Raw genomic sequence first — 72,089 nt, 5'->3', positions numbered from 1 at the left:
CGGGTGTACATTTCTATTCATGCCTTGTGCCTTATTATTAGCGGCCAGCCCGTGAGGTTGTAGGCCCATTCTTGTATTTTTTTATGCTTGCTCAAATAAAGGTTTTTTAAAAATAAAAAATAAAAAAATAAATAAATAAAATCAAATAAAAGAATAAAATTAGGATTAGGTTGGGACAAAAAATCGTTGTTATAGAAATTGATCAAGCATAATCTTGTCCTCTGAGTATATGATAATGCCATAAAGCTAGGACAATGGGTTAGTAGTGTGTCTACTTTAACTTCCGCATTAATTTTTATCCAGATTGATAGTCCACCACTTGGGCGTCCAAACGTGGGGGCTTGGACAGTTCTATTGTGGCAGCTAAACCCCTCAAATAACAAATCGTCAGTGCACCAGGTTTCTTGGAACATTAATATATCGTGGCAGTTAACCCAGTCTTTCCAAGAGGTGACTTCCATCTTGGCCTTCAGACCGGCAATGTTCCAGCTAAGAATTTTTAGGATATTATCTGGACTTGAACAGGGGCCCTGGACAAATCCTAGAACAGGTTTTGCTGTGGTGTGCCCTTGTTGTTCACATGATGTACCAACTGAGAAGATCTTAGGTGTCAACAGAGGTGCCTCAGGAGATATTTCCGCTGACCGGTTAGTAGCAGAGCACGCTAAAACGGGTTTCACTATAGTGTGCCCCTGTTCTTCACAGTGTGTACTAGGTAAAAAAGTCTTGGATGTTAACAAAGATACCTCAGGAAGTATTTCCACTGGCCGGTCAGTAGCAGAGCACACAGAAATCAGTTCTGTGGTAGTGGGAGGCAGTCAATCCAATGTTTCCAGATCCTGAAATATTGCAAACCTATTGTGTAACGGAAAAACCGGTGGGGGCTGCATCATTTTGTGTGGGGGACGGTAAAAGTAATTCAGTGGTAAGGGGGTCACCACAGTAGATGGGCCATGTCGGGCGAAGTTTTTATTCAACAAAAATTTTGCAGTGCCTGGATTTCTAAAGTTAATTACAATACAGTCCCCATTAATGTTTTTGAAAAGAGGACCAACCCAGGTTACTCGCCTTGTGGATAAAATCTCTTTAGAGATGTCATAGCCCACCCCCTTATGCTTTGTTAACCAATCTATGCACTTATTATGCAGTTGAACCCACGATTCTCCTTGACCTTCCCTAAGGGATGGGATACCAGCCAGAACTAAGACATAAGGACAAGCCTCAGGTGGAAGATGTAAGGCGGGGCCTTGATGTTTAGTAGGCCTAGTGTCTTCACATGTGATTTTATTGTGGCGCTGGCTGGGGTTTGAAGCGGCCTTCTGCACTGTAGTAGTACGTGCCGCTGAATTACTCTTGTTAGTTGTCATGACCAAACCAGTTACAGCAGTAGGGGAAACGGAAGGTTTATCATAAACACTGGTAGCTTTACTTGGGGGCAATGGGGATTTAGTTAAGGGAACAGACTGGTTGCCACCTCTTGTGCTATAGCTTTTAGTAACCGCAGATGTAATAGTCGGTAGTGGATTGGTAGCAACCTGTAAATCCTTAGCCTTGTTGGTATCTTGATCCCCCCTGGTGAGAACACGAGTGGTGGATTCCAGATCCTTTAGCAGACGTTCTACTCTTATTTTGTCCAAGCTCACTATACCTTTTCTTTTGGCATCATCATTTTTGATTAGGTTTTCCAGTCTGTCAAGTCTTTTAAAAATATTATTAAATTGTTTATTCATTTGACCTTCGAGCTGTTTAAAAATAGTATCTGCGATGGTCTCAATGAGATTCCCCTCTGATTTAGAGTGGTGACTGTTTATGTTGTTTACATTGGGGAACTCAGTCTGGGTCGAACTAGACATGGAGTTTGAGTCATCGTTATTTATGACTACAACATCACCCAGATGAGGTTGTTCCTGCACAGATACAATTTGTTGCTTTAATTTCTGTTTCTTCCCCCTAGTCCACATACTTTGTGGCGTAGGTTGGTTTACACTCCTTAATGGCTGCTTCCTTTTATTGTGGGTTAATTTTACAGGAACCCTCTTTCTCTTAGCAGCAGCATTATCACATACCTTAGTGGTAGCCTCTGCAGGTGTTGGTTCTGATGACAGATCAGGAGTTACTTCTGGGGCTATGTATATGACAGTGTTTTTATCATCCAGGACAATGGGCACGGTAACCGCAGGGTGTGATGATTTAACCACTATGACCTCTGGATTTATATGGGTGTTGCCGTTTGAGCAACTCGTGGCATGTGGTTGATTAGTATTCATAGGGCCCATAGAAAACCTTCTTTCAGTTTCCACAATCTCATTGAACGCGGTATCAATTAGTGTCTCAAAGGATGTTAATAATGAAATTGGGACAACTGTTTCCTGGATAGGGACATCAACAGTGGTGCTTATGTCAGTACAATCGCCCATTCTATTTGCCAGATAGGAAACAAACCTTACGAGGGAAATGTTAGTGGGGTGGCCCGCCCGACCACTGATGACCTCTGAGGGCCTCAGAGGGCCCGCCCTTTGCCCGGCCTTCGCCCGGCGACGTCCGCGCGCGTCCGCGACGCGGAGGAAGAGCCCCGCTTTAGTAGCGCCTCCGGGCGCGCTGCAGGAGGAAGTGGGCGGAAGTTGCCGCTCAGCCCTCTGGGAGCTGTAGTCTCCAGCCGCCGCGATGGAGTTTAGGCGGCGAGACCACAGCGTCAGGGCCCCAGGAGCGAAGTCGCGTGCTGCTGGTGGAGACAGGCTTGTCCGGGCTGCCTGTGTGCAGGTAAGATAATCCTTGATGACTTTATTTTGACAACTAGTGTCTTGAAAGCTGTAAAAAAACATTTATAGAGAGAGAAAAAAATTCAAAATATTATATAGTACGGCAGCATAATCAAAATAGTATACACAAACAGTCCATAAAAGTACACTATTACGCCCTCAATAGATGGTGCAGTTGTCAAAAGCTACATAATGAGAACTATTAATCAATTCATTGTTAAAAGCATAAATATTTTGCACTAAAATTAATAACAAGGAACAGGGTAACAATCCTTCATGGTATGGGCCTTATAATAAACATAATGTGGAACGATGTGGAACCCTCAGTGCACGCCTGATAGAAGCGGGTTGAGCTCTCTTTGGGGTGACAGCAGATAATTGCAGTCCATTTCTAAAGGTTTAACCACATCGACCCTTGCAGAGTGAATATTTTATTAAAATAATTATTAATAAAATGTTCAGGTTACCTTCTGTTGTGATTAACATAAATTGATAGTACAGCAACAATAAAAGTGTTTTATATACTCCTAGGCCCTAATTGTGAGTCTGGAGGTCAAAGGATGGCCAAACTTGTGGGGCCGCGGCGGTGGCGGCCCAGTCATCGTTGCACTGCAGTCCAACCGCCCCATTACGAACTGGGTAGTGGGACAGCTCTGGGACCACTGCCGTCAGGGAACCGCTGTTTCCTGGAGGTGGTGCGGTGGTCAGAGGCCACAATATGCTTGGCGGACCGCCGTGGATCTGCCAAGCATATTATGAGTTTCCTCTCCACCGACTGTGACATGGAGGTTTCTACTCCAAACCAAACGTTATGGAGAGGCTCCCTGTGCCTCTTCCGCTTGTGGATGCACACAGGTGGGCATAACATATGCCACTCTGTGTGCATGCACAACAGCTCTTTCAAGGCATGGACTTTTGACTTTTGACCTTGTGAGGCATTCCTAATGTGGCGCCTTTTTTTAAAGGCACTGCCGCCATTGAAAGAGGCACTGCCCTGGGACCATCATGCCACCCGCCTTCCAGACCACTTTAAAGTCGTAATTGGGTGGGTGGGCTGCAGCGAGTCTCAACTGTGTTGCAGTGGCATACCACACGCTCTTGCACACCAAAACTCGTATTCAGGCCTTTAGTGTTGTTCTGGTAGAGACAGGTACAAGAAGGCCACCTTTGGCCTTATCCATATTCGAATGCGTAGCTGCTGTGAAATAAGATGTAAACCCATCAAAGGCAATTTACTTTAAAAGGCAATTTTCTTGAATACATACAATCTGGGTCTGTTTCGAAAACTTTTCCCAATTCTCTACGTTTGTTCTGTCAGAATGTGATGCAGCACACTCTACAAAATTCATTTTATTTATTTAATTGTTTACTTACCTGGCCCCTCCCGCTCCCTGCCTTACCCCCCTCTGAACCCCCTCCAGGGGCTGCTACTGTTAAGGACAGGCCAGTTCCCTGGAAAGAGATTATGGTTGACCAGGAGACTCCATGATGATCCAGGGAGGGGGTCACCAGTTGTAGGGACCCGAAAATTCCTGCCCAAAGCAAAAGCAGCATGGGCGCCATGTTGGAGTCAGGTGCAGACGGGAATCAGTATTTGTCTCATGAAAGGAAAAAGCCCTATGGTTACAGGGGCAAGCTCAGTCCACCTCCAGCGATAGTTGTGGGCCGTTAGGCTATTACACACTAGGGTATTAGCACTGAGGTGTTCTTGATTTGTCCCTTCAGCTTGGCTGAGCAGCGGCTGTCAAGCGCACATGCGCCGGGGAGAGTAGAATTCTACCCCCGAGTCAGTCCGTTCTTCAAAGTGCTCCCTCTATTTCACACAGAGCATTGCCTTGGGTTTCTAGATATCGGCGGTGTTGTGGTGTGCCGGGCTTATGCCAGTCAGATGACTGCTCTGCTGCTTTAGGTCTGCCTTGTTTGCCAGAGGACATACCTGCTGCTTACAAGAGAACTGCCCTGCTAGTCGAGGTGTGGCTTGCTTTCTAGAGGACTTGCCTGATGCCTGAGCCCTGCATTAGTGCTTGAATCTAAGACGACTGAATTGACACCAAGTGCTAGTTGGCTGGCCTCCTGTGTGAGGTAGAGGGATATAACATGCTCCTGAGTCTTTGAAACTGTACCTGGCCTCTCCTGGAGTGAATCCTATCCCCAACCGGTACTCCTAGGTCCAGAACCCTTGGAAGTTATGTTAGAGGTGCTGTTCCTGTCACACTCTGAAATTAGCTGACCTACACAAGGTGTATTGCTGGTCGGCAGCTCCCTCTATGTTTTTCCTTGCAGCAGCAAATCCGACTCAGCAGGACATCCAAGTATGGTATCCTGCCTTGTGGAGCCATCTTCGGCTACAGCTTTCAGGTTTGTCCTGCTGGAGGTTTTCGACTTCTAAAAAGTTATTTGAGTCCGAAAGTAAACATCATCACAGGGCTCAACTGCAACAGTCTCTGCATTGAAGCCAACCTCCTTGACCTGGAAATCTTGCTTCTCCTGCTCCCGCCACCTAGACTTCATCAAGAGCTCACAATGATGACGATTCCTTCTCGAACATAGTATGCTGTTTTGCCCCTCAGAACTCTACCTTCTCCTGGACTTTCCTTCATAATTTGTCTGATGGTAAGCTGAATTTTATCGTTTTGCAGGAAAGTTGTATCGAAGACCCACTGAGGCATTTTATCACAGCCGCCCTGCAGGTCCTGACTTGTGTTTGTCTTAGGATTGGCCTCAGGAGGATTTTCCTTAGATTGTGTAAGGCCGGGCAAATACATAATAGATGTAATAACAACTCTACTCTCTTGTCACAGAGGAAACAATCCAGAGATGGCCAGGCTGTAACAATTTTGGGGTAAGGTCTTTCCTCGGAAACCCCCCCAATCTCAGTAAGCTTAGTTGTCTCTTATAGTGATGCCTGAAGCATTCTTGTAAATAGGATTGTTGTTTCAGTTGTTAATAAGTTGGCATCACAATCCAGGCATGACTTTTGCCAGCCACTAATGCTTTGTCTATTTGCAACAATGCTTGTTTGACCGTTGTTTTAGAGGTTTGTTTAAACGCAAGATATGACATTGGTGAATGCCAAGCTTCTTCCAAGTTTAGCGATAGAAGCACTTGCCTGAGAGACTTGCATGTGGAATTGGTCTGCCTAGCCTGTTTTTCGACCTCTTCCCAACAGTGATGGGCAAGCGTGTTGTCTTCAGCGTCCCTCATGCGCCATTATTATTTGGCCAGGACCCCTTATCTGGCCGGTATCTGGTTTGTTACTCCATATTCCAGGCATATTTGCGCTTGGGAAATATGGCGCAGAATTGAGAACAGATTTTTTAACAATATGATGTATTCCTATAGGTTCTGTATCGATCCCCCTATTCCTGACCCTGTTCTGGTTAACAAGTTAACTAGCAGCCATCCCATGATGCAGAAACCGTTATCTGATTAAGCCACACCACGGCACAGGAACGTGTTATCTGATTAGGTCATAACGCTTGCCATCTAATTAGACAAGCAATATTCCTCCAGCCCCTGATAAGGCATACGGAGTTCTCAAAACAAATCAAACCTATGACAACCTGGGAAAAACCCTGCGGCCATTGTTTTGATTTCACCGAGAACTTCAGCAAAAGAATGTGCTAACGACCAGCTCGTATGACATCCTTATTGACGTATCTATGTCCATCCTTACGTCAATCTCGGCACCTTACAGGTATAAATATTACCGGTATTGCCTTAAGCAAACACACGCGGTGGTGACGAGATCGGAGCAGCCAGACTTGCCGAAGCCCAGAGCAGAGCAGACCCCGCTGGCGCAGCCCCGCCTTCCTGACGCGCTGAGAACGAGACGCTGCTTTCTCCTGCCGAGAAATCCAGTTCCGGCGCTTCCGAGCAGCCCTCGCAGGCAGCTTGGAATATCGAGACCAGAGACGAGAGATACCATCCCTCATTCATCCTAAATTCCAGGTACAGAACTGAATAACCCCTTGCAGAGAATTCTTGAGTCAGTCACTTGGCAAAACAAACTTAACTTAAACTGCTACTTTCTATTCCCGCCCACGTATTAGGCTTAGGTCAGGTACACTGGGGTAGGCGTAGTTAGAAACACCAGTTGAGTACGATTAGTCAAATGTATATGTGTATGTATCTATTTTATCCATTTTAAACCACCTTATGGCTTAGAAACCATATAAATGTTTTTACAGTATTATTTTATACTTCTGCTTTTATTGTATGCACTTTACTTAACCATAAGTATTGCGATAATATCGATTCATTTCTCTTGTATGAGAAAAGAGACTGATCAATAAATACCATCTTTTTATTGAACACGCCCGTCTCTTCCTTTTCTCTACAATCTGGTGAAACTAAGAATGCACGTACTGACTGAGTAAAATAAGTTGTCTTTTGTTTTCACACGACTCTAGAGATACACTCTTGATTAGGGGAGAGCAAAGTTGTCATGTTCTATGGTTGTCAGAAACTAAATCCCTTCTTGTCTATCCAGGGAGGTTCAACTCCTCCTTGCCTATTCGAGAAAGTTTCTAGTGAACTCTGAGCTAGCTGGCAAACCCAAAACTTTAAGTCTAATATCGACAATAGAAGACCTAGTTAACGTCTGGTCTAGGCCTATACTATTGAAGGTATTATTCCAATGCGCAGAGCCTATTGGGATAATAGGAACTACACTACATGGCGCCCAACGTTTGGAAAGGCGATAAAACTAACGCAAGACATTAGAGTAACTCAGTCGTGCTTTTTCACTCAGACCCCTTTTTTCCCATAATACTCCAAAGACGTCTGGAGTGGGTGAAAGGTCATATCCGCCAAACCTCGCAGGAGGAAACTCCTATGTATGGTTCTTGGTTTAGTCAACGTTGAAGGATACACTGTTCCAAAATATTGTGCATCTAATCTTTGTTTCCATAAGAAACCTGATCTGTAACAAACGGAATAACCTTCCTGACGGTAAAATGGTAGACAGTGATGAAGAAAGAGAAACAGTTAGAATAGCAGCTGAACTCGCAGCAGCTGAAACTACTATGCAAGAAGCAGACCCGGATATAATACTCATCCCGGTCAACATAAGAAAATCTATAACTTTAAAACTTATAGAAAATGGACTGACACCTAGAGGTGGCACAGTCATATTCGTAATAGAGGCACACGAATATCGGCAGACAGAGGTACTCTATTCATGGATACACTTTCCAGCAGCAAACGCTGTAACAAAGCACTTCCACTATTACAAAACAGAGGAACCTCCTGAAGAGTACACTCCTTTCGAGGAGGTGGAAGTACCACTTAAATTTCAAGAGCACCTGCTCTTGTTTAATGGCGCCCTAAAACATAATAATCACATCACCAGGCTCGGTCCACTAGGTAGACCAGGAGCAACGTGGCCGGTCCTAGCCGGATACACACAACATCCAGACATCGAAAGAATGTCTGCAGCAGATCTTTTAATACAAATAAAACAATTAATAAAAGTACATAGACAATTAGTCCAACATGTAATGCGGACTTGAACAATTCAACCAGCAATTAAAATTCCACAGCTGACCCCTCATCAGGGGAACACAAATAAAATTACACCACAGAACATACAGTCCTGCCTAGGTAAAGTACCAGCTAAACGGGAACAAATACCATTCTGGTTAGCACAAAAAATCACCCAAATAGAGGCGGTGTTTCCAGACACCACCCCGTTGGAAAAACACAGGATTCTGACTATCTGTCTTCCAATGGGAATCGCACCACACGTGGAGGACTGTGACACTTGGGGTACAGTCTTTGCTCCCATTTACACAAAAACGCATGGTGTTCCATCCATCTCGGTAATACCAGATGTGCTAAAACAAATTCAAGATGAATACGGTCCAGAATCCGCTTTAACTCTTGGTATGAAATTACTAAAAGACTTCAAGCAGGTCTCGGCAATACTATTAGCCAACATAAAGGGAGAAGCAGCAAACGTGGCGATCCGCCAAAGGTTAAAAGAAACAGATATAGCAGACCAACCAGCTGAAATTGCCAGAATTATAGAAAAATCCTATGAGGAACTAGGTAGAGATAGTTTAGGTGGAATACCGGTAAAACCCAGACTGATTGAAAGTCCTGAAAAAGTATTTTTTAATAATTTAACATCACAAAAAAAGAGGTGGGATGGAAACAAACAATCCAATCCTAAAGAAAAGAAATTCCAGTCCAGAGGAAGGTCTCCTCGACGGAGAGAAAGATCTCCAAACCAAGGACACAGGTCTCCCCAAAGTGAGCCCTCTGGGAAAAGATACAATCTTAGAAATAGGGATAATATTAAGAAGCCTGATAGATATCAAGAAATTGATACACGGAGGAGGAGCTTCGCCGTGAACCAAGATGGCCGCATAAGCTCCCGGCTCCGTCGACCTCCGCCGGCGGCTCGTATATCCTGTCGAATATCCTCTACCCATGCCCGATACCTGTGTGTATGAAGGTTGCCTGATGCCGCTGGTGCCATCCCGGACTTCCTACCTCACTCGGTGACGGAGTTATGTCTGTCTCCTTCTCGGCCTGCTCCAGGGCTGCCGCCGGGTCCTCGATTCCTAGCCCACCCGGGTTGGGATCATCAACATCGGCTGCGGTACCAAGACCTCGACTGGTCTTCCGGACTCGGACCAATTTTTGCATCTCTGCTTTGTGCTCCAGTTTCTGGAGGGTGCCGACGATGTGGCATCGTGACGAACGCTATTCTTCCTATGCCGCTGCCGGGGGTTGCGTGCCCGGAACCCTGTTGCGGGGTGCGGGGCTGAAGGGCTGCTCCCGCGGCCGGCGGCGGTGTTGAGCCTGCCAGCTTGGAGCGCTCCTGTTGTTGTCATCGACTGTGTGTGTGTGTGCCTAGAGCCTAGCGGCGCAGTCCGGGGCTCGCGTCCTCCTCCGTCTTCCGAGGCCCGGGATGGAGGGGACAGATGGCGCACTCTCGATGGGATCCGTAATGGCGGCCATCGGGGCGCTCCGCTCCCACCTCACCGTCACGTATGTCAATCTGGTCGCAAAATTGGACAATATCTGCTTGCGTCCGGCCGAGGATGCCGCGCTGTCTGAACAGTATGCTTTGGTCCCGTTCAGCGATTTGGCCCACCATTTTGAGGTTCCCGAGCGGCAGCCTGACTTTGCCCACTTGGAAGATTTTGGCCCCGTTTATCCTTCGCCAGTAACCTTGACTGGCCTTCCCTTTGAGTCTCCTGTTCGGTGGAGTATCGTCGCTGGAAGTTCTGCTCGCCTGCATCATGTCTCATGTTTTCGTTTGAAGGGACTGCCTTTCTTCTTTGTCTTTCCCTGTCTGAAATGCAGATGCCGCCATTTTGTGCTCGATCTTTCTTCCATCTTTTGTGACTCGGACTGTCGTGGATGCTTCTACCGACTCCGGATGGCTGTGGCCTGGTTGGCGTGTGTGACTCGGCGGATTCGCACTGGACAGGGCTGAAATTTTTCTTGTAAGCGTTGCTCGATCCTCACCACTGTTTGGACTACCTGAGACGCTCCTTCGGATTGTGACTGTTGTGACTTTGGCGATATGTGTTTCGGAGGGACACCGGACCTTTCAGGGTTGATTTTTGCTTTTTGGGATTGCTTGGCTAATTTGTCTGCCGGGATGGTGCCGAGTACTTCGCCGGGTGCCGGGCTGGGGGGGTTTTCTTTTAGTGGTTGTCCTCCCCATGTTTCTGCTGGATATTTGCTTTTATGGATGGCGTACACGCCTTGGGGAGGTCGCTGCGGGCGGGGGGTAGCGGAAGTCCGGGAGTGTGTTTGTCTCCCTCTCCTCCCCCATTTTCTCTTTTTCCCTTCTGTGGGGCAGTTCCGGGGCGACAGGCACGCTGTTAGTGGGTTAGGCCGTAGCCATTACAGGGGTGCAGGGTGGCGGGTGTGGGGGGGGGTTTGTTATGTTAGTTTGTTTTGTTCTATGGTCCCTTTCGCTCTTTTCCGTCTTTGGGAGGGTCTTTTCCTCTGTAGTAGGGTTGGCTGTCTATCTTTGTTACACTCCTTCCTCTCGTTGGTGTCTGAACGTGACTCTGACTTTCGGTCTTTGGGGGGTGGGGTTCTCTGGGACGACACTCAGCTATATCGCATTCTGTTGCATTGTTTTTTGCCCTGTTCTGCCTCAGCGGCTGGCTGGACTAACTTGTTGCCGGTGTCACCACCTGCTTCTGGCTGTACCAGGGTGCATCCCCCCCGTCTTTTTTGTATTTCTCCTGTACGGTGTGACACCATTTCTGATGCGGCCATTACCCTTCTCTCTTAGTTTAAAAAATGAAAACCTCATATCCTCTGCTTCGCAACTCCCACGGCCACGTGTGGTCTATATCGTAATTCCTGATTGTATGTTCGATATGTGTTTCTCCTATGTATGTTGGCTGTTTTTGCGGCCGGCCCTAGTGGTTGTGGGCCTGCGCATGTTACTCTTTGCTTTGGACAATAAAGGTTTTTAAAAAAATAAATAAAAAAAGAAATTGATACACGCCCCTCTCAATCTTTTCAGACTTCCTCGCAGAAATCGGAAAGAAGAGGACGATCAGAACAAAGAGAAGAGCACGCCAAGTCCAAAGACAAGGAACCTGCTCATCTAAAAAAGAAATTACAATTTCCAAAAAAGAAGGTAGCCAGTATTAATGTAGTTAACAATGCCGAGAATACTGAGGACACAACTGAAAAACGGAGAATGGGCTCAGACAATGCTAGACAGCGCAGCAGAAGTGAGCATAGCTCGCAAAGTCTTTATGAATCATCTGGAGACAGTGGACACGAATGAATATCTTCAAGTGGAAACTGCAGACACCAGAGTTAGCAAACCTCACAAAATATATGAAATAACTTTACGTATAGAAGGGGATAAGACTAGAAAAATAAGGGGACTATTTTGGGATAATCTCTCCAAGGGCTATGACATCCTTCTAGCTGGAAAAGACTGGCCACCAGAGTTTGTCAGGGACTGCCCTCATGGCGAAGAAATAATTATGCCTGCCTTCTCAAATCATATCCCAATTCATAAAAAATACACACTTGCCAGAAAGTGGGCAGTAGCTCAAGCTCCTGCTTTATATAAAAATCACGTAGGATGGGATGAGGACTCTCCTCCTCACAAAATCCAGTTAAAAACACAACCTACTGCACAAAGACAGTACCCAATTAAGCAAGAAGCTAAAAAACAGGTAAAAGAAATCCTAGATCAACTAGAATACCAGGGGGTGATTGAAACTTGCACCTCACAAATGAACAACCCTTTGTTTCCGGTTTCCAAACCAGACAATACATATCGTCTAGTTTTGGATTACAGACACCTTAACTCATGTTGCAAAACGTTTGCAGTGCAAAACTCGCATAGTGCTGCACTAATGAATAACATAGTGCGCAAAAAATACAAAACAACATTAGACATCTCTAATGGATTCTTTTGTCAAAACATAGCACCAGAGAGCAGATATTTGTCCGCGTTCTCAATAAATGGCGCTCAAAAACAATTCTGTCGGTTACCCCAGGGGTTTAAGAACAGCCCAGGATTATTCTCAGCGAGAGTAACAGAGTTACTACAAACATATGATGACGAAGCATTATCTTATGTCGACGACATATACCTGACAGATGATGACTTGGATACTCACTTGAAGAGAGTGAACACCATAATACTTGGGTTCGCAGCAGAGGGTTACAAATTCAACTTTAAAAAATCTAGAATTGCCCATCTAACAGTCCTGTTCTTAGGATATGAATTATCAAGTGAAGGCAAAAGCCTGGCTGACAATTTCCTCGAGAAATGTGCCGTACTCCAAGCACCTAGAACACTAAAAAACCTACAGTCAATTCTAGGCTTCCTAAATTTCGGAAGAACATACATTGCAAATTACGCAGAAAGGGTCAAGCCCCTTTATGATCTAATAAAACCAGATTTTAAAAGAACCAATTGGACTCAAATACACACAGAAATTCTGAGATCCTTACAAACAGACATGTTAATAAAAACAAAATTAGAAACACGTGATAACACACGCAATCTTGTGATTCGAGTCATCCCAGGAAGATGCGGATTCACATACCTGACCTCTAATGAGGGAGAAAAGGTACCAATTGCATTCAAATCACACTTGTACACTAAAGCTGAAATGAAATTTAGCCCAACGGAAAAAATTCTAACTGCAACACAGACAGCTATAGCGAAAGAACGAGCCCTGGCACAAGGTAAACGAATAATAATCGTAACACCGATACCAGCCCTAGAGGCTGTAACAAAAGCAAGCATTCCAAATGCTAAAGCGCTCCATCCGAGATGGATACAATGGGCTAATTCTCTTGCTGCAACAGACGTGGTATACAAATTTGATCCCAACTTAAAAACACAAGAATTTCTCCAATACGAGTTCGAATGTCCTCCGCCGACCGAAATTCTGCCTCTAGAACATTACGGCTGTATAATATATACAGACGGATCAGCACAACCCGCAGTGGGGGGTAAACAAGCTTACAGTGCTGCGTGCGCGATTGTTAAAGGTCGCTGGCACGAAGGGAAGTTTAAACCAGCTATCACTAAAACACAATCTCTAGGAGATTGTACAGCTCAGCGAGCTGAACTACTGGCATTCAAGATGGCGCTTGAAAATACCGATCGAAAATTCCCCACACTCATAGTGTGCGATTCGTATTATTGCGTTCAGTCTTACAATGAATACTTGCAGATCTGGCTTCAGAATGGTTTTAAGGATGCAAAAGGAGGCACAATCAAGCATAAAATGCTCTGGGAACAAGTAGTTCTTTTACAAAAAGAACTACCAAAGACTCACGTGATACATACACTGAGTCATCAACGTGATGGCGTTCACGTTGCAGGGAATTCATTGGCTGATGAGGCCGCGAAGGCAGCTGTGCAAACGGCTTCCGTAGCTGCCATCACACGGTCAAAAACAAAAATAGACAGCGAAATATTACAGGCTGTCAGCGCTACAGAAAAGGATTCGATAGAAACACTCCCGAAAGGCTTTCCAGTAAAATACTCATACATAACTGATGCAAACAATGTTCCTTTTGCTCAAATCCCTGGAGTGGGGGATAGGGCAATTCCAAACACGGAACATAGGTTAGGACTAATCATAGCGGCACACGAAGGGCTTGCTTCTGTACATGCTGGCGTCTCAGCCACAGTATCATTATTAAAACAGAGATACTGGTGGCCACAAATGAGAAGACAAACACGGAACTATGTTCTAGAATGTGAAATATGTCAGAGAATGAAAGTATCAACGGTGAGACGACCAGCACAGACGCCCCTTCTAATCTCAGATAAACCATTAGCCTGTGTTTATCTGGACCACTGTGGTCCCTTACAAAGGGATGGTAACTATAAATACATCCTGGTCGCAGTGGATTCATGCACGAGATTCATATGGATGTGGCCCCAGCGATCGGCTGACGCCAGAACTGTTATAAAAGATTTGCGAATCTTCATCGGCACATACGCAATTGGCATGCTGCATTCTGACCAGGGTCCTGCTTTTAGCTCTCGAGCTTATAAGGAGGCCATGACCAGCATGGGCATTGCATTGCGGTACTCTTGTCCATTTCATCCCGAGGGAAACGGAATCGTAGAAAGAAAAAACCGTGACATAAAGCAATCTATAACAGCAAAGGTATTAGGTTCGGGAGCTGGGTGGGTCAAACATCTAATAAGTGTCCAACGTAGTCTAAACAACCTGCCAAGAAATTCTCTGAAGGGATTCAGTCCGTACGAATTATTGTTTGGAACTAGGATGTTAGTCTTAGATCTTGACAGTCAGACTTCAGTGGTGAAGGAAAAATGCTTTGATATCAAAGATCGTTTGGCTATTTTGCAGGACTTAAACAAAACAAGAAAAGACCTGAGCAACATAAAGTTGAAACAGCAGCCAACAACCACTGAAGAACCACCACCTGTCCCAGCAAGACCTGTCTGGATTCCAAAAGTCGGGGATCTAGTCAGAGAAAAGATCGCGGTAAAGAAGGAATTTGGGCCTTCTTACAGAAAAGCAGTTCCTGTCTTGTCTATCAACGGGACAAGATCAGTTGGACTACCGCCGCTTGCTGGTAAAAGGGAGAACCGAGTTGTATCCATCGACCTGGTAAAACCACAATCATGTGGCCGATAACAAACAGTAGGCCAAGTGGACTCCCGATAAGTAGTAGAACACCAAGGTTTGCTACCAATACAGAGGTCCTAACTAAGAGGCTAATCACATTCGAAACGCCTACAGAAGAACAACAAGGACTGTGCAACAATGCAATGGAACTTAAACCTCTGAAAACCCAAATAAAAACATTTAGTAAAGAAACACCAACCTACAATGAAGTAACAAACGAATATGCAAGAAACAGTAATCCTGAAGCAATTGGAACAATTGACAGAACTGCATCCGGCTACTTCATAAACTTCGATGATTCCTCTGAAGACCTAAGTGAATCAAAAACACAGCCATCAACAAAAACCTTTAAAGATAAAGCTAAAGAACTTTTGAAACAACTGAAAGAAACCTATCTGATTTCTCCATGGATTAAATTTTGGGTGGGCTTTGGTGCATTTATCCTCATACTTTGGCTCATCATGGTACTAACTTTGGGACGCTTCATTGAGGGAAAATATGCTAAAATGGACACAGCAAGTCAGAAAATCAACTTGATCCTCAAACCACACACATCTTCACACGTCGAGAAAAGAGAACTTTCTTCAGTCAACTTCACAGCCAATCCTATACCGGGTGGGGTAGCATGGGACAATACTGACTACGAAATTTATGGTCCGGTCGAAATCCTGAAATATCCACACCAAATCAAGATCTCATTGAGTGACTTTGTAAAACCAAGCTCATTTGCTGATGATTGGGACTTTGAAAGTATAAATAATATGATGTCTGACCTAGTGATGTCTGCTAAATTTACCAAACATGATTATTTGCAGGGTTCGACTAATTATGATAGTATGTACTGTTACAACCACTATGGTAACCATTTTTTACATAAATCGGCACAACCTAGAAATGTTTTAAATTATAATCAATGGGAACATTGTGCAACCCCTCCAAAAGGAAGCTCAAGAACCTTTTATGACAAATATTCATACTTTTCAGGGTTCAACACAAGTAATGCTGAAACGTTTTATTTCAAATTGTCAAATAAGACAGGGACAAAGACCATGCTTACAAACACGAAATTGATATATTCAGACTAATTTTTTGAACAAATGAATACTTTTGGTTTTGATTATTGGGACAAAAATGTTGAAGTAAAAAGTGTTTGGGGTACAAAAGAATGGCAAGTACAAGGTATAGAATCATTGTTTAGAGCCTGCATGATCCCAGAACAAATTATATTTTTAAATGACACTGTTCAACAAACCACCTGTCTTGGCTTAGCCAAAATCAAAGACTTAAATAAACCGTCTATTCCAAAGCCAACAATGAACAGCAATAGCTCTACAGATGAAGAGATAGACGTAAACTATGTATTAAACCAAAACAGAACACATCCTGATTGGAAACAATGGTTGATCTGGCCCACAGATACTAATAACTGTCAAGATAGATTCCTGAACAAAACACAGGGGTTCACATTGACGAGGCCAGACCCTAGATATTCACAAAGACAACACCCAGGGATAATAACCACCTACAGTGTGGGAAAAGTATGCCTTCAATGGCTACAAACTTCCACACTGACAGAAATTAAGCAACACCTAACTTTACTTACTGATGGTGCTGACTTGCGTGATTTCATTATGGGACCGCGCAAACAGCGTCAAAAACGCTTCATAGCAGCCTCTGTATATGCAGCTTACAACGAGGCCTGGAAGGTAACTCAAATTGAGACAACGGAAAGTATGCGGGAAATTGACCGTATTAATTTGGAAAAATCACTTTCTGTAGTGGACAATGGGTTAATGACTCTGTCCTCCAGAATTTTTTCTTTGGACAGCATTGTGTCTTCAGCAATCGACATAATATCGCAAGACTTACTGTTGTTACAACACGGTCAGTCTCAATTGCGTTCTATTGTACAGCTTGGCTGGACGTTACAAAATCTGCGTTCAGGCTATGTGCCTTGGCGTTTAATCAACACAACGTCACTATTCAATATCTTTAACCTTACTGATAAACAAATCAGTATGGCACAGAAGGGTGCTGATTATACAATCCTGAGCATTGAGAAACTCGATAGATTACCAGTGACAATGTCAGAACGACCTGTCAGTGAATGGATAATACATGGGATAATTAATATTCCAATATCAACCTTCAGGTTTCACTACTGCCAAAAATATATACAGGCTGGCATGTACGAAAAATTGGGAAAAGGGTACATTAAGACAACATGGAATTTGCCCTATTCACATGCATGTGTCAGTAATAAAGGACAGAAAGTGTTTCTTAGTGGCAATAATTGTGCGATGTCACTAAGCGGTACACTTCTGTGTAATGGAATTAGTTTGCATGGAGCCTGTGAAGGGAACTCAAATAACCTTTCATGTCACCAGCTAGGCACACCTGCAACAGAGATAGAACCATTTTTTCAAAGACTCTATAATGGGAGTTACATTCTAATTGTGGACCGCAGATGTTGTAGTCTTATGCCCGGGACTCCTTATCTCGTAACTACGACTGCGAAGGTCAAGTGCTGTGGACGCTTATTGTTCCCCAGCTCCTTTCCAGACAGGGAGGCAAGGGCATGGCCTAACTTGAAAATTACTTCTATTCGAATAGATACTTTAAGCAGAATGAAAACAGTGCTTCTTCAGACGCCGACCTGGCTCACGTCATCAAAAGAAACGTATGATCTCCTAGTCGCAAGGACGACTGCAGAGATTCACTCATTGTTATCAACTAATGCCCCCAAACATTTCGCGGAAATCCTGAATGAAATCTTAAATATTTCTGATACCAGTGGAGTCTCAAAAGTATTTAAGACAGTATTTTCAATGGCATTAACACCATTCAAAGCCATACTGGGTATTTTTCCTGATTTCGTCCATTCGATTTTTGGCGGACTTCCCCTCATTTTGGGACTAATTGCAGGAATCCTATTTTTAGTCCTTATATTTCGTTATGGCAAACCATGTCACAGACAAAACACCTGCGACAAGGGAAGAAACAATCCGAGCCATTGGATACCAGGACCAGATATCAAAAATCCTGGGACTTTCCCGGCTTAGAGACCTGAACATGACTTGGTTTCTTTCATTTCGACCAATATGGCATCGATGTGTTTTACCTGTATTAAGGTGCTTGCTGTGCGGAGAAGAATGCGTGTTGGACACCTGTCTGACGCTACAATCAGATGCGCCAATGGATGCAGAAACATTGTTGAGTCCAATAACGGCTCATGCTTTGTGCTGCCCTCAACGGCTACCAATCCTGATGACGGCATTCGTGGAAACTTCACCACTACGATTTAGGGGTAGTGAAGTTCAAGATGAAAGCAGCATCGATCAGGTACGACCTTCTGTCAGCAATCCTAATCAAAACGTCAATGGAGACAATCATGCGCACGAATGCATGGTTACACCTTTTTCCGAGTTAGTGGAACTCTCCCAGGAAGCTGTTGACAGCTTTTTCGACAGTCTAAATGATATGATGTTCTCACCAGAGCAGAAATAGAGACTTTTGAGCAAGCTAGCACACGGCGTTCCAAACACCCTGAATTTGGCCTTCAACTTTAATGATAAAATTACATGAACAATTTTCCCTCCAGTTCACGGACAGCAAATTTTTCGGCAGCCCCAAAATATTTTTACGATTTTTTCGAGACACTAATCATCTGCTTAAAGTAAGAACTATTCTTAGAGAACTAAAATTTCTATTTTTAGAAACTTTATAGACATTAGCTGCCCGCTGGTATGTTCATAATTAGGTTTTTTCTGTGATGAAATGGTCTCGAACTTTTTTTCTGTATTAAGAGCCATTTCATGTGTAAATTCTCATATACAACTTAGCAATAGTGTATACATGTGTGATTACTTTAGCATTATTCTACAGCGTGAGTGCATATAATACATATGACTGCTTTTTCCGTATATTAGATAATTTCGAAATGCATTATGTGTATTTTGGGGTGGTAAGGTATACACGATATTCTACAGTATGTTTTACTATGCCTAGATTCGTAAATATGGCCATAGTTAGCGTGGAGTGGGTGTGATGTATTCCTATAGGTTCTGTATCGATCCCCCTATTCCTGACCCTGTTCTGGTTAACAAGTTAACTAGCAGCCATCCCATGATGCAGAAACCGTTATCTGATTAAGCCACACCACGGCACAGGAACGTGTTATCTGATTAGGTCATAACGCTTGCCATCTAATTAGACAAGCAATATTCCTCCAGCCCCTGATAAGGCATACAGAGTTCTCAAAACAAATCAAACCTATGACAACCTGGGAAAAACCCTGCGGCCATTGTTTTGATTTCACCGAGAACTTCAGCAAAAGAATGTGCTAACGACCAGCTCGTATGACATCCTTATTGACGTATCTATGTCCATCCTTACGTCAATCTCGGCACCTTACAGGTATAAATATTACCGGTATTGCCTTAAGCAAACACACGCGGTGGTGACGAGATCGGAGCAGCCAGACTTGCCGAAGCCCAGAGCAGAGCAGACCCCGCTGGCGCAGCCCCGCCTTCCTGACGCGCTGAGAACGAGACGCTGCTTTCTCCTGCCGAGAAATCCAGCTCCGGCGCTTCCGAGCAGCCCTCGCAGGCAGCTTGGAATATCGAGACCAGAGACGAGAGATACCATCCCTCATTCATCCTAAATTCCAGGTACAGAACTGAATAACCCCTTGCAGAGAATTCTTGAGTCAGTCACTTGGCAAAACAAACTTAACTTAAACTGCTACTTTCTATTCCCGCCCACGTATTAGGCTTAGGTCAGGTACACTGGGGTAGGCGTAGTTAGAAACACCAGTTGAGTACGATTAGTCAAATGTATATGTGTATGTATCTATTTTATCCATTTTAAACCACCTTATGGCTTAGAAACCATATAAATGTTTTTACAGTATTATTTTATACTTCTGCTTTTATTGTATGCACTTTACTTAACCATAAGTATTGCGATAATATCGATTCATTTCTCTTGTATGAGAAAAGAGACTGATCAATAAATACCATCTTTTTATTGAACACGCCCGTCTCTTCCTTTTCTCTACAATCTGGTGAAACTAAGAATGCACGTACTGACTGAGTAAAATAAGTTGTCTTTTGTTTTCACACGACTCTAGAGATACACTCTTGATTAGGGGAGAGCAAAGTTGTCATGTTCTATGGTTGTCAGAAACTAAATCCCTTCTTGTCTATCCAGGGAGGTTCAACTCCTCCTTGCCTATTCGAGAAAGTTTCTAGTGAACTCTGAGCTAGCTGGCAAACCCAAAACTTTAAGTCTAATATCGACAATAGAAGACCTAGTTAACGTCTGGTCTAGGCCTATACTATTGAAGGTATTATTCCAATGCGCAGAGCCTATTGGGATAATAGGAACTACACTACAGATTGAGCAAGATTTCGCGTTTTAAAGTCCTTGGTGGCCATCATTTCCAAGCCATATGTGATTGAGGGCCGACATTTTGCTGCTACAACCTTTAGCAAGTGCCTGGTTGAGCTTCCACTTTTTTTTGTATAGTTTTGAAAGCGAATTGAAGTTGTTTTGATTTTGTATTCCCAAGGTCTAAATGATATTTATAGTTTAATTGGCAATCTAGTAGGATGCCCAAATATTTGTATTTATCCACCTGCTTTAGAGTGCAAGAATTTATCCTCAAGACAAATTTTGGCCTTTTTTTGCGAGTGCTGGAGAAGCATAGGACATTAGATTTTATTAGGTTTATTGTTAATTGGGCATTTGAGATGTACAACACGAGTTGTGAAATCAGCCGTTGTAAGCCAAGTGGAGTTTGAGAGAAGCACAATATCATCCGCATAATGCAGACTCGCTATGGTGGTTTGTCCCAATTTTGGTGGGTCACCCTGGATTGTGCGTAGGTCGCTCTCTAGGTCGGCAGTATAGATGTTGAATAGGCTAGGGTCAGCACACATCCTTGCTTTAGCCCGTTTATTGTTGGAAATTTCTTTGTTAGGCACCAACCGTCCCCTTTTTTTATTTGGACCCAGGTATGCGAATATAAGTTAATGATTGCTTCCAATAGATTGGGAGTAATGCCTCTAGCTTTCATTTTAACCCATAGTCTGGATCTTGGCACTTTATCAAAAGCTGCATTGAGGTCTAGAAAGCATGTATATAGGATGTTAGAGTTATCAATTGCTTTCTTAGCTAGGAGAGTTAGTGCTGATAAGTTTGTTAGGGTGCCCATGCCGGCCCGGAATCCTGTTTGTGTCTTTGGGATCAGGTTTTTGCTTCTGACCCAAGTCTCGAGATCTGCCAGTAGGTTGGATTCGTAGATCTTGGCCTCAACGTCTATTAGGGCTATAAACCTATAGTTGTTTGGGTTTGAGCATGTCCCTGATTTATGAATCGGTAGAAGGATGCTGTCCCTCCAGGATTCAGGAATATTCCAGGTCCTTAAGCTGTTGCAGAACAAGGGGGATAAGAAGCTAGACCAAAGCGTAGAATCTTGCCTGAATAGAGCGTTGGGTAGGCCATTTGGTCCGGGAGCCCCGTCGGCTCTCAAGTGGTTAATAGTCCTCAGAACCTGCTTTGGAGTTATCTGGTCTGTTTCTTCTTTCGGCTCCAGAGTGGCTAGCTTGCTGCTTTCTGTGTAGGTTTCTCTATTTGTGATTTGTAATTTGATTTGGAATTACTTTATTTGGTTCGGGGCTGAAGCTTCCACTGGTATCAGACTAAGGGTGTGAGGTGATTCTTTTTGCTTGCTGGGATTCCCAGCTTCAGGTGTTGTTCTTGAACTTAGAGTCGGATTGAGCTCTGTTGAAATATCATTTATGCTGTCTATGCGCTTGTCCAGGGTGGTATTGTATGTTGCATCGATGTGAGCGCTCCAAATTTGATCTCTCATGTCTGAATTGAACTGCCGCTGTTGGCCGTTAATCATAAGGTTTATTTTTTACCAAAACTGTTGAGAGTTTCGCAACTTGCTGGCATGGAGTATGGTGGTCTCGAGGTTTTCCTTATATTTTTGCTTGGCTGCCTTGGTTTCAAATTGTAGCTCCTTTTTTAAATGTTCTATTATTGTGAGAGTTTGTTGTGATACTTGAGGGCCCTTTTTTCGAATTTACCTTAGGTGTGTATTCAGACGTGTTTTCATTGAACACATTTTTGGCGTATACTACTTACCTCTTCCGTTTCTTGTTGTTTTGTGTCCTCTGCACTTATTTTGGTATTTTTTGTTGATGTTGACTACAAAGGACTCCCAGGTCTTTACAGTATCTTGAGCTTCTACTGGCGGTGAGAGCTATGAACAGCATGTCTCCATTATATTGGAGATGTTTTTTTCATTCCAGTTTAATCGTTGTAAGTTAAAGAGTTGAGTGTTCAATGTTAGAGGCTGCGCCTGCTATGACCCTTTTGGAGTGATAGATAATGTGAAGATCTGGGGGTAGTGATCACTTTCAACCCGTTCCAGGATATGGAAATATTTGATGTGAGGAAATAGATCAGGGTCTGCTAACCTAAAGTCTATTGTTGAACCTGTATTCCTGGTGACCCTTGTTAAGGCTGCTGGTCTTTCCAAGGGGCCCCTTCCATTTAGCGTGTGCAGAAAGAGGTCTTCCAATTTTGCCGTATATTTCTTCCCCATTGCATCTTGTCTACTTCGATTGTCCTGTCATGACAGTATAAAGCTCGCTAAATTTCCCTCCTGTTCTTGGATTAGGTTCATGTTGAAGTCGCCTGTTATTATCAAGTTATCACATGGTAGGTGCTTTTCAGCGTTGTAATTGCAGCTCTTAGCTGCTTAATTGTTTGCCCTTTATGTTTTCCCGCTGGGTGCATGTATAGATTCAGAATTAATAGACCCATGGAAGGAGAAATTTTGACTTTAATGCATTGCATCCATGTTGAATCTAAATCAATGCAGACATCTCTCCAAAGGAAGTCAGTGGATATAAAGGTCGATAGCCCTCCTTTTGCCCTACCATGCTGTGCCTCCTTTTGTGCTGGGATGAAATGTTCTTTGTATCCCACGAGTGGCGAGTTTTTTGTCTGCCAAGTTTCCTGAAAGAGAAGTATGTTGTGCTGTGTGATGAACTATTTTGCTGTTAAACCTTTATGGTTTGAAATCAGTACTCTCTGTGGCTTTTGGAGCCAAATGGGGTTCACAACCTTTAGAACTTCTTTGATGTTATCTCCTAGTTTACACACCTCTGCTGAAAACCAAAAACCCATTTGACCAGTAGGGCAACTTATGTTGGTGATTGCACCCAAGACTTTTAGGTGCAGAAAATTGCGATGTCTGCCCTAAACCTGCTTTGTGGCTACCTGACTTCCAAATTGGACTTGCATAGAGCAGATTCGTCAAGTGACGGCATGGATAAGACACGGTAAAACCTGCTGTTCCCCATGTAAAGTCTAAACTCACATGGGTTAGATTTCACATTGGGTGTCTTTTGATAATACTACTGGATTTACTGCATTGAAAGAAGGCTAAAAGTTAGTGCCTTTTCTATGTCTGGTATATAATGGAATATGAGTGATGGTGTATGTTGAATATTTTGAATAGCTGAGTTTCTTCAAGAGAATTTATTGCAAAAAAGCAACATCTATGACAGAAATTTTAGTGCACACCAAGTCCTCCACATTCCCTGAAAATGCTCAGAAATAATTATTGTACCCATTGGTTGAAATCCCCTCGGCGCTGAGAAGTCTAATAAGAATAACAGGGCCTGTGATATCTCATTTTCAAAAGTGTGCCAGATCCCCTCAAAATCACCCCAAAAACCATAGCTGCACTTTCCCTACAGCATCAGCTGTTTGCCCCATAATATATACTCTGAGGGGTATTGTTTTTCTTGAGAAGCATATCCAATACACATAATAGCAGTTTTGGTGAACTGACTGTGCAACAGAAATGTTGCATTGCCTATTCTCTATTTGACTTTCTTTTTAATTTCATCCGTCAATCCTCAAGCCTTCTCCAGTGCTAATCTGCCCTGTTTCTAGAATTGTCATAACCGCTCTATCTCCTTAGCCAGGTGTTGTGAAAAATTGAGATACAACATTTTTTAAATTTTTTAAATGCCTGTGAGATTGGCAACATGCCATCAAAATATGTACCTACCCTAATGAAAATACAATAGGAATTAATGCAGCTGAGGAGTGAATAATTCTGACAAGTAATGATTGATGTAAAAAGCAAAAATGTCTTATGTGGATTGAGTGTTTGAAACAACACTATAACCTCAAAATGTTGTCAATTTGGAGAGATTGGTTATATTGAACGTATATGAATCTTCATAAAATGTATTTAGCCTAGAGTACAATTATGTACTTTACGCTGGAGTAAATTATAACTGATTAGCAAACTGAGTCGACCGCTGCCTTGTTAGTAAACAATGACGAGACGTTGTTTTTGCATTGAAGGAAATTATCATTTCAGACTGGTACTCTCGTTACCATGTTCTTATTGGCTGAGAGGTAAAATCAAAAAGGCTTTGAACCATGGGGCATATTATCAACAATTTGCGTTGAACATCGGCAATCGCGCTAAGCGAGATTTTGAATATCGCCAGTTCACATCACCGTGTTAGCGGTGTATTTGCAACAATTTCCAAACAGGTAATGTGAAATCCGGCGATATATGGCAAATATCATCAATATCGCCTGAAAACCAGCAATATTATTATTATTGATGGACATGTTGTTAATAGGGAGAGGTGGATGTAACCTTACAATCCACCTCCCATTATGCACATGGTCGAAATATTCGTAGATGTTAGCGCGGCTGTTTTCTTCCCTACGCGAGTACTGTCCCGGCTTGTTAATACCAAGATGTGCGGTTAGTGAATATTTTCATGTTGTTCACTAAGAAGGTACAGCTACTTTGCATCTCATTAGTGATGCGAAGCGAGCGATACCAAAACGGCTGCTAACATGCGCTAATGCATGTTCGCGCCACCTTGTTAATAGGGCGATGGAATTATCGCTGCTTTAGCGGCAAAAAGTGCAGCTAAAGCAGCGATAATGCCCTTGTAAATATGCCCCTCTGTCTCTTGGAAATGCCTTTGGAAAGTTTGGCTTGGAATGTGTTTCTCAGCTCACTGTATGTATGAAGATACGTCAGGTGCTATATTCTGTTATGGTTGGCAGAGTTGTGTTAAAGGGTCACCTGTCACCATACAAAAGTGGAGTAGACAGAATTCTCCCTCTTTCCCTAATTTATTTTACTTGTCTGTGAGACTAAAGATTGTCCACAGTTATGTGAATTTGAGCATAAGAGATGCCCCGAGAATCTCCTCCCATACACAGTTATTTTCATGTAGCAGGCACCAGAGATAACAAGCTTCGGGCAGAAGTATTGGGTTCCACCCATTTCATAAGCCCTTGATTTTTTGCCTTTTTTTATCATCCTGTTTTGGACTTTTTATTTTACTGTGGGTTAGTCTCACCCACAGTAATTACACGGTAAATGGACCGCAAATATTTACCACCAATGTCTGCCTTTTATGATAAGCCCACTGAAATGCAGCTAGGGCAAGGGGCACTTGGCTGGTTACACATGAACATATGAGCACACACGTGTAAACATTGTGCACATGAGACTACTGTTGGGCACAGCCCGGTAACTGTGCACAGGTAGCCTGGTGCTGTGTGGGGACTCTGCAGGGTTTTCCTAGTTGCGTAGTAACACAAAACTGTATTTCTTTCAGACACATTTTATCTTCCTGCAGCATCCAGCTTACAAGATTTTAATTGTGGGGCAAGTTGTACATTCATGCAATGGACCCTATCAATTTTGTCACCCATGCTCTTTTCAAAAAGACATCTTTTTCAGAAACGTCGATTAATATTCCATCGGTTTTTGTCTAAGAAACCCAACATTCATTTAATTATTTAATATGGGGGTAATTGACACCATGCATTTCTTGGACACACTCATAAAGAAACACACTTCTGTAGAGTTAGCATTAACTCATTCATAAGTTTATTTTATGCTTATTTAAGAAAGCTGTGTTTTTCACGTAATTCTTTCTCATCACTTTTTCCGGTGCTGCTCAGTGCGGTGCTGCTTTCGAGTGAACTAGTGCGTATATGGAAATCACTTTGCACTTTATGAAAATACATTTCCTAATGTTTTATCTTTGTAAAATAGGTATGTATTCCTTTCTAAATGGTATATTCAGGAGATATGTATGGCTGTAGTTGTGAGATAATAGGACATGTCATATCAATTAATTAAAAGGTTCTCACATGTATAATGAGCAGAACGTTACATCTGATGAACAAAGAGTCAGCTTGGAAAATTCCATTCATTTCAATTGATGTCTGAACACTACATTGACAGCGGGCTGTAATCACTGGTGAACCCCACTACTTAAGACATTTCCAGCTATAAATTATAGAAAAGCAAAATATTTGGTTATGGGACATAGCTTAATTTGTAAAACAAATAAGTGCCAGGCCGCTCGTCAGGAGGGCACTGCAGCTTGCACCACCCGTTGCACTGCCATGATTCCAATGATAGTGCTAACGCGGGATTTCTGGTTACTAGTTATCTTACCAGATCCCAAACCAAGTCGACTGAATCGTTGGTACCTGTCATTGAGTAAAAGATAATCTACTACTAGGTTAGTCAATTAAGAACTTACACCACTCTAAATGACCACTGACCAAATTTTAAGTTTCAAAGATTTAATATAAAGTCAAAGATAACTGAAGATACAAACTTCTCAAAATGAGATTAAGAAGATAAATCGGTATAACTATGAACATGAACTTTTTGAATAGTCTGAGTCTGAAAAACAGAATAATAAGTACAAGCTCAAAAACCATAAGGGTTGTCAAAATAGATATAAGTTGCAATCTCAAAGTCATTACAGAAAAGAAAATTAAGGTTAGTCTGTCCCTACACTACACTAAATGACATCCCTACTTAACAAGATCTTAACCCTCTAGGTGTCAGCCGTGGTGACTTCCTAAGAAGATCACGCACTTCTCTTTGTCTCTTCTCTGATAATGGGTCTCTCCTGATCAGCCTATCTGCCTACCCATTCGCTTCCTTAGGCTCCCAAAATCATCTGCTCTGCTCTCCTCCCGGGTCTCTTTCCCTAATACCAAATCACATTTCTGATAGGAACGCCCCTTGGGACGCCCCTCACGTGGTATCTCTGTGCGCGGCAAACTCCATGATGGTACTCTTGAAGACCCTCGTTAAAGTTGACCTTGGTTCCCAGGCTTCTTCTCCAATGCGCCGATACCCCCTGAAATTCCTGGAAACTCCTACAGGCCTGCGCAAGGCGCCACTGAACAAAGTCCCTTTCATTCGAGCTGATTAGGACCCTCGCACCTGCATACAGCTCGTCCTGCAGTGGGCCTCAAATTCCAGACTCCACCATATCTTTAGTCGTAAAACACTCTCAAAGCTCTGTGCTGGACACCTCACGACCTCTTCTCTAACGAGCACATGGCAATTTAAACGACATGACATTATCTGCTCTGGCCTACTTGATTTACATGCAGCAGGTCCCTGCACTCTTAAAACGTTAACTTGATTTAGACAGCAAACATTCTTAACTAGCATACGTTTCTAAAATAACACATCTATAAAGCATATACTTTTAACCCTAAGTTCAATAGTACATTTGGAAGAAACACGTCAACCTTATCTCACATTAATTTAGCAGCACGTTCAGGTTTGCTGTGAATTGCCCTAAGGCCTACACATTATACTGGATTTCAAAGTTACATTTAATTCGGACATGATTCTTTTAACATGAGAACATGAGGTTTTCACATATATTCCAACATTTCTACATTAATCTCACACTGTTATAATTATAGTTACTCTACTTAACATTCTATACATTTCGCTACTGAATATAAAACACTCTGTATATTTCACTCCTGGATATAAAACACTCGTGTGCAAAACATGTTAAACTAACTACGTGCTTGTAAATATGGCGTACTTATACATTTTTTTTCAAACTTGTGCTCTCTCAGTCCCCCCTTTGATGACCTTCAGGGGTCATCATCACCAAGACACCAAAAATGTAGAACCCTTCAAAATGAAGACAATGCAGTGCCACCTCTTTTCATACTCTCTAATGCTTTCAGACTCTTATATTGAGTGTCCTGCATCGCTGTCAACTCTTCTTCCTGTTTCTTCATAGCTCTCTGCAACCTATTTGCTCTATAACATTGATACAAACGCACCAATCCCCACAAAGTGATTACACAAATCACTATTATGATGATGGGTTTCAGTATGTACCAAACGATACCCTTTCCTAAGTTGGCAAACCAACTTCCAACTTTACCCATTCCATGACCTACTTTTCCCCACACATTTACTTTTGCCAGGTCCTCAATTTCGTAGTGTATGGCAGTGATGTTTTGTATATACTTCTCTAGAGGCTTTGAATTGTCTGGAATGTAAGTACAGCATTCCTGGACCTTCAAGGCCTTACAGACTCCTCCCTCTTTAGCTAACAGAACGTCTAAAGCAAGTCGGTTCTGAAGAACCATTGCCCTAATCGATTGCATCTCCCCTTCTATCAGCATCAAGGATCTTGCAGTACTGGCAGATAGTCTATCTATGACTGTAGCTAACCTCCTGATCTTAATGTCAGTCAATATCAGTCCTAAGAAAGGGAATGCAGCACCTAATACATCTCCAACTACTTCTGCTGCACCCAGCCCTCGCTTCCATCTAGTTGGTATTTCTTTCTTAGGTGTGTCTAAATTCTCAACATGATATATTTTAGGGAAGACAACAGCCAGATAGCATGATCCGTACCAATTATCTGGTAACTTCACATAGGCATTTCTTCCACATACAAAATATACATTTGGTATTGCTTGCATCCCTTTCAAAAAGTCCTTAGAGTAATACTCCAATTGAAAAGCATGTTCACAATTGACTTGACCTACATAAAAGTTTTCATAATAAGAGTAACTCCTGTGTATGCACAGTTTTCCCCGTTTATCCTTATCCAAAGCAATTGGACCAATACTACCTTTTCTTTGATGTGCCCTTTCCGCCTTGGTCCAATCTGTTTCCCATTGTCCTGATGCCTTCAAAATCTTCTGCCTCCTGTATCTAGTATCTACCTGTGCTATAAACTTTTTCTCAACTTCTGATATTTGACAAGTCAGATTGTTTCTTCGAGCATGTGAAGTATCTAACGTTTTCCATGGAATAAACCATTTGTGTAATCTGTCTTCGCTTTTGTAGTAGTCCCATTTGTTCAAATGCTTGAAATTCGGAACCTCTGGCAATGTCGAGTCGAAATTCGAGAAGTAATACTCAAATCCGTCTCGTCCATAAAACATGCTCAACAACAAACTGCATGTGATTCCATATGTCAATGGAAGATGATGGTATCTGATACCCTCCTCCACTGAAGCTGGTAATTGCATACAAACGTAACAATCCTTCACTTCCATGGCATCAACATATTCATAAAGCAATTTAGCATAAGCATTTGACTTGTAATTTCCCTGTGACTCATCTGTGTGAAGCCTTTTTATTTCTGCATCTAACAACGCTTTGTCTTTCTCATTGATGTTTCCCTTCTCCTTAATAATGGTAGTTTTCGGTGTTGATACTCCCTTATCCTCCTTGACTGCGGTTTCATCCCCTTCGTGTCCCACTAGGAATGAAACAGTTACCACTAAAATTATAAGAGAAACCACTACTCCTAAAAGTGTAACAGCTATACATTTTGCCCTGCGGTTCGGGTTGCCAGCCTCCATGTTCTCAAACAGTGTCTCTTTGGACGTTCTTCTCGCATCAACTTCTTCCCCGTTTTCAAACAAAGTCTTTCTCTCTTGCAATGTCTCTCTTTTGAACACTTGGAAGCTTGACAATTTGTTTCCACAAAACAGTTCAAAGTCCCATAGAAGTTAGACAACCCTAGCCCTTCTCCATCCACTAAAAGGAAACCCCTATCACTTTTCTTCTTCCACTCGGCGCTAGGTTATCTTGCAAAAATTTTACAATTTCTTTTCAACAGTCTTATTTTCGTCTGAAGTTATGTATGACTCAAGGAGTGACACTACGTCTTCATAAATGTCCATCCGAAGTATCATTCCCTCAGGTTCTGGGCAGTTCGTACCACAACATGGAAAGTCAACTTTTTCTAGAATTATTCTCCTTATTTCGCTAAGGACAAGTGGACGGACGAAATTGAGAGTTAGCGATTTTTCAATTTCTACTCCTGGTACTATCAGTTCTACATCCACAATCACAAAGGGGTCCGTTCTAATCAGGATCACTTTCTTCACCTTTCCAGTTCTGCGCCCCTTTGAAGACATTCGTAATATGATATTAATCCACAACAATAAGCGCTCCTAGCATTTCCACTACTCGCTCAAGCATTTCCAAACGAAGAAGAGTTCCCTCCAATATTGGATATCGTGAACAGCAAACTGGAAACTCAACTGTCTCTAAAATCAATTTTCTTATTCCACTCAGGAGAGCAGGAAGAACGATGTTGAGTGTCAGCAACCTTTCGGTCTCCGCTCCTGGCAGTAGAAACCTTATTTGCACTGTGATGATCGGGTCAGTTCTGATCAGTTCCACTTCCCTGATCCTCCCTGTTCTGTGTCTCCCAGACATCTGCAACAAGGTAGGTCCAGTCGGGAGTAGAGTATCTTCTGCTAGGCACTCGCACCCTTCTTGATCTTCTAAGACCCTCCTCGGCTTGATCCTGGATATCTTCTTCCGGATCTGAGTCTTCGGATATAGGAGCAAGCGTTTCTTCTTGGGCCGACCTCAAACTTAGCCTTCTTCTCCTTGCTGGCCAAGTGGCAGCTCCAAGCCTTATTCTCCTATTCCTTGTCCTCTCACTTGGTTCTTGGTCGCTCTGATACGGATCTGAGTCTGAGTCGTATTCACTTCTACTCTCTCCTTCAGTTGCGTCTTCTGTCTCACTGCCGTCCTGCCTTCGCTCTTCTTCTGAATCCGTTGCGTTCCCAACTTCTTCCGACACCCCCTCAGCTGCCTCAATCCCTTCTTGCAACTCTTCTTCCACTTCCGGGCTTTCGTCTGGGATGGGAGCTGTTTCTTCTAGAGGTGCTGGAACTCTTCGAGTATGGGAAGCATGGATCCAATTTGGCAGCCCCCCGCACTTCACCGCGGTGTTCGTTATCAGGATTACCTGAAAGGGCCCACGCCAGCGAACATCTAGGCAGTTCTTCCGGACGTGTTTTTTAACCAAGACCCAGTCCCCTGGGTTCAGATCATGACACAGGTTCCTCGATGCTGGAACTTCAGCCGCATGCACCTGAAGGGACACAGAATGGATGGCGTCAGACAGTCCTTTACAATAATCCAAGATCAGATCATCTGTAATATTCAATAGGGCAGTAGTTGGAACTGTAGGAAGTCTCATGGCCCTCCCCATCAGGATCTCGTGGGGAGAGAGACCTGTCCTCCTGTCAGGTGTGCTGCGCATGCTCATGAGCACTAAAGGAAGAGCATCTGGCCAACTCAAAGATGTGGATGCCACTACTTTAGCCAATCTATTCTTCAACGTGCCGTTCACTTGTTCCACAATTCCTGAAGCTTCTGGTCGATAACTACAATGCAGCTTTTGATCGATATTCAGTGTGGAGCACAACATCTTCACTATTTCGCTGTTAAAATGTTTTCCTCTGTCAGATTCCAAAGAGGCAGGCACCCCGAAGCGCGGTATCAACTCCCTGAGCAACAATTTAGCCACTGTGAGTGTATCGCACCTACGTGTAGGGTACGCTTCAACCCATCTGGAAAATACGCATACAATCACCAACACATACCTAAGGCGATTGACTCTTGGCATTTCGATGAAATCTAATTGCATTCTATTGAAAGGCCCCCCCGACCTCCCAATGTGACTCAGTGTGACTGGTGTTCGTTTGCCTACGTTCAGTTGTTGGCAGGTAACACATCGCTTACATACTGATTCTGCTGCTATTCTAAATTTAGGGCAATACCAAGTTTGCCTAAACACTCTCATCATAGCATCCCTTCCTAGATGTACTGGACCATGTATTTCTCTTGCCATGGGATTTGCTAATTCTTCAGGTAACACAGCTCTCCCATCGGCTGAAACCCAAAAATCCATTTCACTTCGCACACAACCTGCTATTTCCCATGCCTTTTTCTCTGTTTCAGGTGCGTTCTCCTGCATTATTCTTAAATCCTCCCAAGTGTCTACAGTTTCTAACATCATACTTAATTCAGTCTTTTCTTCTGCACCTTCTATTTCCACCTTTGAGAAAGAATAATTTTGTTCCGCACAATAGCGTGCGACTTCATCAGCGTATCTGTTGCCTTGTGACACAAAATCTGTATTCTTAGTATGAGCTACACATTTTACTATTGCGATGTCAACTGGACCTTGCAATGCTTCTAACAACAGCCGCACAAATTCTCCATTTCGAATGGGCGAACCAGAGGAGGTCATGTAACCCCTCTGAGACCACAACTGCCCGAAATCGTGAACCACACCGAACCCATATTGGCTGTCCGTGTAGATGGTGACTCTCTTTCCGTTTCCTGCTATGCAGGCACGAGTTAGGGCAATAATTTCTGCTACCTGTGCGGAATGTACTCCTTCCAGGCAAGCGGCTTCCACAACTCCAGTAATGGTACAAACAGCATAAGCTGCTCTCAACCGACCAGTATCGTCTCTTAAACATGAGCCATCAACAAAATAAATTTCATCGGGGTCAGACAATGGCTCATCCACAATATCTGGTCTGGGTTTCGTGCATAGTTCAGTCACATCAAGGCTATCGTGGTCTTCACATCCTTCGCCTTCTATCACACTGGGTAATGGCATCAAAGTAGCAGGATTCAAGACAGAGCATCTCCTAAGAGTCACGTTCTCCGCAGCAAGGATAACTTGCTCGTAGCGCGTGAGCCTACTATTGGTCAGATGCTGCGTCTTCGTCCTGGTCATTAGCAATTCGACTGAATGTGGTACATACACCACCACTGGATGTCCCATCACAATACTCTCGCTCCTTTCAATGCTGACACCCGTTGCAGCAACGGATTTGAGACATCCGGGCAACGCTGCGGCTACTGGATCTAATGTAGCCGAAAAATATGCAACTGGTCTACGGGCATTTCCGTGGGTCTGTGCCAAGACTGACAAAGCACATCCCTCTCTCTCACAGCAATAGAGTGAAAATGACTTTTCGTAATCTGGCATTCCCAGGGCCGGAGCACGACATAAATCGTCTCTCAGCTGTAAAAACGCCACCAGACATTCTTCATCCCATGGTACCGGATCACTCACCTCCTTGTGCGTCAGTTTCTGTAAGGGCTTTGCTTTCAGTGAGAAGTTAACTATCCACTGTCGGCAGTAACCCACCATTCCTAGGAACATTCTAACTTCTCTCTGTGTGGTAGGCGCATTCATTTTCATTATCGCCTCAATCCTCTCTGGGGACACCTTACGTTTCCCTTTTTCTAACCTGTGCCCTAGATACTGTACTTCTGTCAGACAATACTGCAACTTGCTCGGAGATACCTTATGTCCATTTTCAGCTAAATGATTCAGTAAGGCAATTGAATCTGTTTTACAGGCTTCCTCTGTCTCTGACGCAACAAGTAGGTCATCTATGTACTGTACCAGAACCGAGTTCTGTGGCAGTACTAGATTCTCAAGATTCTTCTTCAACAACTGATTAAAGATGGATGGGCTGTCTGTGAATCCTTGTGGGATTCGACACCATGTTAAAACGCGATCTTCCATTTTAAAAGCAAAAAGATACCTGCTCTCTTCATCCAATGGGATTGAAAAGAAAGCCTGACAAAGATCTATCACTGTGAACCATTCTGCTTGACATGGTATTTGAAACAGTATCACTGATGGATTCGGTACCACGGGACAACATGAAACAACTATGTTGTTAATCTTTCGTAAATCCTGAACTATCCTAAACTTCCCGCTAGGTTTCTGCAAACCCATAATCGGGGAGTTACAAGGACTACCCACGATTTCTTTCAGTATTCCCTGTTGTATCATTGACTCGATCACAGGTTTTATTCCCGCAATCGTTTCCTGGGACAATTTGTATTGAGGCATTCTTGGAAACTCAACATTTGGTTTTACCAGAATTTTTACCGGCTCTACCCCCTTAATCAATCCTATTTCTTCTCCTGTGAAATCCCATACCTCTGACGCCACTGCATCTCGTAGGTCTTGGGGAAGATCTTCTATTGTCAGAGTAGGATATAGTTCTACACAAGATTTTGAATTGGCCACCTTAAAAGTAGCATCTTCGTCGGTAGTCTGTACCTCCACTCCTTGCGGGGTGCAGTATATGGTGCAATTCAATTTGCACAACAAATCCCTTCCTAACAGACATACCGGACTTGAGTCACAAACCACAAACTGATGTTCGTTCATGTGGTTTCCAATTTTCACAGACACTGGTTCTGTCAAAGGACTAGTCATTCTTTTATTTGCGACTCCTACCACCTGAATTGTTTCCCCTGACATTGGCAAGTCTGGAACCACCGCTGATCTCAGAGTCGAACGAGTAGCCCCAGTGTCCACTAAGAACGTAGTGGGACACCCTGCCACTTCTGCCTCAACAAATGGCCCTCTCTGATCCACTTCTAGGACTGCCCCAAGGGTACAGTCCTCTTCACTGCTCACCCGTTGTCCTGTCAATGGATCAATGTAATAACACTTTTCTTCCTCGATAAACAGAGGCATTTGTTTAAAGACCTTTCCCCCAGCTGCTATCTTCGGTGGCTGTGGGAATTGGGCCCGTGGAGCCGAAGTCCCCCCTTTGGCCACCTTACTACTTGGGACTGTCACCTTTTGCACTGGGACTTCTTGGACCTGCTCTTCTACTTCTAGCTCTCCATTTTCAGGGTTAAAGGGACACTCGCGTCGCCAATGCCCCACCTGGTGACACTGATGGTACTTTGTCGTTTTCTTTAAAGTGGCAAAGTCTATCCTAGGTCTCTGCCCTTCCTCATTATCTTTGTTCTGACCGTTTGGTTTTCGTCCCATCCCCTGCTTCTGCTGGCCACCCTTCCCAGCGGACTGCATTTGCACCACCATCAATTTCTCCTTTAGATTCTTGGCTTTAGAATCTATCTCGTCACTGCAGTACCTCGCATAACGTAAAATCTCATCTAGTGGTTTGTTCTGCCAACAGATTAAATGTTGCTGTATCATCAAACAAATATCAGGTCTCAACCCCAAGACAAACTTTGACACAAACTGCCCTATATCTTTGGGATCCATTACATCTAGTCCACTGTATTGCTTGAATGTTTTCAATAACCTTTCATAAAACTCGTGAACTGTCTCCTTGGGTTCCTGCCTTGTTCGGTCTATTTTTACCCAATCTATGTCCTGTGGTGGTACCTTATCTTTCAGCCATGCTATTACCCTTTCATACTTTCGCATGACAATCTCGGACGGTCCATTAGTCCGAGCATCCCTCACTGGTTCAGTATTTGGCCATTCAACACTAGTCTTACAAGGGGTCCACAGATCAGATGGGACCACGATGTCAAACAACGTGTTCAAATCAATCCACAATACTTTCGAGATTTTGACAAACCTCTCTACCTGCTTATACCATTCTACTGGATTGTCCCGCAACTTCGGAAATGAGTTGGTGAATGCAGCTAAGTCTCCTCTACTCCAGGGCACATGTACATAATTTCCATTTGATATTTCTCGCAAAGGGAATGCCTCCATATGCATTACCCTTCCCTCGGGGGTCATCACATTTGTACTTCGTCTAACCGTGCCCTTTTTCGACCACCTTTCTTCCCATTTATCCAGTTCCCTCCACACTCTTATCCCTGATACCAGCTCTCTTATGTGTGTTTTTAATCCAGTAGTTCTCTTCTCATCTAGATCCTGGTCTGCGTACTGTAATCTGTGGTTACTCTGTAATGCCCTTGTCCTAGATAAATCCACGGCATACCTGTCTGCCAAATCAGTCAGTTTCTCATGAAACGCTCTAGCTTTCCTAGTAATATCCTTTGCCATGAACAATAACTCATCCTGTTCATACAATTCTATCCTTTCCAAAGGCAATGTTCCATCTATTATCTCATCAACATCTGATTTTAAACTAGTAATATCAAGCCTTTTTGCCTTAATTTCAGCTTTTAAGACACTCAATTTAGCTCCTCCATCCGCATCTCTCCCATCCCAGCTCCGAGATCTACGTTTAGGTATTGGTGAGTTATAGGGAGTCCTCCCCTGTTCCCATCTCTCTAGATCCCATGCCTTTCCATCTTCTCGGGGTGGGTGGTGAAACACTCCTTCATGCCTCCTAGCCTCTTTCCCCCCATCCTGGCTAGTTTCACGGGATGCAGGGCAAGATGTTCCATTACTCCCTCTTTCTTCCCTACTTCCCTGTGATTCCTGATTATTCGAGGCGTGGCGGGACCTATCGCTGTTCTCCTTTCTCCAATGTTGAACGTCTTCCCCGAGTGTATGATGAAGGCACCTAAACCTATTCTGAAAAGCCCGTACCGCCTCATCTCCTCCTTTCCCCCAGAGACGGGACATTTCCTCACATTCTACAATCCTAGTATTTTGTTCCGGCTGTTCTCTTTGATTTGTAGGACATGCATCCCCTCTATTCTCTTGACTTAGGCCTTCCCGGCCCTGACTGCTTTCGCTGGCCCCACAATGAGATACAGTCCCGTTACCCCTGCTTTCCCACTCTGGTTCCGTTCTTGTCCTGTTACTCGGAGATACTATGGACCCGTCCCATTCCCTCAAATCAGCTCTTAACTCTGAATAGGATCTTGGCCGTGGTCCCCTTAGATCCATTGGTCCTCTCGGACCTCCCTGTTCTGAATTGGGACCGACAGTTATGTCTAATGGGGTATTCCATGTTACTGATCCTGGCAATTGTTTCCATGCATTTGTCACATTATTCCTCCTTTCCATCTCAATCCTTTCTCTATCCAATGGCCTTTGTTGTTCCCCTCTATCTCTCTCAGGGTTATAGATCGAAACTATGGGTCCTATGGTAACAGGCACTTGAAGAGCGTCTGGTAATCCCACAGACTCAGCCCTTTCGGTGGTTGGCGTTTTCTGCACTACAAACCTTCCCACTACACTCTGTACGGTGTTGTTTGGAGGTGTTTCTCCGCCTTTGATAGGTGTCCATTCCGATATAGGGAGTGGTGTATATCCCTCTATGTCATTCCCATCTTCCCTTGCGAGCCCTCTATCTTCTATTAACCCCACTCTCGGAGGTGGTCTATCCATTAACAATCTGTTTATCAGATTGTCCTCCGACTCGCTTTCTTCATCTTCTTCCATGAGGTTTCCTCCTCCTCCTGCCACCTCCCTCATCGGATACATTTTCTCCACCTCAATAGCATGTACCCTCCAACGCTTTTCCTCCTCATCCCATTTGAAATCTCGCACTGCCCTTACCGATCGCGTCAGCCTTTGTTGACGCCTGTTCAAATTTCGGTCGTGTGCAGCCTTAATCCATGCATTAAGAGCCTCAAACTGTGTTGGTCTGGGCGAGGGTTTCAATGAGGACATGGTTGCTTTTAGCCGATGTAACACCTCTAATTTAAACGTCCCGTACCTCGGGAACTGCATTTCCTCATTCCCTTCCGTAAGCTTATTCCAAGTCCCAATCCATAATATCGTATGCAGCCCCACATTCGTTGCCATATAATGAGCTGGTGTACCCTCTGGCGGAGCCTCTTCCCCGTAATAATGTTCACTTCGTTTACGTTTAAAAATCCCTTTCAAACACTTAAAACACTTCATGATTTCTCTTTTCTCTGCGTTTGTTTACTTCCTGATGACACTCCACCAATCTCAGCGCCGTTCTCACTAACTGGCCTATCCGTACGCGACTTTCCTCCGACGTCACTCTAGCCGCCCAACCAGAGCGCGGCTCTAGCTAACGTCACACCAACCGCTCAATCACAGCGCGGCTCTAGCCGACGTCACCCGTCCCCCTTCGCAGCAGTTCCCCTCCTTTCTCAGCTCGTCTCCTCGGTCATGCACGCGTCCCATTCATACTCTGAAAAATGATTACTTCCGTCCAAGCGATCACCTTTCTTGACTGTACGCCCACAGTCTTTCTGTAGTTGTCACCTTAACTTAGCGAAATATCTTTCCGTTTACTTCCAGACAATCGCCTTCTCCGATAGGTTACTCACACACAGTAACTTTCGACCAGCGTCCGTTACTCATACACTCACTCTTACACTCCCCCTATCATGGATCCACGGCGGTCAATGGTACCTCGTGACCTCCGTACTATGGTCGACAACTACCCTGGATGTTCGATACACCCAAAACCACTTAAGCTCTGGCCTGAACTTAAGATTTCACCAGTTCACCCGTTTACGAGGTTACCAGCTTACCAGGTTGCGCGCGCTCACAACCTTCTCTCATTCACACTACAGGCATTCAACTCCGCAAGACATTACAATACAAATACAACACAAAACACCGCAATCTGTTCACGCATGACCCTTTTTATACTCACTCTCCGATACTGCTGCTTTTCTCGCACCGTCTGCACCTTTCGGCACACGATTCTTCCGCTGCTCGTCTCTCGACGTCTCGGGCCTTGGGGTAAACTAACCTCTCTAGATTACCTTCCTCAAGAAGATAACCATCCTCTGCTACCAACTGCTAACGCGGGATTTCTGGTTACTAGTTATCTTACCAGATCCCAAACCAAGTCGACTGAATCGTTGGTACCTGTCATTGAGTAAAAGATAATCTACTACTAGGTTAGTCAATTAAGAACTTACACCACTCTAAATGACCACTGACCAAATTTTAAGTTTCAAAGATTTAATATAAAGTCAAAGATAACTGAAGATACAAACTTCTCAAAATGAGATTAAGAAGATAAATCGGTATAACTATGAACATGAACTTTTTGAATAGTCTGAGTCTGAAAAACAGAATAATAAGTACAAGCTCAAAAACCATAAGGGTTGTCAAAATAGATATAAGTTGCAATCTCAAAGTCATTACAGAAAAGAAAATTAAGGTTAGTCTGTCCCTACACTACACTAAATGACATCCCTACTTAACAAGATCTTAACCCTCTAGGTGTCAGCCTTGGTGACTTCCTAAGAAGATCACGCACTTCTCTTTGTCTCTTCTCTGATAATGGGTCTCTCCTGATCAGCCTATCTGCCTACCCATTCGCTTCCTTAGGCTCCCAAAATCATCTGCTCTGCTCTCCTCCCGGGTCTCTTTCCCTAATACCAAATCACATTTCTGATAGGAACGCCCCTTGGGACGCCCCTCACGTGGTATCTCTGTGCGCGGCAAACTCCATGATGGTACTCTTGAAGACCCTCGTTAAAGTTGACCTTGGTTCCCAGGCTTCTTCTCCAATGCGCCGATACCCCCTGAAATTCCTGGAAACTCCTACAGGCCTGCGCAAGGCGCCACTGAACAAAGTCCCTTTCATTCGAGCTGATTAGGACCCTCGCACCTGCATACAGCTCGTCCTGCAGTGGGCCTCAAATTCCAGACTCCACCATATCTTTAGTCGTAAAACACTCTCAAAGCTCTGTGCTGGACACCTCACGACCTCTTCTCTAACGAGCACATGGCAATTTAAACGACATGACATTATCTGCTCTGGCCTACTTGATTTACATGCAGCAGGTCCCTGCACTCTTAAAACGTTAACTTGATTTAGACAGCAAACATTCTTAACTAGCATACGTTTCTAAAATAACACATCTATAAAGCATATACTTTTAACCCTAAGTTCAATAGTACATTTGGAAGAAACACGTCAACCTTATCTCACATTAATTTAGCAGCACGTTCAGGTTTGCTGTGAATTGCCCTAAGGCCTACACATTATACTGGATTTCAAAGTTACATTTAATTCGGACATGATTCTTTTAACATGAGAACATGAGGTTTTCACATATATTCCAACATTTCTACATTAATCTCACACTGTTATAATTATAGTTACTCTACTTAACATTCTATACATTTCGCTACTGAATATAAAACACTCTGTATATTTCACTCCTGGATATAAAACACTCGTGTGCAAAACATGTTAAACTAACTACGTGCTTGTAAATATGGCGTACTTATACATTTTTTTTCAAACTTGTGCTCTCTCAATAGTAACATACAACTACCAACCATCACACTCATGCAAGTGTGACAATTGAGACTGTTCCAGGCCCCCAAAGCTTTGATCGTCAGGCAATAGTAATTTTTAATGCATATTGAATTATTAATTGACTGTTGTCGTCATCTCTAAATTAGTCAGACAGTGCCAACTTGTGGCAGACTGTCACAATCGCTGTTGTTGACAATTAAGTGCTGGTGGTGAGCACTGGAACCCACCAGCTCCAAATTAAACACTGCTTTACCTTATTCCCTCCCTCACCTACAGGAGCAGTTGAGGGAATAAGGGCAAAGTCTCCACCATTGTACTTTAATCATCTACTATTGAGGTAATGCCCAGTCTATTATTTTGCATTCTAATTCATTCACTGAAACTGTATCGCTTTAGACCGATGTTTGGTGCAACATGCTGTCAAGCCTGCAGAATTTTACTCTAAAGAGATTGTGAGAATCATCACTGAAAAGTTCAAGCCTACCCTAGGACTAAAATTGTGGAACTCTATTGTAGTTCCAATATCGCAGTCTCTGTTTGATATTCCCATGCAATAAATGTGTGTAGGATTTCCAGGTATATAAGAAAATAAGTGCATCTAGCCTTAGTGTCAAAACCTGGTGGAGACCTTAAGGAGTATAATACAAACTGTAAAATACTGAACACTATCAATTCTCAGTGCATACACATTTCACACTCAGTCAATAAAATAAGCAATTTTTATTTAAAAATTCAGCTTTAACTACTTCCATAGTAGAAGCTTTTTGAGGTTTTTAGGGCATTTCAAAAAATATAAACAGCCATCAGTTTTGAAATGGATAGTAAGGGGAAAAAAATCCCCAGGATCAGATTGTATAACCGAATTCAATGATAAGGTTCTAAAGCTCGTAGTAATATTGCCATGCATGCAATAATGATCTGATCATGTCATTATTTGATTTGCCAATTTTCTAGAGGTTTACAGGAAGAAGGTATTATGAAGAAATATGTAACCTAAATATATATTTATGCTACAATAATAGTTCATAAGTGCATTAACATTGTTACAAAAATATCACATCAGCTAGATTAAAGAAGTGAAAAAATCCTATCTCACATGTATCTGTTCAAATTGTATTTTATTAAGTATGATTTTATTTAATTAAATTAAATTAAGCAAATAATGAATAGTTGTATTGCATTGAAACTGAGGAATATAATCACACATTTATTTACGTTTTTTGCAATTGTGTCTACGTTGATTTGGGACACACACTAAACTGGTGATGGGAATAGACTTCTGTCCTCCTTCTGACTGGTGCCACGGCGAATTTGGAAATTAAATCATGTGCCTGTATGTTTTGTCTTTATTCCTTTAAATATAAACTGAATAGCTGTAAGAATCTCCCCCCTGCCCCAATCACCACTTAAAATATTGAATTATTTTTTAAATTAAATATTTTTATTTATTTTGCCATAATATCACACAATTCATTAATGTCCACAGCAGTCCATACCATAAGTTGTGCTAAATTCATAAACTGAAAAGATATGAGTACAAATGAATAGTACAACCTTAAAATAGCCATAAATATCCAGCAGAAGGTTTACTAATGTTTCTAATAGAAATGAAACAGTATAAATACCATATAAAGGGTTTTTGTGAGATAACATTTTGTCATAACAAGAACATGAGTAGGAAAGTACACATTTCCCCAAGGTCAGCCCTACCCTCTCCCCGGAAAAGGCCTTGGCTCTGAAACTTCCTAAGTTCTCTTACTTTCCCTTCAAACAGGAAATGCTGAGATCTCACGACAGTCAATACAATATTTACATTATACATAATTCATTTGTTGACATGGTCTGTGCAAATTTCCATCATAAAGCCTTAACCAAAGTATTATTATTGAGCCATAGGTTTGCAAACATCTTCTAAAGTGAAGAAAATAGGTCCTGAAAACCCCTAAATAACTATTATGTGATCACATTCCCTCAGAGCATCTCTAATCCTTCCCTGGTGAGAGGCCTCAGCTAATAAAACATCTCCCTTCCTTCTCCTACTGAACTTTAAGCCAAATGGTGATAGGAGTCCATATCCACCGGCCCATACTCTTTTTTTCTACCCTTTAAGGTTATAAAGATCGAATTCAATATAGTAAACAGCTGAGAGCCCTGTTCTCCAGATAGCAAAAGTTGGAGGGTCGGGACTTAACCATTGGGAAGTGATACAGGTGCAAGCTACTGCCATAGCCGTCATAACTTCGTTCACTTTGTTGATATCACCACCTCCAAAATCATTAAGTTGGGTGTCATTAAAACTGGTGTAATTAGGATAGCCCATAAAAACCTGCCGATCTTCTGAACAAATATATCCAAACTGGGGCAGGAGAAAAACATCTGCAAACTGTCTGCCAGCTGTAACCCACATCTGTTACCCCCCCCCAACCTGCCACCCCATGTTTCAACTTTTACAGATGTATAATATAGGTTGAAAATTGACATAATATGTGGGCTCCTCAAGCTCCTTTTAAGAGGATCTTAATAGCCAATTCCAGAGATTACTCCATAAAAGACTTCTCTAAACCTAGTCTGGATTCCCATTTAAAGTTTTGCATCCCAATATCATCAGGACATCCTGGATCAGTATCTCATAGGTCTTACCAATCCAAGAGCTGTTGTTCATTGCCTCCACTAATGGTAGCGTCTTTCCTATTGTTGATGAGAAAGCCCTGCAATGGTAAGTATTTAAAAAAAATCTCCTCTTGCTAATCCGTATTACTCCTGTAATTCTGAAAAGGAGCAGAACTGTCCATCAGTCAGTCATTCAGTCAGTCAGTCAAAACACTTTATTCGATTACTTAAAATCATAAAAGACAATATAAAAACATTTCATATCATATATATACAATCAATATTTACAGTCATTATGCAATATACAATGAGGGTCCATGATTACATTTTTTTTAAAAACAGATAAAAAATCAGACAGGGATATTGTGGGCGGCTAATCTTTTAGTATTATTCCGAACAGCAGCCACCAGAAAGCTAGCAACACAGAAAATGTCGCGAGTACTACTTAACATCTGAAGATAAGTAAGAGCGGGCCTGACTTGTAAAAAATCCACCTCTCTTAAGATCGACACTAAAGAAATTTTCTGAATGTCCGAGTAGTACTCACAAAACATAGCAAAGTGCATTGTGTCTTGTATAGAAAAATTATCACAACTGCATGGGTTAGAATTTTCAGGTTTGCCCCAAGTAGGGAAAACGCCAAGGGTTAAATGAATGAGGTTAAATCGAAATCTGGTTAAAAGCTGGCGATGAAAAGGTCTAGTTACAATTTTTAAATACGGCTCAAGTGAGGGTGTAGGTATTAACACATAATTAGCTTTTACACATGGTTTCTTTAACTCCTGCTCCTCACGTTGCAATGTTAGCATATTTAAAAAACTATTCCAATGTTAGCTTATTTAAAAACTGTCCATCAATATACATATACCCCAAGGATTTTACCCCCCTATTCACCCTCTTGAATGTTACATCATCTTGAAGTATTGGAGGAAGAATTGTTGGTGCCGTCTTAGGTGTATAAAAAGTCAGCTTAGGGATGCCGAATTTCCGTCTCACCTATATCCAAACCCTATACGGTCCTTTTAAGATTTAAAATCTTGTCTTTTTATAATAGCTAGGATTTAAGATCTTAACCAGACACCTTTTGGTATCGCTTCCCAAAACTAGCTCATAGATAATTGGCTTCTCTGCTGCAATCATTTTCCCCGGGCTGTCTGAAACCAAAATACCCATGGAGCATAAATGCCCAGTAATACAATATGAAGCTGGGAACTGCCCACCCACCACTTAGTCTTGGCAAGATCATTCACTTAACAGCCCACCTGGATTTTACAATAGACCCATAACAATCTAAAACAGATCCTTTGAAGACTTGACAACCAAAATGAGATAATTTTTAGCAGGTCTGTTCTCAAAACATACAGTTCTTTGGGTAAAATGGTAATCTTTAACATGTTGTCCCTCTCATACAGTGAAAGATGCAAATGATCCATTCTTTCCAGCTCCCTTCTAGTATTATCTAAGATCAGGACAGTTTCAAAACAAGAATCTCGTCCAGGGCTGCTGTGATTTCTACCACCAAATAGACAGTCTCAGAGACTACCCGCTAACCCGCTAATCCCTAAATTGCAGTCTGTTTGTTCATGGATTTTTGTATTATTTTCATTCAGTTTATATCTAGACCATGACCCAAACTGCCTGGCTAGAGCCTCTAGCTCAGAAAATGCATACACAGGGTCCATGGTAATCACCGCTATATCATCAGCATGTGCAAGGGCCTTGTACTCCATAGTATTAAGCACCACCAGTTCAATATTGGTGCTCTCCAGGATCAATATATAAGGCAAATAAAATTGGGGAGCATAGGCATCCTTTTCTGGTGCCCATTGTAAAATAAAGGGCCTCAGAATCTTGTCCGATCATTTGAAATATGTCCCTAGCTGCACAATACAGTGCTTTGATTGAAACACTGACCACAAAAACTGCCCTGTGACACTGTCAAATGTTTTTTCGGTGTCCAGTAACATCATCTCCAATGGTGAACTAGTAGCTTGAGACCAGTCTAACATAGTGATCACCCGATGAACATGACCTGTCGTACTTCTCCCTGCTGAAATGACACTAACGGGACAATGACTTTCCCTAATCGATTAGCTAAAATAGGTTTTTAATAGATTCTGCATTCACAGTTGATATGGGAAATTGGCCTGTAAGATCCAGGCAGAATTTCTGGTTCCCTTTCTTTTTAAAGACTATAATATTAATAATTTGCCAAGAACCCAGAGATATCTCCGCCCGAGCCTGTAAGAAAATCTGCAACATATCCTTTCGGACCACCTGAAACACGTTTACAATTATCCCAGAGGGATGTTATCTGGGCCCGAGGCCTTGCCTGCAACTAGATACTGTACCACTTCTATTTCCTCCACCGTTATTGGGGCTGCTAACATCGCATATTCTTCCCTTATGACCTTCGCTGTAACTATACCCCTAAAGTAATTCCCAGACCCATCAACCGGGGGAACTCCAACTTCTGTATGTAGCTGTTCAAAAGAATCCTTAAAAACCCTTAAAATATCTAGTGTAGAGTCAAACACTTACCCTGACTTATCTTTAATTGCCACAATCTGGTTTTGCAATTCTTTCTGCAAATTGCGTTTGGCTAATAGCCAGGCCGTATTTTCTCCCAACTCATAAGATTCTGATTTATACTGGTAGAATTTCACAGTAAGATCAGCCCCAAAAATTCAAATTAATTTTAGCTTTCAGGAATGCTATTCTCCGCTGACTCTCCTGAGCATCTAGCCACCTGTACACCTTACCCATAAGTTCCACTTCTGCCACTATCAGCTGCTCATGCAGTTACAAAGCTCAGCTTGTTTTATCTTTTGCTGATGGAGAGAAAAACTCAGGGTTTCGACTTTTACCCCGGCTTTGAAGGCATCCCAAACAGAGCTGACCAATGCCATGCCCTATTAGTCTAAAATAAATCCCTAAATCCATTTAGACATATGATCTCTGTAAGCCTGATCAAGCAGATGCTTCCTCTCAAACATCCAGGATGATTGATCTGTAATAATATCTGTGACTTCATGATATTACACAATGGGTTTATGGTCTGACATAACCCTTTGTCAGGATTGAGCGGTTTACCCCTCAGCGCACTCACCAGATTCCTAACTTTAGAGTCAGAAACGGCTATTCAATTTTGCATTCCCCGTGGGGTTGGTCACAGAGGGTTGCAGGTCCTTTTGCCGACATTCCCTTATCTGAATTAATTCCTCCATGCAACTTCCCTGTTGCCACGTTTTGCCTGAAGTTAGCGTTCTAGTCTTTTCCCTGTTTCCCAGCTGTCAGCGGTTAGGTGGTGCGCGAGCAATTTGAAGGCTTCGCACTTCAACCGTCGCGCTGACTGAGAAGCAGCCTTTCTTCAGTCTGCGTCCAATTCCTGTATCCTGAATCCCTTATTTAGCTCAAGCCTTTAATTTTGAAGTTCGTAGTTCCTTCGCTCGCATTCAGTATATCCTGCGAGGAAGGTTTCGTTCCGCTTCCAGATTGTTTCAGAGCCGTTCAGCTCGGAAGTTCGACATTCCCCCTTCTCCTGCCTGCAGAGTGACTTGGGGAATAAGTCTTCGACCTTGTGAAGTAGAGGTACCCTATTTTATCTCTCTTATGCCAGTCAGCGAGAGATACGGGGTAAGAGCTGAACTTATTTATCTATCTGTCAGAGACTGGATTCATTGTGAGAAGAGTTAGAATCTCATATCGAAGAAGATTATTAGCTTCAGGTGATATCGGTACAGGACTATCTGCTTAAGACTTTATATTCATGAAAGTATGTACAACTATCCTGAATGAACAGTTAATCCACAGTAGCTGAAAGCCGTTACTGCATATTTTGCCAGCAATTGAATATAGAACTCATTCTCAAGTCTACAAGTAAATATAAATATATATATATATTTGTGCTTACCACCTCAATTCCTTTTCGAGGAGCAATTCACAAGGAGCTCTAGTTGTGAAGAGGATTTACACACGATATGTTCTCATATTCACTCAGCTACTAGTTCAAGTTCTTTTACTTAGGAGAGAAGCTAACCCCTGCACACATTCAGGTAGGATAAGGTCTTGGGGAGATTTAAGGTAGAAACAGTCTTAGGATGTTTGCTTAATTGTTGCCTTGCCTTACAGGAATTCTACCACGAGAAGAATTTCCGAAGACATCAGTGTGTGTGGGCAGTCTCTCTTGTTTGTCGTCCCATTCCCCTTTCCCCCGTATCTCAGGGTCCAGCCTTGACTGGGCACTGGGGTGTAGGGGAGTTGGGAGCTAGCATCTTGCCTCCTTCGCTGATTCGTTCCTGTGGAACCACAATTCAGGTACTGCTTCTGACAGATTGTAGTGCCCGCAATTGTTCTGCATGGACGTAATGGCGGAAGGATTTGATGTTAAGGCCTTGGCAAGTATCCTTGAGGGGTTGCAAAAGCAGTTAAGTGAGACACAGGAGGAGGTTAGAAAATCAAATAGAGAGGCTAGTTACTTGAGGCAAAGAATAGACGAGCTCTCAATTAGTCCTAGTCCAAATTTTGGAGCGCAAAAGCCTCAGTCATTATCCCCCTCCTCATCTGAAATGACCACGCAATTAGTTCATGCCATGTCTCCAACTATTCCTTTGGCCCCCCCAGAAAGGTTTCAGGGAGATCCACATAAGGCCCAGGTATTTATTACGCAATGTTCATTGCATTATCTATGCAAGCCAATTATCTTTAAAGAAGATCAGTCCAAAGTGGCGTTTATGCTGTCTTACTTGGGTGGAGATGCTGCGGCATGGGCAATGCCCATAGTTTCTTCAAATGATCCCATTTTGTATAATTTTGCAGATTTCAAGACTGAGTTTTTGCGTATTTTTGATCGAAGGGCAGTGGCGCAGTCCACAGATAATGAACTACTGGAATTGAAACAAGGCAATCGAGAGTTGGTTGCATATCTCGCACAGTTTAATAAATTAATTGTGGAGACAAAGTGGCCTGAATCCAAAAGAGCAGCCATTTTTTACAGAGGTCTAAAAGATGAACTTAAAGATGGTTTGGCTCAGATTCCAAGGAGACCTACGGAGGTGTCTGAATTAATTGATTTGGTTCTACAGATTGATCAGCGTCAATCTGAAAGAAAAAGTGAACGAAGGAAGGATGTTCGTCCAATTCCTCCCAGATTTGATCGTATGCGTACGGAAGTTGTGAAAGGCAATGAAGGAGCGTCTAATGAAGAACCCATGCAAATCGGCACCGTGAGGGGGCCTTTAAGTAAAGAAGAAAGAGAGAAACGTCACCAGGGAAAATTGTGCATGTACTGTGGGGGTTCGGGTCATTTTGTAAAAGATTGCCAAAGAAACCCAAGACAAACCAATGGGTAAAAGACAGGCTCCACCAGTAGACGGAGTTGCACTGGTGGGAGCTGCTCAGGAGACAACTCCAGATGCTCAATCTTTAGCTAACACACTACAGAATTCAGCCCCTCATCTGATAATCACTAGTCAAATTTTCTTTGGTTCAAATCGTATGGAGGAAGTGGCCGTGATGATTGATTCTGGGGCAACAGGAAATTTTTGTGACATTCAATTTGCAAAAGACTTAGGAATACAATTTGTCAGAAAAGAAAAACCAGAACCTGTTCGGGCAGTGGATGGAACTACGTTGCCATCAGGTCCTATTCTTTACGACACGGAAGAAATTCATTTGGTGGGACCCGGTAAACATCATAGTTACTTAAATTTCAGTCTAATCGACGCTCCACAGTTTCAATTGATTTTAGGGTTGCCCTGGCTGACGGAACACAATCCACGAATTGATTGGGCCAAGCGGTCTATGGAATTGGATTCAAGCTATTGTTTGGAGAATTGTTTTCATCAAGTTCAGGGAGAAAGAAAGATTACTTCGTCATTCTGTTTGGCAGATTCTTCTCAAATGGTCTGTACCATCGAAGTTCCCAGTATCCCTGATGAGTATTTGGATTTGGAACAAGTGTTTAGTGAAACTGAAGCTCTGAAGCTCCCTCCACATCGAGATTATGATTGCCAGATTGAGCTGGAACCTGGGGCGAACCTGCCATGTAGTCGAATCTATGCCCACGGAATCCGAGAATGAGCATTTGAAAGAGTACCTGGATCAACATTTGGCTAATGGATTTATTCGTCCTTCCCAGTCCCCAGTTTCTTCCCCCCTTTTCTTCATTCCAAAGAAGGATGGAAGTCTAAGAACATGCATCGATTATCGTGCCCTGAATCTGGTCACAAAAAAGAATCGGTATCCTTTACCTCTAATCTCCGAACTCATGGATCAAGTTAAAGACGCCCAGATTTATACAAAACTTGATTTAAGGGGCGCATATCATCTTGTACGGATGGCCAAGGGAGATGAGTGGAAGACGGCATTTCGCACTAGGTTTGGTCTATTTGAATACCAGGTCATGCCCTTTGGGTTATGCAATGCCCCAGCTGCGTTTCAACACTTTGTAAATGATGTCTTACGAGACTATCTGGATCGTTTTGCCGTTGTCTATATTGACGACATATTAATTTTTTCCCAAAATCGAGAAGAACATGTAGGTCATGTGAGAAAATTTTTGGAGCGTTTACAAGAAAACCATCTTTTTGTAAAATTGGAAAAGTGTGTTTTTCATTCCACCAGAGTGGAATTTCTGGGATATGTTCTCTCCCCTGAAGGAGTGTCTATGGACAATTCCAAGGTTAAGGCAATCGAAGATTGGCCAGCTCCCAGATCAGTTAAAGAAATACAAAGTTTTTTGGGGTTCGCCAATTTTTATAGACGTTTCATTCAGAATTTTTCAGATAAGGTGAGCCCAATCACGAGATTATTAAAGAAGAATGAGAAATTTGTTTGGGGAGTTGAAGCGGAAGAAGCCTTTAAAAGTTTGAAGACGATGTTTATTTCTGCCCCTATCCTTCAGCATCCAGATTTAAGTGAGCCATTTTTTGTGGAAGCTGACGCTTCCAATCTTGCAATTGGTGGAGTTTTATCTCAGAGACATAAAGACACTGGTCAACTCCACCCGGTGGCCTTCCATTCAAGAAAACTTTCTGCAGCTGAAATCAATTATTCCATTGCTGACAAAGAGCTTCTGGCTGTTAAGGAGGCATTTCAGGAGTGGAGACACTATTTGTTTGGCACCAAGCAAGTAATTACAGTCTATACTGATCATCGAAATCTGCAGTTCTTGAAGTCAGCTCGAACTCTTACCCCTAGGCAACTTAGGTGGTCCCTCTTTTTTGCTGATTATGATTTTGTCCTCACCTACAAACTGGGATCTGCTAATGGAAAGGCCGATGCTCTTTCTCGGATGGGTTTGAGGGATGGACAAGAAGCTCCAACACAAGGTCACATCATTCCTGTGGAGAAAATTGTGGGAACCACGTCTTTTCAGGTGTTGGAGGATCAGATTAGAAAAGAATTCCAGAGAGGAGTAGAAGAGAGTATGGAGCAGTGGGAATCTAAAGAACCTAATCAACAGATCCGAGATGGATTACCTTATCTACAAGAAAAACTGTTTGTGCCTACCAACGATTTGAGAAAAGAAGTCATACGGTTATGCCATGATAATCCTTTGGCTGGTCATAAAGGAGTTAAAAAGACTTTAGAGCTTGTGAAGAGAACCTTTATTTGGCCGGGTATTGATGCTCAAGTAAGACAGTATGTTGCCACGTGCGAGCAGTGTGTTAAAGGGAAGATTGCTCGTCAGTCCCCACAGGGACTTCTCCAGCCTTTACCTCTAGCCCCATCTCCTTGGCACACTGTGACTATGGATTTCATTGTTGAGATGCCTTCCAGTCAGGGGTATTCAGTGATCTGGGTGGTAGTGGATCAATATTCTAAAATGAGTCATTTTGTCCCGTTAAAGAATCTTCCCACAGCCTCTCAATTAGCCACTTTGTTTATTCAGCATGTGGTAAAATTGCATGGAGTTCCACAGGTCGTGATTTCCGACCGAGGCCCTCAATTTGTGTCTCGTTTTTGGAAATCCTTTCTGGTAGGCTTAGGTGTAGATTCTCGTTTGTCCTCAAGTTTTCATCCTGAAACGGATGGTCAAACTGAGAGAGTTAATCAGGACCTGGAGCAATATCTGCGATTGTATTTGATGGATCAAGAGGGAGAATGGCCCTCTTTGCTCAGTACTGCAGAGTTTGCATATAATAATTCCATTCACTCAGCGACAGGCTTTGCTCCCTTCTATTTGAATAATGGCAGACATCCTAATATGTTCTTTGGAAAGGTTGAGGTTGAGGCTCCTGCAGCAGGAGATTTTCTGAGGAACCTACAAAAGACTTATCAGTTAGCCACTGAAAACCTTATTAAGGCCAGGAATCAGTACAAGGGTCAGGCAGATAAGAAACGAAGAGAAAGCCCTGTTTTTAAACCTGGGGATCAAGTTTGGATTTCAACTCGTCATATGAGATTGAGAGGAAATCGAAAATTTCAGCCAAGGTTTGTGGGACCCTATTCAGTTTTAAAGATGGTAAATCCAGTGGCTGTTAAGGTTGATCTTCCTAAGAAAATGAGAATCCATCCAACATTTCATGTGTCCTTAGTGAAGCGTAGTCCACCAGACTTAAGACTTAGTTCCCCTTCAATGCCTGTTCAGATACAATCAGAAGAGGAATTTGAAATCAAAAGAATTTTGGATTCTAAGTTTAAGGGAAGAAATCTTTTCTACTTGATTGATTGGAAGGGTTTTGGTCCAGAAGAGAGATCCTGGGAACCAAGTTCTAACGGTCATGCTCCCAGATTAGTTAGTGAATTTCACAAGACATTTCCACAAAAACCTAGAGAGGGGGTTTTGGTGGGGGGTACTGTCAGGATTGAGCGGTTTACCCCTCAGCGCACTCACCAGATTCCTAACTTTAGAGTCAGAAACGGCTATTCAATTTTGCATTCCCCGTGGGGTTGGTCACAGAGGGTTGCCAGGTCCTTTTGCCGACATTCCCTTATCTGAATTAATTCCTCCATGCAACTTCCCTGTTGCCACGTTTTGCCTGAAGTTAGCGTTCTAGTCTTTTCCCTGTTCCCCAGCTGTCAGCGGTTAGGTGGTGCGCGAGCAATTTGAAGGCTTCGCACTTCAACCGTCGCGCTGACTGAGAAGCAGCCTTTCTTCAGTCTGCGTCCAATTCCTGTATCCTGAATCCCTTATTTAGCTCAAGCCTTTAATTTTGAAGTTCGTAGTTCCTTCGCTCGCATTCAGTATATCCTGCGAGGAAGGTTTCGTTCCGCTTCCAGATTGTTTCAGAGCCGTTCAGCTCGGAAGTTCGACATTCCCCCTTCTCCTGCCTGCAGAGTGACTTGGGGAATAAGTCTTCGACCTTGTGAAGTAGAGGTACCCTATTTTATCTCTCTTATGCCAGTCAGCGAGAGATACGGGGTAAGAGCTGAACTTATTTATCTATCTGTCAGAGACTGGATTCATTGTGAGAAGAGTTAGAATCTCATATCGAAGAAGATTATTAGCTTCAGGTGATATCGGTACAGGACTATCTCCTTAAGACTTTATATTCATGAAAGTATGTACAACTATCCTGAATGAACAGTTAATCCACAGTAGCTGAAAGCCGTTACTGCATATTTTGCCAGCAATTGAATATAGAACTCATTCTCAAGTCTACAAGTAAATATAAATATATATATATATTTGTGCTTACCACCTCAATTCCTTTTCGAGGAGCAATTCACAAGGAGCTCTAGTTGTGAAGAGGATTTACACACGATATGTTCTCATATTCACTCAGCTACTAGTTCAAGTTCTTTTACTTAGGAGAGAAGCTAACCCCTGCACACATTCAGGTAGGATAAGGTCTTGGGGAGATTTAAGGTAGAAACAGTCTTAGGATGTTTGCTTAATTGTTGCCTTGCCTTACAGGAATTCTACCACGAGAAGAATTTCCGAAGACATCAGTGTGTGTGGGCAGTCTCTCTTGTTTGTCGTCCCATTCCCCTTTCCCCCGTATCTCAGGGTCCAGCCTTGACTGGGCACTGGGGTGTAGGGGAGTTGGGAGCTAGCATCTTGCCTCCTTCGCTGATTCGTTCCTGTGGAACCACAATTCAGGTACTGCTTCTGACAGATTGTAGTGCCCGCAATTGTTCTGCATGGACGTAATGGCGGAAGGATTTGATGTTAAGGCCTTGGCAAGTATCCTTGAGGGGTTGCAAAAGCAGTTAAGTGAGACACAGGAGGAGGTTAGAAAATCAAATAGAGAGGCTAGTTACTTGAGGCAAAGAATAGACGAGCTCTCAATTAGTCCTAGACCAAATTTGGGAGCGCAAAAGCCTCAGTCATTATCCCCCTCCTCATCTGAAATGACCACGCAATTAGTTCATGCCATGTCTCCAACTATTCCTTTGGCCCCCCCAGAAAGGTTTCAGGGAGATCCACATAAGGCCCAGGTATTTATTACGCAATGTTCATTGCATTATCTATGCAAGCCAATTATCTTTAAAGAAGATCAGTCCAAAGTGGCGTTTATGCTGTCTTACTTGGGTGGAGATGCTGCGGCATGGGCAATGCCCATAGTTTCTTCAAATGATCCCATTTTGTATAATTTTGCAGATTTCAAGACTGAGTTTTTGCGTATTTTTGATCGAAGGGCAGTGGCGCAGTCCACAGATAATGAACTACTGGAATTGAAACAAGGCAATCGAGAGTTGGTTGCATATCTCGCACAGTTTAATAAATTAATTGTGGAGACAAAGTGGCCTGAATCCAAAAGAGCAGCCATTTTTTACAGAGGTCTAAAAGATGAACTTAAAGATGGTTTGGCTCAGATTCCAAGGAGACCTACGGAGGTGTCTGAATTAATTGATTTGGTTCTACAGATTGATCAGCGTCAATCTGAAAGAAAAAGTGAACGAAGGAAGGATGTTCGTCCAATTCCTCCCAGATTTGATCGTATGCGTACTGAAGTTGTGAAAGGCAATGAAGGAGCGTCTAATGAAGAACCCATGCAAATCGGCACCGTGAGGGGGCCTTTAAGTAAAGAAGAAAGAGAGAAACGTCACCAGGGAAAATTGTGCATGTACTGTGGGGGTTCGGGTCATTTTGTAAAAGATTGTCCAAAGAAACCCAAGACAAACCAATGGGTAAAAGACAGGCTCCACCAGTAGACGGAGTTGCACTGGTGGGAGCTGCTCAGGAGACAACTCCAGATGCTCAATCTTTAGCTAACACACTACAGAATTCAGCCCCTCATCTGATAATCACTAGTCAAATTTTCTTTGGTTCAAATCGTATGGAGGAAGTGGCCGTGATGATTGATTCTGGGGCAACAGGAAATTTTTGTGACATTCAATTTGCAAAAGACTTAGGAATACAATTTGTCAGAAAAGAAAAACCAGAACCTGTTCGGGCAGTGGATGGAACTACGTTGCCATCAGGTCCTATTCTTTACGACACGGAAGAAATTCATTTGGTGGGACCCGGTAAACATCATAGTTACTTAAATTTCAGTCTAATCGACGCTCCACAGTTTCAATTGATTTTAGGGTTGCCCTGGCTGACGGAACACAATCCACGAATTGATTGGGCCAAGCGGTCTATGGAATTGGATTCAAGCTATTGTTTGGAGAATTGTTTTCATCAAGTTCAGGGAGAAAGAAAGATTACTTCGTCATTCTGTTTGGCAGATTCTTCTCAAATGGTCTGTACCATCGAAGTTCCCAGTATCCCTGATGAGTATTTGGATTTGGAACAAGTGTTTAGTGAAACTGAAGCTCTGAAGCTCCCTCCACATCGAGATTATGATTGCCAGATTGAGCTGGAACCTGGGGCGAACCTGCCATGTAGTCGAATCTATGCCCACGGAATCCGAGAATGAGCATTTGAAAGAGTACCTGGATCAACATTTGGCTAATGGATTTATTCGTCCTTCCCAGTCCCCAGTTTCTTCCCCCCTTTTCTTCATTCCAAAGAAGGATGGAAGTCTAAGAACATGCATCGATTATCGTGCCCTGAATCTGGTCACAAAAAAGAATCGGTATCCTTTACCTCTAATCTCCGAACTCATGGATCAAGTTAAAGACGCCCAGATTTATACAAAACTTGATTTAAGGGGCGCATATCATCTTGTACGGATGGCCAAGGGAGATGAGTGGAAGACGGCATTTCGCACTAGGTTTGGTCTATTTGAATACCAGGTCATGCCCTTTGGGTTATGCAATGCCCCAGCTGCGTTTCAACACTTTGTAAATGATGTCTTACGAGACTATCTGGATCGTTTTGCCGTTGTCTATATTGACGACATATTAATTTTTTCCCAAAATCGAGAAGAACATGTAGGTCATGTGAGAAAATTTTTGGAGCGTTTACAAGAAAACCATCTTTTTGTAAAATTGGAAAAGTGTGTTTTTCATTCCACCAGAGTGGAATTTCTGGGATATGTTCTCTCCCCTGAAGGAGTGTCTATGGACAATTCCAAGGTTAAGGCAATCGAAGATTGGCCAGCTCCCAGATCAGTTAAAGAAATACAAAGTTTTTTGGGGTTCGCCAATTTTTATAGACGTTTCATTCAGAATTTTTCAGATAAGGTGAGCCCAATCACGAGATTATTAAAGAAGAATGAGAAATTTGTTTGGGGAGTTGAAGCGGAAGAAGCCTTTAAAAGTTTGAAGACGATGTTTATTTCTGCCCCTATCCTTCAGCATCCAGATTTAAGTGAGCCATTTTTTGTGGAAGCTGACGCTTCCAATCTTGCAATTGGTGGAGTTTTATCTCAGAGACATAAAGACACTGGTCAACTCCACCCGGTGGCCTTCCATTCAAGAAAACTTTCTGCGGCTGAAATCAATTATTCCATTGCTGACAAAGAGCTTCTGGCTGTTAAGGAGGCATTTCAGGAGTGGAGACACTATTTGTTTGGCACCAAGCAAGTAATTACAGTCTATACTGATCATCGAAATCTGCAGTTCTTGAAGTCAGCTCGAACTCTTACCCCTAGGCAACTTAGGTGGTCCCTCTTTTTTGCTGATTATGATTTTGTCCTCACCTACAAACTGGGATCTGCTAATGGAAAGGCCGATGCTCTTTCTCGGATGGGTTTGAGGGATGGACAAGAAGCTCCAACACAAGGTCACATCATTCCTGTGGAGAAAATTGTGGGAACCACGTCTTTTCAGGTGTTGGAGGATCAGATTAGAAAAGAATTCCAGAGAGGAGTAGAAGAGAGTATGGAGCAGTGGGAATCTAAAGAACCTAATCAACAGATCCGAGATGGATTACCTTATCTACAAGAAAAACTGTTTGTGCCTACCAACGATTTGAGAAAAGAAGTCATACGGTTATGCCATGATAATCCTTTGGCTGGTCATAAAGGAGTTAAAAAGACTTTAGAGCTTGTGAAGAGAACCTTTATTTGGCCGGGTATTGATGCTCAAGTAAGACAGTATGTTGCCACGTGCGAGCAGTGTGTTAAAGGGAAGATTGCTCGTCAGTCCCCACAGGGACTTCTCCAGCCTTTACCTCTAGCCCCATCTTCTTGGCACACTGTGACTATGGATTTCATTGTTGAGATGCCTTCCAGTCAGGGGTATTCAGTGATCTGGGTGGTAGTGGATCAATATTCTAAAATGAGTCATTTTGTCCCGTTAAAGAATCTTCCCACAGCCTCTCAATTAGCCACTTTGTTTATTCAGCATGTGGTAAAATTGCATGGAGTTCCACAGGTCGTGATTTCCGACCGAGGCCCTCAATTTGTGTCTCGTTTTTGGAAATCCTTTCTGGTAGGCTTAGGTGTAGATTCTCGTTTGTCCTCAAGTTTTCATCCTGAAACGGATGGTCAAACTGAGAGAGTTAATCAGGACCTGGAGCAATATCTGCGATTGTATTTGATGGATCAAGAGGGAGAATGGCCCTCTTTGCTCAGTACTGCAGAGTTTGCATATAATAATTCCATTCACTCAGCGACAGGCTTTGCTCCCTTCTATTTGAATAATGGCAGACATCCTAATATGTTCTTTGGAAAGGTTGAGGTTGAGGCTCCTGCAGCAGGAGATTTTCTGAGGAACCTACAAAAGACTTATCAGTTAGCCACTGAAAACCTTATTAAGGCCAGGAATCAGTACAAGGGTCAGGCAGATAAGAAACGAAGAGAAAGCCCTGTTTTTAAACCTGGGGATCAAGTTTGGATTTCAACTCGTCATATGAGATTGAGAGGAAATCGAAAATTTCAGCCAAGGTTTGTGGGACCCTATTCAGTTTTAAAGATGGTAAATCCAGTGGCTGTTAAGGTTGATCTTCCTAAGAAAATGAGAATCCATCCAACATTTCATGTGTCCTTAGTGAAGCGTAGTCCACCAGACTTAAGACTTAGTTCCCCTTCAATGCCTGTTCAGATACAATCAGAAGAGGAGTTTGAAATCAAAAGAATTTTGGATTCTAAGTTTAAGGGAAGAAATCTTTTCTACTTGATTGATTGGAAGGGTTTTGGTCCAGAAGAGAGATCCTGGGAACCAAGTTCTAACGGTCATGCTCCCAGATTAGTTAGTGAATTTCACAAGACATTTCCACAAAAACCTAGAGAGGGGGTTTTGGTGGGGGGTACTGTCAGGATTGAGCGGTTTACCCCTCAGCGCACTCACCAGATTCCTAACTTTAGAGTCAGAAACGGCTATTCAATTTTGCATTCCCCGTGGGGTTGGTCACAGAGGGTTGCCAGGTCCTTTTGCCGACATTCCCTTATCTGAATTAATTCCTCCATGCAACTTCCCTGTTGCCACGTTTTGCCTGAAGTTAGCGTTCTAGTCTTTTCCCTGTTTCCCAGCTGTCAGCGGTTAGGTGGTGCGCGAGCAATTTGAAGGCTTCGCACTTCAACCGTCGCGCTGACTGAGAAGCAGCCTTTCTTCAGTCTGCGTCCAATTCCTGTATCCTGAATCCCTTATTTAGCTCAAGCCTTTAATTTTGAAGTTCGTAGTTCCTTCGCTCGCATTCAGTATATCCTGCGAGGAAGGTTTCGTTCCGCTTCCAGATTGTTTCAGAGCCGTTCAGCTCGGTAGTTCGACATTCCCCCTTCTCCTGCCTGCAGAGTGACTTGGGGAATAAGTCTTCGACCTTGTGAAGTAGAGGTACCCTATTTTATCTCTCTTATGCCAGTCAGCGAGAGATACGGGGTAAGAGCTGAACTTATTTATCTATCTGTCAGAGACTGGATTCATTGTGAGAAGAGTTAGAATCTCATATCGAAGAAGATTATTAGCTTCAGGTGATATCGGTACAGGACTATCTGCTTAAGACTTTATATTCATGAAAGTATGTACAACTATCCTGAATGAACAGTTAATCCACAGTAGCTGAAAGCCGTTACTGCATATTTTGCCAGCAATTGAATATAGAACTCATTCTCAAGTCTACAAGTAAATATAAATATATATATATATTTGTGCTTACCACCTCAATTCCTTTTCGAGGAGCAATTCACCAGGAGCTCTAGTTGTGAAGAGGATTTACACACGATATGTTCTCATATTCACTCAGCTACTAGTTCAAGTTCTTTTACTTAGGAGAGAAGCTAACCCCTGCACACATTCAGGTAGGATAAGGTCTTGGGGGAGATTTAAGGTAAAAACAGTCTTAGGATGTTTGCTTAATTGTTGCCTTGCCTTACAGGAATTCTACCACGAGAAGAATTTCCGAAGACATCAGTGTGTGTGGGCAGTCTCTCTTGTTTGTCGTCCCATTCCCCTTTCCCCCGTATCTCAGGGTCCAGCCTTGACTGGGCACTGGGGTGTAGGGGAGTTGGGAGCTAGCATCTTGCCTCCTTCGCTGATTCGTTCCTGTGGAACCACAATTCAGTTACTGCTTCTGACACCCTTGGATGACTCTCCACTCCTACCTGTACCACCAGAGTAGCTGGAAAAAAAAATCCAGCCATACCAGTTTGTTATGCAGGGCAGAAAAAATGAAGAGTCTTGTTCAGGTGACTTACGTCTAGCCCATGCATCCAGCAAACCATGGTCCATTACCAGGCATTGAATTGCCTTATAAACCCCTGGCTTCTTTCCTATATAAGGTTGATTCCCCTTAAGATTGTCCTATACATCTACATGAATGTGTTTAATCTCAAGTGAGAATAAGGGAACTTGTCACAAAGCCAGCTCAGTGTTAAAAAAATCTAACGCCTCAGCCTCCTGAAAGTTAGAGCCAAATATAGAGCAGATTGTGAACCGGGCACTCCCTGCCCCCACCACACATTCCATAATGGCCCACTGGCCAAATGTATCCTTTTTAACTCGTTTGCATGGACAGATCAATTTGTTTGCTAAAATTTCAATCCCTCTTGAGGCTGACCTTTGACTAGTACATGCCAACACTGATAAGTCTAAATCTAAAAATCACCCCCCTTTATCCCAGGATATGTGAGTCTCTTGCAAACACACAATGTCATCCTTTATATACCGTAAACCCATTGCAACCATGGCCCTCTTATTTCTGTCATTAAGACCACAAAAATTAATAGAGCAGACCCGAACTTTACCTCCTGACATAAATTACAAAATCAAATAACCACCATTCCTTGCTGCTGCTAGTAAACCTAATGCTCAGAAAAAAATAATTAATCAAAAGCCATACCTACTCATCCCATGCATGACTGCTGTGATAGTTGAGAAACAAATCGTGATTTTTTTGACCTCCCACTCCACCTCCCACCTCCACACCCCAACCCAATCTGTACCCATGCAAACCCCCCTACGATTCCCACATTCCAACCACCACAGGAAAGCATTTGGACACCAAATGTCCAGCCCTTCTTGACTTGAGAATCTCAGTGCCCCTTATCACAGGCAAAAAGGTCCTCCCCCTGGTTATCACAGTGAAAGAAAAAACTTCCCAAAACTACAAGGCATCCTTAGCCTACATTTTGCAGAAATTCTTCAGCCTTAATTTCTGATGTACAGAAATTAGAATTATGTCAGATCGCTTTCAAAGTTGCCGGGTTCATTAAGAAGGTCTGCGCTCCTTTGGTTTGGAGTGGTTGTATTAGCTGATGTAGACGCCAACAGCACTCCACCATAGAATGGCAACAATCGGGCCTGACAAAAAATGTTGAGCCTTCAAAGGAGGGATTCCGATCTGGGCGCATCAGATCATAGATTGCCTGATGTAACAGAACGTTTTCTAAATAAATCAATATTGCTCTTGGCTTGCCCCCCTCCTGAGAAGTAGATGCTTTCCGCCTAAAAGGGAACTTGTGAGCATGTTGAAACTCCAGATCCTAATCCTTATTAACCAGCTCAGTTAACATCCCCCTGAAAAGCCCAACCACATATTATCTCCCTCCAAACCCTCTTAAATGCCCAGAATTCTTATTACGTCTCAGCCTATTCTCAAAATCCTCAATTTTCCAATGGGTGTCTGTCATTTGTACTTCCAATGACTCTGTTGCTTTTTTGTCTGTTGACACCAAGCACTCCAGGGATCCAATCCTATTATCTGCCTCCCCCAATCTTTCTATGAAGTCAGTATTCAATTCAATTCAATTTTATTATTTGGTTAATTAAAAGCTTTACAAAAATTAAAAAAGTACAGTAACCAATAATGAAACCAGATAATAAAGAAAACAACGCTAAATACAAACAGAGAAAGTTCAGCTAGACCATTAAAATAATAGGTTAGGAGGCAGTTGTGACACATAACTAAGCAGGCTTTTTGCACATAAGGGTTAGACAGTGTGCAAAGATACGCAAAACACAAACCTGTTGCAAAAAGACAGATCTGCAGAATACAAACAGAAGGAATTCAGCTGACACATATAAAGGTGTAATGTAGGTAACAGATAAACTTTTTGTTAACATCAGTTATAACAGTGTACAAAGTACGCAAAACACAGACCAGTTGTGAAGCGACAGATCTATAACAGTACTTACCAAATTAATTTTGCAAGCTTGACTTACTCAGAGACGTACCCAGGATATTCCAAGTAAAAATAATTCAAACATTATTTTAACATGGATTACAGAGATAAGTGCAAAATACACTAAACACCGGCGAATTGTAGGATGACAGGGCCATGAAGGACACTGAACCAAAACATGTCACAAGCTTGTTTTACTCAGAGGCTGTCCTAATGAAATCCAGAAAGAGCGTATTTAGAGAAAATCAACAGTCAGTTAGCCAATGGAATTTTTTTTTCTTGTGTAATGGCAACCCTGACTTCAACCGAGGTGTTCTTGTTGCAGTTTGATGAATTCTACTTAACATGTAGACCGTGTCCTTTGCGGCAAAAGGTTTGCTTGGTACAACTGAAAAAAAATACCTCTCTTGTCGGGACCTTCATAGACCTACTACAGGAGCAGCAGCATGATCCAAATTCCGGGGACATTTAGTTCAGTTTGATACCTTGTGGTCCCACTGGAGTTGCAAGGGAAGCCTACTACAAGTTAATGATAGTTGGCTCGTTGTGTCTCCCTCTGGATAAACCCTTTTGCCGCATCTTGTGACAAACTTGGTGAACCAATTATTACGCATCAGGTTCTCTGGGTACATAGATGCAAGGCTAGCTTGTCTGCAGGTGCCGACACTGAGTTTGTTCCAGTCACCCGGGAATAAAATCCTCTGATCATTGAGGAGTGCAGGGTATAGGCAAACTACATGCTCCAATGATTCCTTGCCGCTCTTGCGCCCCCTGCGCATTGAAATATCATTAATGTGGCACCAGCCAGGCAAGTGGTGCAGGAATGGCCAGTCCCCCATTCTAAGTGCTAGGAATCTTTTTTCCAGAAAACTGTGTATTAGCACGACAGGTGTGGTGCAGCAATACCTGGCTAAAATCTCAATATGATCATCCAGGCATGCTTACGGTGCATCAGTCTGAATGAAGGGACCAAGAGGAAATGCTGTTTTTGATGTACAATTTAAGAGCTGGCTGGGATGGATTGTTGCTCCAGATTTCTTTTGCTTCCAAAAGTTGTAAGGAGTCATCTAGGTAACATCAAAAGTGATAGTCCCGGGTGACTGAACGATATTTCCTGCCACAGCATAGCCTCTAGGCCTGCTTTTCTGGACAGGCGTACCTTATTAACAGCTTAACAATCCAGTCACAACCGCTTGATGATCTTCAAGGCAAAACTCGAGTCGTATGTGCGCGAGGGATGCAGTTTTTGGTTTTTGGAAGTTTTAACACTTGTTTGAAAATTCTTGTTGTAATCTTGTACAACCAGGGGGTTATCATTCCCTATCATTATCTCCTGGCTGTAGATTAAGTAGTTGGAGATTTTAGCCTTCATAACATTTATTAGAGGGGTCAAGCTTGGTCCAGATAGTTGTCTTGAGAGCTTCTTGAGCGTTACCTGGATGGTCAGGGCTTTGGCCTTTATTTTAGGAAAGTGCTTCTTCTGTCCATGTGGACCCCTAGGTATTTATATGAGGTGGCCCTTTGAATGATTTTACCATTGCCTTTATATTTTCTTGTCCCATAAGTGATTGTCCTTGTCATTGTTAAATTTAGTTCCAACTCATTTGAAATTGTGTATAGAAGAAATTGATTTAGCAGCCTCTGCAAACCAACACTTGTATGACTGAGCAGAACAAGGTCGGCCGCATACAGCAAATTGCTAACCCCGGTTCTGCCAAGGTTTGGAGGGTGGAAATTGATGTCATCAAGAGACTGAGATAGGTTAGAGATAAAAAGGTTAAAAATAATTCAGTACAAGTTTTGGCCACCTTATGGATGCACTCTGTTTTGGCCACCTTATGGATCCCCTCTGATTTCCGAAACACTGATTGCATTCTGCGACTCTCTGAGTGTGTTTCTTCCCTATGAGCCATAAAACTCTGATAGATTGATTTTAAAAAGACACTCTCGGGGACTGTCTCTGGAGTCCCATGCAAGGGGGTTCCACTTGCTGAGGTGCTCCCTTCCAGGGACTAAAGAGCTGAGTAATCCCAGAGGAGCTCCTTCGTCTTGGCTTCTAGTTTACTTGATCTCACCCTTGATGCAGCTTTTTTCTTTTAAATGTGGCAACACCATTGGAGGGCTCCCCCTGTTTCTCCTCTTGGCAACTCAGATCACTTTCTATACTGTAGCTCCCATCTTCCGACCAATCAGATATATATGATAAGGAGAAAAATGTACCCCCATAGTCCAAGCCCAGGCCTGGTTTACCACCAGTCAGGGACACAGCTGCACTGCAAACTTGGCTTTGTACAGAATTAGTCAAACTATGGCTATCTGACCTGGTTACCCCCGCTCCTTGGTGTTGCAGCAAGCTGCCCCCCGCTCTAAAGTACCAACACCCCCAGACTCAAACTAAGGTAACAAACCTTTTAAATCCAGGTGGACCATAAACTCCTCTATTTTGCTCACCGAATTTACTTGTAAACCTGATGGGCGGCTCAGCAATGCTCTGCTCACTCCTCTGGTCACATCCAGCTCTTTCCTTCTTCTTGCAATGCATGGGATGCAAAATCGCTGTTGTGGCTTCTCCTACCACTGCAGGGCCCACCACTGTTGAACCCCCTGCTTTAACCACCATTGCCCGTAAAACAGGGTCGCCCAGGGCTTGCTGTGGTAACGGTCTAGTGGTTGCAATGAGCGCCGGATCCGGAAGTCCGTAACCGTAACGCGGCAATTGTGAGAGAGCGCTAGCTGGCTTAGTAAGCGCACGCAAGCCCCGGCGATCCGGGAAATAAATACTTTAAAAATTATACTTCGACTCAGAGTATCATTCGGGGTTAAAGGCGAACTTTATAATGGCGACGAGGCGGGACCGGAGCCGGAATTGAGAACATTGGTCCTCCTACTTCCAACGAAAAAAAATGAATAAGGATGACACGAGTAAACGTACCGAACCCAGCCTTCGCTCCAACACTGAACTTCACGAGTCTTTCCCGGAGCGTGGCAGAGGGCGAAGAAGGCGAGTTGGCCCGACCTGAAGTCAGTACCTGCGTCGATCCACCCCACAAGAGTCCTACTCCCCACGCCACCAAAACGTACGAGGACTCGGCCAATCCGGGTGGCAGCAGGCTAGGACTAGTGCGAGTAAAGGGCCCACAACGCGTGGAACGGGGACTACGCCACAAATCAATCTGCAAACGCGGCCACGGGCGGAGAGTACAAGCCAGCAAGTAATTACTCCACTCTAAGGCACGCTGGAGCGAGGTGAGGGGCCAAACATAGCAGACAGAGGTAGGCCACGAACAAACCCAACCTCTGAAGGTGCTGCAGGAGGCGCAAGTAGCAGGGAGAACAACGAAGAGGACGAAGACACCAGACAGGCCCCGGGCAGCCCGCCCGGCCACGCGGTTCCCGCCCAGGAAATTCCGAGAGGAAACAACAAGATGGCGACACCGTCCACTTCCCTCACCCACATGGTACCCTTCCTTCCAAAAAGGGGAGAACCCACGATATGGTAGCGATACTTTTTTTTTTTTGGTGCAAAACATTTATTGAGCATTGTCAGGATTACACAGCGTCTCGCCAACAACCCGGAGGCCGGCCGCTATCAGTGCAAATTAATAGTACAAGAATCAACGAAGGGGTATTAGTGCGAATACAATCGCGCCATCAATAAAATCCAAGCGACAAATGCATTATCCACATAGCTGAAGTAATGAGTCTTGCATTTTCCAAGTTTTTTGTTTTTGTTAAACTTTATGTCAACATGAGCATGTGCAGTGTCTAGGTGAGCCCACGAAAAAAAAGGGGGGGGGGGGGAGAGCCGCAGGCAACAGAGCTATAAGTCCAACAGCCTAGCATCGGCGTTCACATTACAGAAGTCATAAGGCCGGGGAGCCCCCCTGCTTTGACAAAGGTGCATGAGCAATCCACAGATGTTACAGAACTGGGGAAGTGGGGGGGAAAGAACAAAGGGGGGGGCAGCGAATTCATCACACCAGAATTCAGCAGGTTAGACCAAGGCCCTCAGGTCAGGTCAGCAAACAATTCAACATCGTCCTACCTTCCCAATCTCAGGTTCCCTCATCCTCCAGTGGATCAGTTATCAAATAACATTGCAATGGGGCCCAAATGTCAGTAGGCCTAGAGCTAGGCGGTAGCAGCTCGGAATAAGTATGCAGTTGTTCCTGGCAATATACCATATCAATCATCCAATCCTTAAACTTGGGCGCCCTTCCCCTCCCCCACCTACAGGCCACCCTGCGTTTAGCCAAAAGCATGGCCAGTGCCACATACTTGCGGTGCGTCGCTTGGAGAGGTGCAACATACCCCAGCAGAGCTACCAATGGGGATGGGTCCATCATCGTGTGTAACATCTTGGACAATGCATGAAACACCTGGGACCAGTAGCGGCCCACCTCAGCACATCCCCATGCAAGGTGAAGGAAGTCAGCCCCAGGAGCCCCACATCTGTCGCACGCATCTGTTGGTCTCAGCTGAAACCTGTGTAGGCGCACTGGAGTGTGGTATAGTCTGTGTAGGAATTTATAATGAATTATCCTATAACGGCTGTTGGAGGAAATACGCTCGGTCTGTTGCAGGCAGAACTCCCATTGTTCATCTGTAAGGGTTAAGGCTAGATCCTGTTCCCACTTGTGTCTAGCGGGCAATGCAGTATACCTCATATTCGCCCGAACAGATTTATAGAGTGTGGAGACTAGCTTGCTGGGATTGTCGTTAAGTAACAGATTCTGTAGTGGAAGAAGCACTGGGGGCTCGCAGGGGAAGTCTGGTGTGATGGCTTGCAGCCCGTGCCGAAGCCGAATATAGTAGAACAGGTCTAGAGGTGTTGGTTGGATGCTCTCATATAACTGATCCTTGCTACGAAAGGTGCCATTACAATACAGGTCCCCCCATGTAGTGACATGAATCTTCTTCAACAATTTTTGGAAGCCAGCCTCTTGTAGGAGCGGGAGTTGCGGGTGGTAGGTCAGTGGCACTAGTGGGGCGTATAAGAAGTGTAAGTCCGTCTTCAGGGTAATGGAATTCCATGCCGTCACAGTACTAGACACCGTGTCAGGGGTCTTGTCTCTGCCCTCAATCTGGGAGTAGAATGCGCCCTCAATGGGGGTAGGGTGGGCCAACCAGTGTTCGGCTGCCAGTTGAGGCATATACCTCTGCTGGTGCACCCAGAAGTAGGCATAGTGAGCCTGAGCCGCCCGGTAATAGAGCTCAAAATCCGGTATTCCGAAGCCTCCCTGTGAGAACGGCGGAACCAGGATCTCCCATTTGAGCCGGGGCGTTTTTCCGCCCCACACCAGCCGGAGTAACTCCGAGCGTAGCAGCTTAAAGAAATAGGGTCCGGGATGGAAAGGAATGTTCAAAAAAAGGTACAAAAGTTGAGGGAGGATAACCATTTTAACCAGTGAGGCCCGCCCGGCCATGGAGAGGGGGAGCGTGATCCACCTGGAAACATTGTCACTTATCCTGGTCATCACAGTGCCATAATTAGCACGCATCAGCTCTTCTCTGCTTTTCTCTATATGTATACCCAAATATTTAAAATCTCCTTCACACCAGGCAAGCGGAAACTCAAGTGGGAACTGACGCGTCGCGGCAGTAAGAGGGAAAATACAAGACTTATTCCAGTTAATCTGGACACCCGAAAGGGCACCAAACCGTATAAATTCCCTAAGGATGGGGTGCAAGTTTTCGCCGGGGTGCCGAACATAAAGGGTGATGTCATCGGCATACATAGAGATAAGTATTTGTCTCTGAAAGCAGCGCAATGCACTATCCCGGTGATGCTGCCGGAGTTTAGCAGCCAGGGGTTCCGTGGCTATGGCAAATAGGAGCGGAGACAGGGGGCATCCCTGCCTCGTCCCTCTAGAGATTTGGAATTCTGGAGATAGTTTCCCATTTATGAGGACTCTGGCTACCGGACGAGTGTACAATAATCGGATCCAGGAAATGAAGATAGGCGGGAACCCCATTCGTTCCAGAACTTTAAACACATAGTCCCACTCGAGCGAGTCAAACGCCTTGGTGGCGTCTAAAAAAATGGCCGCCATAGGGAGGTCTTCGTGGATGGAACCATGGACTGAGAAAAAGGTACGGAGATTGTGCGATGTTGCTCTGCCAGGAACAAACCCGGCCTGGTCTGGAAGAATCAAATTAGGAAGAAGGAGGCTAATGCGCGTTGCAATCAGTTTGGCAAGGATTTTCACGTCACAATTCAATAAAGACAGAGGTCTATAGGAGTCACAGCTAGTGGCGGATTTACCCGGCTTGAGTAGGGAGGTAATAAGAGCCATTCTCATGGATGAAGGGAGATGGCCTACTTCCAGCGCATCTTCATAGACCTCCCGCAGCACTGGCGCCATGAAATCAATAAATGTTTTATAGAATTCAATCGGGATGCCATCGAGCCCGGTGGCTTTACCCGATTTCATATGCATGATAGCATCCCTGACCTCATCCAACTCAAACGGGGCACTTAAAAATGCCTGCTGTGCATCGCTCAACCACCCCAAAGACACATCCGCCAGATAATCGTCCAACGTAAGTTCAACAGTTCTGTTAGAGGAATATAGTGCTCCATAGTGTCGCACAAATTCGTTCAGGATCTGTGTGGTGTCCCTGAGTATAATCCCATCAGCAGTCTCAAGTTCCAGTATGACGGTCGGTGAGCGCATCAACTTGACCGTCGCCGCCAGGGCCTTCCCAGGTCTCTCACCCTCTCCATATCGCCTGGCCACCCAGTATTTGTTCCTAAACTTTACCTCTCTAGTGGCTTCCTCAGAGTATTCAGACAGTTTGTCTCGTATGACAGCGAGGGTCGCAGTGTCCGGGTTTACCCTGAGGCAGTTCTCCGCGCTCCGCAAGTCAGACTCTAGAGTACGTAACCTATTTAGTATGCTCTTAAGTACTCCCGCGCCTTTCGAAATACAGAGGCCTCGGAGGGTGGATTAAAGGCATCCCATATCGTCGCAACATCTTGGACAGAATTCTTATTACGTTTAAAGAAATCCAGGCATTCATCCCGGAGTTCCTCCTGGAAGACCGAGTCCAGTAACATAGAGGGTTGCATACGCCACGCAGTCACTGGGGGCCCTAATTCAGAGCCGGACAATGTAATTAGGACAGGGGAGTGATCGGAAAATGTCCTGGGGAGGTGTGACGCGTGAACCAGTGAGGTGTATAGATGTGAGGTCAGGAGGAAATAGTCAAGCCGCGCCCACGATGCAGCCTGCGCTGTAAAATGTGTACCTTCCTCCCTAGGTCCGCAGTGGGAACGCCAGGCATCAATAAGGTTGTTACCGGCAACAGTCGTTTTAAGGACGTCCCTACTGTTAGTGTAGTGGTGGGGGGCAGGGTGTGACCTATCCAGGGGGGGGTGCAAGGTGGTATTGAAATCGCCCCCCATATGAGATGTTGCGGACCCGTCTCCACTATCGCAGCCCACAAAGCCGTGAAGTAGTGCGGGTCGTCTATGTTTGGCCCATAACAACACGCTAGTGTCACTGCCATATGTCCCAGTCTACCCCATAGCAAGCAATATCTCCCCTGGGGGTCTGTACTGGAACCCGCCCGCTGAAAAGGAGTGTGTTTTTTCACCAGGATGGCCGTACCCCGCGCATATGAGGAGTAATTAGCAAAAACCGTGTATGAAGCCCATCTACTGCCAAAAGTGTGCACCTTGTGGGGCGCAAAGTGCGTTTCTTGCAGGAAGGCGATATGAACGTTGTGGCGATCTAGGTAGCTGAGTATCTGCCTCCTCTTCCTAAAATCCCCCAGCCCTCTCACATTCCAAGTAATCACATTTAAGCGCGTATCGCCCATGGAAAAGGTTGTGAATATGTGTGCAGGAGTAAAGTGTGCGGGATGGCCCAGTAAACGCCAAGGAATAGGACATCTTCCAGGCGAGCCAGCACTTTGACCCCCACCAGGAACAGGGAGCCCAACCAACTCTGGAGCATCCACACCACATGTGCAACGGTCAAGTCACAGACCCCGCACCCCCAACCCAACCCGTCCCCCATCCCCCGGCTAAACCCAAGGCTTTCCCCCAGGGCTTTCAAGTAATTCCAAGACACAAAATGCACATGCTATTAACTGAACCCCAACAGTACCCCCAACCCACCCCCCCAACCGCCACCCTCCCAACAGTCCGAAGAACAGGACCAGGTCTGAAGTAGAAACACATCTCTCTGCTACGAACCTCAAAGGGCAACACTTCACAGCTCTACCAAAGGCAGTCACACATTGCTCAGCACAGTTTCGGACCGCAAGGCGATCAACCCACCACCCCCCACCCACTGAAGCCACCCCAACTTGCCAGCTGGAAGCGATACTTCCTTAACCATTTGGAGGCCTTAGAGGAGGAAAGTGAAACCGCATACACGAGCCAGAGGAGAAGGAAGATACTATTACACAATCTGGGCCCAGAGGGGCTGAGAGTGTTCGACACCATAGTCAAGGGTCCAAGGGATGCGGCTGATACGGACGTGTTCAGACATGCCATAGAGGACCTGGACGCGCACTACAGACCGGTGGTTTGCGTGGCTATTGACAGACACAACTTCTTCCAGAGGAAACAAGGGAATGGAGAGACGGTGGACGAATATGTGGCGGCGCGGCAGAAGCTAGCTTTTACATGTAAATTTGGTACCCTCCATGACGAGTTAGTAAGGGATCAAATCACAATGCACACGACGAGCACGCACATTCAGGAAAAACTGTGGGTCAATGGTGACGCACCCCTGAAGGAGGTATGGGCCTTGGTGAAGAAAGCTGAGATGTCCAAACGATGTGCACAGGCAGCCAGGAAGGACTGTGGAGGCACACAAATGGTATGCAGAGTCATGATACACAACAAGGGAGACAAACCCAGGCAAAGGGAACCACCCAAGGGCCCAGACACCAGGAGAAGCCAACAGACGGGAGGAGCGAACCTGAAGCCAGGCAGAGGAGGAAGACCAAGCTGTTACCGCGGTGGAAGCACATCGCACCTGGGCAACGACAAGGTATGCCCAGCGTTCAGGGCGAAGTGTGCGTTCTGCAGCGTATTTGGGCATTATGAAAAGGTGTGTCGCCGGAAAACCAAAGAACCACCGTCAAATACATAGACCAAGAGAGCCTGGAACAAGAAGAAACGCAAAAGGAAGAGGAAGACTTTGAGGAACTCCTCTACATAGATGTGCAAGTCCTGGATGTGGGATGCAAAGAGATGGACAAACCCAGGCTCAACATGCATATGGGAGGAGTACCAATTGAAATAATAGCGGACTCAGGTGCCCCCATCACAATCGTGCAGAGACAAGTGTGGGAAGAGATGTTCAGGACTAAAGTAAAGGAAGAACTGTGCCCCATAGATGTGAGGCCCATCACTTACACTGGACAGAGAATACCCATGCTAGGGTATTGCCCGTTGCTGTTCGAAATCAAGGGACGACAAGCCAACTGTAACTGTACATAGCTGAAAAAGGCCCATCAGTACTCAGCTGGAAGGATCAAGGTGCCCTGGGTTTCCAGCTAAATCCAGGAGGCATAGAAAAGGTCTTGCTCATGAACACGGAAAGTGGACAAGAGAAGACTTGGCACGGAAAATACCCAAAGGTGTTCAGCGGGCAGATAGGAGAACTGGCCAAGTTCAAGCATATGATACGGTTGAAAGAAGGGGCAAAACCTGTCATCCACAAGGTCCGAAACATACCATTCCGATGCAGAGAGGCAGTGCAAGGAGAACTGGACAGATTGGAGAAAGGCGGGGTGATACAGGCCATAGAGAGTGCGGAATGGCTTTCACCCTTAGTAGTAGCCCAGAAGCCCAACGGGAAAGTGAGGCTATGTGTAGACCTCAGAGAGCTTAACAAAAACATTTTAATAGACAAATTTCCGCTCACACGCATGAATGAAATGCTGGCAATGACTAAAGGGGCTAAGTGGTTCTCGACAGTGGACTTGTCATCGGCCTACCATCAGGTGAAACTCCATCCATCCAGCAACCACCTTACATCCTTCATAACACCTTTTGGGTGTTACAAATTCGTGAGAATGCCGTTCGGCCTAGCATCCGCGGTATTTCAAAAACTGATGCACAGACTCTTTAAAAAGGTGGACGGAGTTCAATTCTTCCAAGATGATATCCTGGTAGTGGGGAAAACCAAGCAGGAGCACAATGAGAAACTATACATTGTGCTACGCACGTTACAAGAACATGGACTCACGGCGGAATGGTGTAAGTGCAAGTTTGGAGTCCCCTCTGTTACTTACCTGGGTCACGAGGTAAGCGAGAAGGGGATCGAACCAAAGAGAGCCAACATGGAAGCAATACAGAACGCGCCAGCCCCTGGCAAAAATGAAGATGTCAGGTCGTTCCTGGGCATGGCCGAGTTCTATAGCAAATTCATCCCCAACTTCGCACCAAGACGCATTGCCTACGCCAATTGCTGAAGGAGAGAAACGGGTTCAAGTGGACCGAAGAAGAGCAGGAGGAATTTGAGACCTTAAAGCGAGAAATGGGGGAGGCCATACCACTTGAAGGATTTGATCCTGCTGCGGATTCCATACTTACCACCGACGCCAGTGATCGGGGCCTGGGGGCGGTGTTAATGCAAAGATCTGACAAGGGAGAACTATCAACGGTCAGCTTCGCTTCCAGATCCCTGGCACCTAACGAAGAGAAGTTTAGTGTCATAGAAAAGGAGATGCTGGCCGTGGTGTGGGCGATGGAACGCTTCCGACAATACCTGTGGGGAGCCAAGTTCTTAGTCCGCACGGACCATAAACCCCTGATAAAGGTTTTGACGTCTAGTGGACATGCACATGCCACCCCGAGAATAGCAAAAATGACACTAAGGCTCTTAGGTTTCGTGTACGAGGTGGAGTACATATCGGGGCCTCAGAACAAAATAGCAGACTTCCTAAGTAGGGCAGCAGCCAAGGAAGGAGCGGAGGAACAGGAGAGGCCGAGATGGGAAGATTACATGGTGGCGATCGTACAGGACATGGAGCAAGTGATCAGTGCGCAGGAGTGGGCAGAGGACTACAGACTAGACGAAGACTTGGAGGCGATCAAGGGTTACGTCATCCATGGATGGCCGGAGAAAAGGCACCTAAAAGAGGACTTGAGGAGATACTGGGAAGTGAGAGATGAGCTGTCTCTTGGGGAGGACCCCCTGTTCCTGCTCAGTGGAGACAAAGTTATCCCCCCCCGGGGTCTCATTGAGCACCTGATGGCGTTGTTGCATGAAGGACACCAGGGGATCATGAAGACCAAAGCCCTGGCCAAGCAGGCGTACTGGTGGCCTGCAATTGATGCTCAGGTGAAAAGGTATGTGAGACAATGTGACTCCTGCTCCAAAGCAGACAAATCCCAAGTTATGCTGAGACCACAGTTAGGAAAGTTCCCGGGAGGACCATGGGAAATGGTGTCCATCGACATCATTGGACCGATCCTGAACATTGAAGGAATACAGAAGTACGCCATAGTATTAATGGACAGGTACTCCAAGTGGCCGGAGGTAGAAGTGAAGGACACCGTAGATACTGACGCGGTAATCACATTCCTGAACGCAGTTTTCACAAAGGAAGGTATCCCGAAAGTCATAACGTGCGACAATGGGCCACAGTTCACCTCAGCTAAATGGGAAGCCTTCATG

This window comes from Lissotriton helveticus, chromosome 1_1, assembly GCF_964261635.1.
Source record: "Lissotriton helveticus chromosome 1_1, aLisHel1.1, whole genome shotgun sequence".
NCBI lineage: Eukaryota > Metazoa > Chordata > Amphibia > Caudata > Salamandridae > Lissotriton > Lissotriton helveticus.
The sequence above is the reverse complement of the archived record's forward strand: the minus strand, read 5'-3'. Positions refer to the sequence as shown.